Source organism: Coloeus monedula (assembly GCF_965178545.1).
Source record: "Coloeus monedula genome assembly, chromosome: 1".
NCBI lineage: Eukaryota > Metazoa > Chordata > Aves > Passeriformes > Corvidae > Coloeus > Coloeus monedula.
The window spans coordinates 98,522,044-98,594,132 of record NC_138781.1 but is presented as its reverse complement, the minus strand read 5'-3'; the positions used below and the strand labels follow the sequence as shown (position 1 = coordinate 98,594,132).

Here is a 72,089-nt window from a genome sequence, read left to right as displayed (position 1 = left end):
CATTAATTAGTATGTTAATCTTTCCTTCTGAACTCTTAATGAGGCCCAGCTTCCTCTGCCCACACAAAAGGAGAATCTTTAATATCACTTAATCGTTAACAGAAGTGTGAGTCAGTACGTTCATTATCCTTAATGTCAGTCCTTTTCCCAGAGCAGGAAACTAAGAAAGCCATAGCAAAAAGGAGGAACTTCTGGAGACAAGAGCCTGGAGACATGCTAGCCCTTTCCCCAACAGCTGATTTAGGAATGAATTATGAAGACAATACCATTTTGCTACAATAATCTTTAGCAACTGCTCTGTGTCAGAGTTACACCTTAGGGAGACTTTAGGTTTTCTCCTGGGCATCTGTGCTCCATTAGCAGATGTAACTCCAAAAGGTTCAGGTAATTCCTGTAAAAGGTTGAGAAAGCACAGTTGGAGCAGAAAGAAAGATAAATACAAGTGGAAATTCGCAAGTCCCTGTGGTCTGTCAAGGGACAAATTAATTTATTTCATTAATCCTTACCCTTTCAAGATTAAAAGTGATGGGCAATATCCTTCTGCTACAGCAGAATTGCAATTTTAAATGTCTGCAATGGCAAATTGCATAAAAAGTATTAGTTTACATTACTATTAAGCACTGCTGTTTTATTAAGTCTCTGAGGTCTCCTACCACTCTCTGCACTGCCCTAAATAACCATCTCTATGCCACCTAGTGCCTTTCCTGGACATGGTCTTCCATCTGACACCCACTAAGCCCTTTCTCCACCAGTTTAAGCAGTTCTGTGCTATTTGGTGCCACACGATGACAAACAAAACATTAGTTCTGCAAAACATTTAAATGCTATTATGCTCTTACTCTCCTGAAAGGTGCACCTGAACCGAATGATGGTGTAGGTACTGTCCTTCCTGAATAAAGAAAGGAAATTGGCAGCCTATACAGGTATTATTAAACTCTCTTCCTCCTAAATTCTTCATCTTGCACTGATACTCGTGTATTTAATTAGATTACACCTTCAGGATAGTTTAAATACATGTTAGATGATGATCTTTTGCAGATATGGCATACATTTGTCCAAAGTTAGGCAATTATTTATTAGCTTTAAACAATTTCAAGTAATTGAATATTTATGCAACTCTACACTTTGTCCTTTATATTTGCATTGAATGAGTCTACTTAATTTGTAGCAACTAGGACACCATAGAAATAAGAGGAATTTTGCCTACAATCAGATGATTTACATTCATGATGTTGTCAGGTTGGCTGTCAAAGTTTTTTAGTTTTGATCCATGTGAGGCTTAGAAAAGTTATTGCTGTCGCATACTAAATTATAGTATTAAAATTTACAGTGGGAAATGGCTTGAAACCAAGAATGAATTAGGGCAAAATTACTGAGTTTTTTAGGATCTAAACAATTTTACAAAATTATTTTACATAGATTTGTTTGATTTACATAGAGAATTCAGCTAACAATTCAATCCTGAGAGCAATACTCACAGCCATTTCTGAATTTGAAGAGAAAAAAATTCAGAACCTTGTCACTACAGATAACAGTTTATTTTTTTTTTTTTCATGTCTAAATGTAGTAGCCTTTAACTTAACCTTCATACTGCATTTGATTTACAGTTTCTTCTATTTTATTGCAGACATGCAATTATCTGTCCAGGAATTAATGCAATATTTTAGCACAAAATTTGAAGGTAAAAAAAAAGGCAATTTTAGTGTGAAAAACATCCCACTCAATGCTACTATGGTATAATTTTTTAGTAGTCTTTTAATTTCCATTATTTTATTTTTGTTATTTGTGAATTTTTGGCACTTTTGAGCACATTTTATATAGTGAAAACCAGAGTTCTGATGTTGCAAATCACTTGCTGAAGGCTCATTATATTTTTGTTACAGTATCTAAATATAAAAGGGATTTGGAAATAGTTCTCATCCATATTTTCAGCAATTGCTGTGCTGAAATGTAGGTGACAAGATGGGATAGAGAAGTAGAGTCTGAAGAAAAACAGGAATAAGGAAAAGATTAAAAAAGTGGAAACAATTATAAAACTGCAAAGTTATTAAATTTTGCTGTAGCATTTATGAGCCTTTCTTCATCTTTTCTGTCATTATTTTATGACTGCTGAGTAAGGAAATATGAACTCTCTTGATTGTTGTTTATCACATTACAAAATCTTTGATACTCCTTGAACACATAATACTTACAAAACAGACCAACCACAGACAGGAAACATATTAAATCAAGATTTCTAAAGTTAAGAAATGCAAACACTGCCTAAGCACATAACTGAAAGACATTGTCCAGTGGTCCCCCTGCCTTATTCAGCACAGAGCTGGGTAGTGCTCTGCAGATAGACAGCAAAACAGTATTTTGGCTATGTTTTTCCCCACAATGTGCAGATAATGCATTATTATGCCTTATTTATCACATTTACACTTAACTACAGAAACACTGTTCTAAAGACAGAATGGTTTATTTCCTCCTGATCTTTTATGCTGCTTGTAAACACAGCACTAGGATGTTTCACAGCTCACTTGATACATGAGCAGAAGAATACAGCCAGAAACTAAAGACAGATGTTTCTATTCATTTATGTACCCAGCCTGAATTGTCTATAGCTTGTTTTCAAAGTATCTAATAAATACTGGAATGTCACATTTGGAATGCAAAAAAGCCAAGGTCTCCTTGGCTTAGCTTGTACTTGTAGAACAGATGCAAAAGTCAATTCAACTTAGTCCATAGCATTTAGTGGTCTCACTTAGTGGAACTACACTTCAGTGAACAAATACAGTGTGATTATATAAACTACCATACTATGTAACTAGCACACTGTGTGCCCACAAGAAAAGCAGTCAAGATTGGTACAATCTTCTACCAAGATTGCAAGAATGACAGTGACAGCTACAAGAGCCTTTCATGGCCACAGGTATTAGCTTCCTGCAAAAACTCTGAGGTTGCTACTGCTTTTTCTGTCACTCAATCCCACAGAGTAAAGTGCAGTGCCTGCATTGTGCTATACTTCAGGGCAGATATGATGGGATATTACCCTCATAGAGCTTTTTTTGTTTTCCGGCTTTATTTGTTAACATTAGTAAGAAAGCTCCACATTTTCCTTGTTTCACTCTCAGCAGAACTGATCTCACTCAAGCCCTCTGAAAAAAACTGTTACAAAAACAAAGAATGGAAATTTGTAGCCTGAATGCCTTGCTTTTCTGAAAGCGAGAAAGAACTACGATAAACATTGCAGACAGGCCTAAAAGGACAAGTTGCAGGCCTTTTCCATTTGCATTTTGGAAACTTCCATTGCCATGAGATTATTAGTTTGCGTGTGTGCAACCATAGCACAAAGGAGGAGAGACTTAGAATTGTCCTTCTCGTTTTTCTCACATAAACTTACTAAGTTTCAAGATACAAACATACAATTTGTTTTCATACTTGGTTTTACTTTTAAGATTTAAGCAACTCTCTTGTATAGCATTTAAATTTAAGCAAACAGTTCCTCTGCAAGACAGTCCATTAGATATTTGATTCTGCCCTCATAGCAACTTATTCTTGGGAATTGGCGTATATGGATCTTAGATTGTGTCAAAAGGAGCTGTCAACAAGATGCAATCACTCTACAACACAAAATTTGCAACATTTTTGGGTTTTAAATATAACACAATACAAAATCAAACAAATACAATTCACTTCATTAGGCAAGAGAAGTAGCAGAGACCTTATTGTTCACCACATGAATTTTTAGTTGTGTCAAAATTCAGAGAAGTCTAACACATGCAGTTCAAATGATGTTGCCTCAAAGTAGTACGTTCACATTGTGTAACAAGTACTGCACTATTTCATGTTTATCATCTGCAGCTGGCAGCCTCTAAGTTTAGGAGAAAGACCTGTGTACACTTGAAGAATGGGTGTGAATATACAAAGCAGGACTTGTAGATTGAACCTAACCAAACAGCCAGGCCTGGTATATTCTAATACTTTGTCTCAACCAACAGCTACTTTCACTAATCCTTTTATGCTACTAGTACAACATATAAATATAATTTAAATCAGGTACTGAATCATGTTGAGACTTCTTCACTGGTGTATTGTATCTGCTTCTCATGTTTTCAAGTTTTAGCCATCATATCTAACTAGAAAAGCATATCCTTTCTGATAAATAGGTCAAAAAAGCTAGTAAAACAAAAGAAGAAAAAAGTTGACTTCCCTTACGTATCACTCAACTTCCAATTGAGTGTAGAAAGAATTCTTTCAGTTTTAAAACAGAAACCTCTGAAATTATTTCGTTTTGTTGAGGAAAATGCCTCTTTCCCTATAACTTTGCAGATCTGTGGCCTGGTCAGCATCCATTTTGCTCATAAAGGATTGTTTAGAGGATTTAATGATAACTCTTTCAGGGGGACAGAAAGCACATTTCTTTAAATTACAGTAGATGGTTGCAGCTGTGCTCCCAAACTTCAGAACATTTGAATTGCTTAGAGGGAGCTTGAACTACTTACTGTGAAACTGGCTTTCAAAACTCAGCAGTTTTACCCTACTTCAGTTTCCTTTTGATCTGCTGAATGCCCAACCTGCATTATTTTTAAAGGTTTATTGATGAACTTTCAAAGTCCAGTCCAATTCATTTCTCGCCTCGCCTTGACAGAGTTTTGCATATAACTGCATCAGTCTCACTATGAATGAAAGACTAATTTTCAAGACTCAGACTGAAAAGAACTATTATATAAATCTTTTTTTTATCTACTGCATATGATTCAGTCCTGAGCATTAGTTCCAGCATTTAAAACAAGTTAAAACCCCTCTGTACATCTTTCTAGAAGCTTGACTTCAAGGGATAAAGTTTTAATACAATGACAATACTTCTCCATAGTTTCAATTGAACCAACTTTTAATTAACAAATATGATAATGGTTTACCCAACTAAATTAATCAAGCTAGAAATGAAGTCTGTTCTAATTCAAATTTCTGAAAGTGATGTAAGTTGCAAAAGGTCCAGCTTAACAGCCATTATTAAATCACTCAGAAGATGATGCCTGTGTACTGAGAAATGGGAATCCGGATGAGCAGTGTAAGACTGAAACAATAACCAGAGATGTTGGCAAAACAGGAAGACTTGAATTTGTACATATAATACATTTTATTTAAAAGCAGTGAATTAACATATTCTGGAAAGTAACAGACCCGTATACAAACTTCATTCTTCCACCGGTGTCACAAGCCTGAGGTATACGGTTTCACCAGACTGAAACCACCTGTTCATTCAGCAGTCTTGTGCATGGTGTGCAATGTTTTAAAACTTCTTGCTCTGGGACTAGATAGGAACATTTCAAAGTGCAGATTGGCCATGAAGCAGTGCAATCTCTTTCAATCTCTCTGTTTGCCAGCAACAGCTTTATGAGGCAGTTACCCCTCATCTCACTGTATCACATCTGAAACTAAATATCACTTCTGATCAAAGTTAGGCAAGAAAGAGGGACTGTCAGAAAACACAAACACAATACAAGTCATGTTAGATAACTGCATAACAGAAAGGATGAGAATTTTAGATTATCTATGATGAATATGTATGCAAACTTAATCTTACCAGTGGGTAGTACTTATCCAAGTTGTTCTTTCTCATTATAAAATTACCAGCTCTTGCAACTGGCTGAAGTCGTTGACAGCCATTCCAAACCATGTGTGAACATACAAACCTACACTGGTTTGAAGCTGCAGATCCCACAGCATTCGCAGCTGCTTCGTAGTTGTTGGAATAGCTCAAGTCCAAATATTCTAACAAGAAAAAATTTTGCCAGTCTAACACCTAAACCCATGAAATTGATATTAAAACGGTTACAATAGTGGATGACTTTTCCCTGCATTCTGACTTCTGAATCAGCTGCAAAGGAAACAATAACTCTGCAGAGGTTGCAGTCAAGTGACATGAACCCCTGATGACTTTGAGGAAAAAAACCCACTAGTATCTGAAAGGTCACAGTAGAGGACGGAGACTTTGGAACTTTAACAAGAATTGCAAATGATTTCTATTCCCTCTTGAGCACAGCAGCACCACAAACCCTACCTTACTGCTGTTGTCACTGGACTATTTTTCCGGCAGAGGAATTCTGTTTGGTGAGAAGAAACATTTTTAACCATAGTAAATGCTACGTTTTGAAGCATCAGTTTATAGCTGTCAGGAAAATAATAAGATTAGAGGGAACTGAGGATCTGCAGATATTTCTGGTAATGTTATGCAGATCCAATGACTGTACTGTGTAATATTTACTTTTAAAAAAACATACCACAGCCCCCAAGATGTGCTTATCCTCAAAAGTACAGCACATCACTCACAAGGCATGTAGTACAAGAATTAAGATCCAGAAATGAATATGAGATTTGTCAGTACTTCTACTTGCTAAAGAAAAGTTTAAATTTGAACCCCTTGGCAACCACGATTCCATTTTCTGTAGTAGTGGTGCTAGTGCTTTTTACCAGATCTTATCAAATTCTGCATAGATTCGTGCATATGTGTACAAATAGTGGAGGGTTGAGAAAAGACCATTATAGAAAATAAGACCAGTATGGGTCACTCATAACCAAGATAATATTAACCAGATTAAAATATGTAGTTGCTATGCTTTGAAACACAGGAGGAAAAACGAGCTGTTTCATTGTAAAAGACCCCCTTGTGATTTTGTCCCATATGCCCCTTTTCCTCATCAGTCTTAGCTCCCACAGGCCTGTCTTCTGGAAGCTTGGGAATAGTCAGAAAAATACTCAGTGCAAGCTCCTATGCAGGAGCTCACATGCATGAGAACTGTATAACACATATAAGTATTAGAAAAAATGTATACATACATATAAATATTTATACACATAAACACACATATGGAAGCAAATGCTACCTGTTATCTCCAGAATCACACATTGCCTCCACTGTGCTATGCTGCCATTACATGTCAACATTTATTAACACAGACCAGCAAAGAAAGATTTCTGAAGCTCTGCTTGGAACAGAGCCCACTTCCTCCAGTGCAGGAGTCTCTTACAACACACAAGAAAATAAAGAAATGTACAGAGGAACGGAACCTTGGAACAAGAAATGCAGCTCCACTGGAGCCCATGAAGTTGTCAGATACATGGTCAACCATGAAATGTGGTATTAGTGAAGAAGTCAGGCTGATGGAGTTGGAGGCTCGAGCTGATGTAATATTTCCTGTGCTGGGTGCTTCATCCTGCAAAAATAATTTCTTCTACTGGACCTGTTGTAATGGTAGGTTTAGTTGACAAGCTGCAGCTTTCCCGAGAGCTCAGCAGGGCTGCTTAGGGCAGGGCAGCCATTTCGCCCTCCCATAGTCCATTTCAGACGGCTCTGGTTTTGCTCCAGCAACTATCAGCTTTACAACCAGTGATGGTGAGGGAGGCAAGAAGGGTCTCTCCATAAGGGTTTCAGAGGATCTTTTAATAGTTACATCTTGTCCCAGTGATCCCCGGAGGCACAGAGACCTCGTGATCCAGGCTCAGGGGGTTTTGTCAGGGGCTCAGGGGTGGTACATGGGCAAAGTTGGGGTACAGGAACCAATAGGGAGAGCCCAAGGGAGTGTGGCCAGGGCTAAGGGCAAGGGAACGTGGGGGGAACAATATGGGATCAGAAAAGCAGTGGGTAAACAGATCACCACACAGACCCTAGATTTGGAATTTAGTTCAATGTTGCCAGAGAATGAAATTGCATTGCCAGTCAGGGATTTTTCCATTAGTTTGTCCTTCTGCAGGGTATTTTGGCTTTCACTGTGCATTCTATGAGTGATTGGGCAAGTGAGAGATGGAAGCAAGTCGGATTAGGAGAAGGAATAAGCATTGAGTGAGGGGAAGACTGCTGTGCTTCGAGTAGTTGATCCTGTGGGAGAGACTGTCCTACCAGCCAAAGCAAATTGAATTTGGCTTTTGGCTGATATAAAATCATGTTCCTATCCACCTTTCCCAGTAAAGAGCATAGCTCTTTCTCTAGCAGGTTATAGGAGGAGCTTAAGGAATTGTAACACGGCATTACACAGAACATGTGAGTGAAGGACTTGTCCAGAAACTGCTACATGCAGCTGGCACAGAATGACTGATTCCTGCTCTCTGGCCTGCTGCAGTGGGAAATTAGAGAGGCATCTGGTAAGACCCACGTGGCTGTGGGGACCTGCTCTCTAGCAGAGTTGTCCCACTGCCTAAATTTAGATGCTTGAAAAAAGCACAACTCTACACCTTTTGCTTTTGGTGTTTCTGCAAAGGTGAAACATGAATGAAACGTGCACCAAACATATCTGATGCTTTGGGCTTTTTAACATGTGAGCGTGCTTGCTTAGGCTACTGTGAACTCATTCAGGAGTCTCGCACCAGGCTTCTAGAGAGTACCCAAAAGACAGATTTCATTTTCAAAAAAGATGATACTTTGGATGTACAGTAGTCATACCTCTTTTTATCAGACATACTACCTGCTCCAGGGACTGTATATGTATAGTGTTCAAATGGTAATCTCTCAATTTTCCCTGAGAAGTCACCCCCTTTTCTTGATAAGACAGTATTTCTGCACCATTATGCTACCTGGGAGCACAGATGCTGGCCATCTCCTGATGGGTGCTGTGTCATTGCAAGCACCTCTTCCCCATCAATTTAAGAGGCTGAGGTGAATCAGGTAACAAAATACCCCTTGAAGGCAGTGGCTTTATTGTTGTTTTCTCTAAGTAATTGAATAATAGAAAAAAAATGTTCCTTCTATTTCCCAACCTTCCCAGTGTGGCTAAGTGACCACTTGCATCTCTGACAGCAAAGTCTGGTCAGGTAACTTGTAAAATAATAGTATGTACAGCAATGGTGTAAGAGCAATTGCCCATGACAGCCACTCAGTCACAACAGAATCTTCCAAATCTTTTTCATTATTAACCTCTGGATACTCTGACCTCGCAGGATGTAGCAATAGAATTAAACTGAGCAGAATGCCAAAATACCTGCTAATTAACTTTGTTTAACTTCCTCTGTTATCAGTCTATGAACAGGATACGGTTTCCAATAATTAGGCATATAAGATCTTTAAAACTTCCTTAATTGTTTTATTTTCTAACTGCGTTAGCTGAATGATTTTTGAACCCTTTGGATTTGTTTGTACATTGTCAGAGCTGATGCTAGTGAAGAGGTGCTCTGTGGCTTCCCTTCTGTAGGCGAGAAGAATCTAACATTAATGTTACATTCTTAGCTCAGTTTACAAGGAGGTATGCTGAGCTTTAGAGAGCAACTGCACAAAATAATTCTACATAGTAGAAATGTAAATCAAGAGATTGAGCATATTTCTTTCAACTCAGGGAATGCAGGCTGATATATGTACAAGTACAGACAAAAACCCCACTTTTCATACTAAATTAGGAAAGGAGTACAGCGATACTCCCTCTCTGCTACTTACTGAACCATCTGCCTATTTATGATACTGCTGATTTTGCCAAGAACTGTTCCCTAATTTTGCAGAAATCAAGGAGAATCTTAGTGGTTTTTATAGATCATTACACAGGTTGGACTTCTATCTGTAGTGGGGGAATTGTGCAATTCAAGACAGCTGTACTGTGACTATCCAGCTGCAGTAGTTTCCCTTCTGAGAGAAAGAAACTGCTGAAATGCAGTCTCCCTTTGACAGGACAGCTTGTCTAAATCACTCATTAGTGCCTCTAAGGATAATGACTACTAAAAACACACGTGGTAACATTCACCAAGTCAGATGCTCCAGGTTCTATCCCCTTTCCTCTGAGTTTCTGATGTTGTCATTGTCCCTTGTAGCTTCATTGTAGGTGCATTGGTTGATCTTCACCATTGAAGTGTTGAAACTGGGCAATATCCATTATATTTGGTTTCTTCTTTATGTCACTGCCCAAAGAATGTTTCCTGCTCTTGCTCTCATGTACATTAATGATGGCAATGAAAGAATATGTGCAATTGCTAAGCACACTACAGGAGGGAACTGGATGTAGTAACCAGTCCTTAAGTTGTGTCTCTTGTTTTGTTTCCTTGTTAGGTGTGACAAGAAGACACAGAGAATTGAAACAGTTTTTCAGTAAGGCTATGAAAACCCCTATCAGCCGCCTTAACAGAAGAAAAGAATAATGTTTCACTAGAAGCTAGTTGGAATGAAGCATCCTCAGTGGCAACTCTAACACATTTTGCCTGGTGAGGGTTTCAGCAGAAAAGGCAAGAGTAGATTTGTGCACAACCACAAATCTGTGCATGTGTAACACAGTTGATATTTCAGTGAGCAGCACAGCACAAAGCAAAAACAGCGTGTGCTATTCCTGACAGTAATACAATAATACTGAAAAGACCAGACAATTTCAATGTTACACTTTTCTGCTTTGGAAACCAGAGAAAAGAGCCATTACCTTGTAAAAGGCCTTGTATTTTTCTTCTGCAACATTTTTGTGCTGATTGAATTGCCACACGCTCATCTCTGAAAGCTTGAGGACTGCCAAAAAATTTCTTGATTAGAGATATTGTGCATGTGAATAAATGCATGAAAACTTTATGATGCATTAAAGCACCAGTAAAAAAATACATACATATGTAGAAAGTGCATGTTGGTACATGCTGTAGCCCCTGGCATCTTGCCTTTACTGTGGCATGTTGCCTCCTGCTTACAACTTGTATTGTGCTATTCATGTTACCATTAAGATAGAATGACAAAAAAGGGTTTCAGTAAGATGTCGGGAGGTTTTGATGGGACCCCACTATTCCCAAGGCAAGAGCCACTCCTGTTCTTTGACTCAGCACCATTCTCTTTATCTATATCACTTCCTTTTAACAGTAATAGCCCATCTGGGCATATTAGCAAAATAAAATTCTGGGTCTGCACTGAGACTGATCAATGATTCATGAACATGCTCTAGTTCCTTCCTGGCCTGAGCATGCCTTTATGATTGCCATAAAGCAAAACCCACCAAAATTTAGAGCTAGTGTATGTTTATGCATATCCACGCATAAATGCTCATGATGATTTTGCTCAGGGTTAGCATATGAATCAAAAATAGTTGTGAATCCATCAGTTTAGAAATAGAATTCACACTTTGATGCATGTTCTTTTTAACTATGTAACACTCCTGTAAAATATTACCTTTAAAGAATAGAAGGGGGAAGGGATTTTTGCTTAGAAAACCCTAGAATATTAGAAACTTTTCTACTGACTGATAACAATGTCGTCCTTCACATATTAATGGCATATTGAGTTTCCCAGGCAGAAGAATTAGTGCAGCTGTACTGCACATGGGCTTCATTTGAGAAGCAGTGCAGGGACTGTGGCAGCAGTAGGAGCAAAAATGGGAAGTTCATGTTGTACCAATCCTTTTATTCTCAGTTATTGAAGGAGACATACCGAGAGACACTGTTTATATCACCCTGTGAATGAGGATAATTTTGCAGCTGGCAGGAAGAAATTGCCCTTTTATTAAAAGCAGGCCAAGAATTCCCTGACAAAAGAGTTCTGCATAAGAAACACCTGTATGTGGGTCATTTCAGGGTTGTCAGCTATGGCTGCGGAGTATCCAGGAATACTCAGTGGATGAACCTTCAACACAGCCAGGGGAGATTTGCTTTCATTAGATCAAGTCCTGTATGGGAACAAAATAGATCTATGAAGCAGGTGCCGCAAATGGACTGTCTTGTGAACATTCTAGGAGAAATTATTTTCTATTGGAAGAGAAATTAATCACCACCACTTGTCTTTTATCTCTGGTACATCCTCGTGACTACTTTGCAAAATAAACCTCCATGCATTTGTCATGTCAAATGCTGAGAAGTTCTCCCACCTCCTTGATGTTTTCCCTCTCACGTGATACAGGGCTCGATACACCTTCTGTGACAACCATGGAGCTTGGTAAGACTCATTTGCAACTGGTATAGGCTATTTTAAACAAAGTAAAAACAGTCTTCATCACAGCATAGCTTAAATGATTTTTGTTAGGCATCAAGTACATGAATAAAATCATGTGAGCTATCTTCAGGATACTTTTAAAAGAGCTTCCCCTCCAAAGAAATTCTTAGTGTTTTATGTTCAAGTACAAGCAGGAGAGTCACGTTAAACAGAGAACATGCTGTTCTCCGTGATGATGTACTCTGAAGATGGATGTTCTGCTTTGTGCTTAGAGAACATGTGAGTTCACTTGACTTCTTTCAAACAAAGCTCAGTATGTGGAAAAAGCCTGGCACCTTTGCCTGGAAACAGGCTAAATTGCAGCAGCAACCTTTACTTGACACTGCACCATGGTGCCAACATGCTAAGCAAATAGAAATACAGTGTAGCAAAAGATGCATAAGAAAATAAACTAAAGAGTTTGAAATTATAAATGATAGGATTTGCTGTGTATTTGAGAAACAGGAGGGGCAAGAACCCTGCTGTCAGCAGGCTTGCAGGGCCCTGCCATGCTCTGTACCTGCTGTGCTGCACCAGGCACTTCCCCTGTACCATAATATGGTATGAAATATTATGATAAAAGGAGTACATCTAAAGTGAAATGCTTCCTTCTTTAATTTTTTTTTTTATTAACTATTAGGTGAAAGTGTGTTATCCTTTCTGTGAGAAAGATGTTTTTAAAATTGGCTTTGCTTTCATTTATAAAGAAAAATTGACAGTGTGAAAAAAATTAACGACATGAAAAGTCAATGTTTTAACTGATAGCAAACAATCCTTAAAAAGAGAGCATTCATGAATAACTGTATAGAAAATCCAAATTAAGCCTTACAGTATTTCGTTTAAAATATTACCCTGATTTGTAAGCAAGGGAAACTAAAACATGGACAATTGTTTTTTATCAAACAAGCATGAGAAGTCCCTCTGATTCCACCTGAAAAAGAAGAAATTTGGTGTAAATAGCTTAGGAAAAATTAAGGTCCCAGATTATACATTGATATGACATGTGGCTGGCTCTCAAATTTATAGTAATAACACTAATTGATGCTTGCTTTAACTGTAAGAGTTTACATCTAGCATCAAGTATTATTCTTAGAGAAAAATTATTCTTCCTAAAGGAAAGACAGTCCACATTTGTATATGTACACAAAAGACATTCATGGACTGCTAGTTTGTGTGAAAATTATTATTTCTGTTGGAACGTTTTTTTTAAATCATGTCAGTGTGAAGAATAGTTTCCATTATCCCAGGTTTTTTAACATTTCTTTTAAATGTCCCCATCATATATTATTGATTTCCTTATAATAGCTCTGAAACTAAAGAAAAAAGATGTCTTTTACTGCAATTCCCATTAAGACTTCAGAGGTAATGTTTTTGTTATAGGCACTTTGAATGAGTGTGTCATCTTCTAATGTACTTCAGAGTTTGATAAACCCTCTGACAGTTTCCAAAATGTTCTCTTAAATGAACAAAGGTATAAAACCCCAAAGATTTAAAGCTCTGTAGGGACAAAACAAGTTGCTGCAGGTATTTTGAGTTATAAACAAGACTAAATTAAAAGCTGTAAACCATATGAGATTACTCCAATTTTGAATTAGAACTGTGCTGTTCCTTATAAAACCAGTTCCTCTACAAAAGCCCATTTCTTTCTATGAACCTCTGTAGAAAACAGCATTATCCTGCACTTCAGCTTCCACAGTGCTGCAATTAACCAAGTGCATATTAATTGGTTACATATTGTAAAGATTTTTCAGATTATTCTTTTTATACAAACATTGCTACTGCTGAAGGCAAGAGTCAGCCAATGCTACCAGAGAAACAGCTACTATGTGCACTCTGTTAAATAGTACATGGTATGACAACTTGTCTTGCTGATTTGATCTGCAGTTGGTGAAGAAATACACCAAGAGAAAAAATGAAAACTTTATCAGGGATTTGATTTAGGAATTACTTTGCAGCCATGTTTTTATGATGACAAGTGTACAGAGAAAGGAAAAAGGATCCAATATCAGATAAATCTGCACTAAGCAGCAAAAAGGACAAAATCCTGTCTTGATGCCAATGGATAAGTTTTAGTCCAAGGACTTTCAAGCAATATCTTGCATGTATATATACATACACATATATATATGCATTCTAAGATGGATTTTCCCACAACATAATTCCTCCATACACTTGCCACACTTCTGTATCATTACCATCTAGTCTTCATTTATATTTGCTCCTTGGTAGCAAGCAAGCGGTGAAGATCCCATCTGTCTTTGAAGGTGATAGCAAAATGTTCACTGCTAAAATGTAGCAGGAATACATTTCCAGAAATAAATGCTTTGTCTGTGAGCAGTGACAGTAGTTGTCTTGACTCACATAATGCATATGTATACTTGCAGAATGTTTGAAGAATCTCACATAGATAAAAATATGAGTCAGGTTTCAAACTGAGATAGACAAAACAGTAGGAGGAAGTACAGCCTTCCATCTCTGTCTTTTGAAGACACAGGATACTTTATTAGACTATATGTTTAGATATACAGGTTGTATCTATCTATCTATCTATCTATCTGACCTGCAACGGTATACAAAGCCTATTGATCTGTAGTTAGCACTTGATCCAGCTCTGACTTCAAGAGAAAATAAAGCAGACATGTGACCCTGGGAATTCTGAGATGAAAACCAGAATTGATTCCAAAGTGATTAAGCTGCAGAAAACCACATCTGTGACGGCATTTCTTCATCATGTTGTAAAAACAAGATACACCTGAAATTAACAGGTGACGAACACACTGATATCAAGCTGGTTTGGGGACCTTTTCTGACATGCTGAGTGTTCAGAGTTTTTGATTCTGACAGCTCACTCCTGTCAGTAAATAAGGACTAAAAAACCCCATGGCATATATAATTGTATGCTTCGTCATTTGTTGCAAAGGTTCAGAGAATGGTTCAGTGTAGACAAAAGCACAGTGTTTGTGTGAATGTATAAACAGGGGAACTGTATTTGGTTAAAAATAAACTCCTTTGGAATAGTTCTGCCAATTAAACAGTATCAATAAAGGGTTACTTTCCTGAATTTCTAGACAGAAACCTAAAAAACCCCTGAAATTCACTGTCTGTCCATTTAATCCGCTTCACTCTCATGCTTTAAAAGTGGTTATCACTGCAGTTCCTGCTAGGACCTCCCTATCCTACTCACTAGAAATGCTTCTGCTGGTCCTGAAGTAGATCTTAGAAGGGCTTACAAGGAAAATCAATAGTAGCTCTGCTCTCTCTCTAGAAGCTAGGCTATTTCTAGCTCTCTTTCTACACACCCCTCTTTTCTCTATCTACGTATCCTTTTTTTGCACATCTAGCCAAGAAGCCATTTACACTAGCAGTTAACAAGGGGCCAAATATTCAGGTGTGGGGGAAAATAGTTACGCTGAATTTATAGCTTAGTCTCTCCCTTTCCCTCACCTAAGCCCCAGGGAGACCAAATATTGGGCTGTCAAATACTGGAAAAAAATCTTTGTTCTGTTCCCCTGTGTAACAATGGAACTTCACTGGGAGTTGTGGCATTAGTAGACCAGATACTTTTCAAAATAAATTGAGTAAATATGGAATATAAAACACATTTTTCAGTCAGACTAGAGGGTGAGATTTTCTCAGTAGGCCTTTTAAGCAAAATCATACAAAAGTGTTTTTTACCATCATGGAGATTTTAGAGAAATGGATAATTAATAAAGAAGAAATGCACTATCACTTTTTTTTCAGGTGGCTATGAAGATAATGATCTTCTATCCTATGAATAATTGCACAAAACATCTTCAAAAGTGCTGCACAATTTTTTATCATGCAAGCTATGCAAAAACATTCAACTGAGTAAATAACAAAAAAATGCTATCATGCCTTTTCATGTCTCTGGCTGATAACTAAAATGCACAGAACTCTAAAAATATCTGGTGACAGGATATGTAAGCTAAGGCTTTTGAACTTCCTTCTCTAGATATGCAAAGAAATTTAATTAAACAAACCACTGTAGAAAGCATGACACTTTGAAAAGCACAGGCAGAAAGGGACATTTCTGGTATCTATGACCCAGATACAAAAGAACCCATATAATGAGCATTTCTTAAATAATATTAGTTAGTAAGTGGTTACAGATTTTTCAGGTCAATCGAATCATATCCTCTCCATGTGGAGTAAGATTAAAGAGCGAGCATATAGTGACCAACTTAAAATGAAGTAAACTGAGCCTTATAAGCCCTCTCTCAAGCCTTCCTTTTCCTTTCTTCCTACCCTTCCTGGTTCCCCTTCTCCCTCTTCTCCAGAAAGATCCTTTTTACAACAGGCTCAGTAAAATTGTTCTAAGTATATGTAGCAGGTTCAACTATTAAACTGGGCAGAAACACCAATTAGAGTGTAGTGGTTTGGTCCAAAATACTCATGACTTACTTATTTACCTTCTGTGAGATAAGAATTAGGAGAAAGCAAAGCAGGCACAAAACTTAAAAGAACATAAAGAAGTTTATTAATAGACCTAAAAGGAAGGAAAAAAATCATACCACACCTTCAGAACACTTCTCCTCCCCCCACCTTTCTCCCTTCTCCCACTGACAATGTAAAAAGACAACCCTTAAGATTTTCAGTCAGGTTACCACTTCTGTAATAACCTTGTTCAGTTCACTTAGGGAGAGGAGTCTCTCTTGCTCACGCTGTGGAGACATCTTCACAAGAAGTTCTCTCATGGCTCAGTATCACAACGAGACAGCCGCCTGGGTTGGTTCTCTGCTCATATGTGAGAGTCCCTTCCCCAACTTACAGCTTTCTCCACAACTGCTTTCGAGGGTCCAATCTTGAGCTACTGGGGTACCATTTTAAGGATGAGAAACAAATGTTCTCTTCACCCATCTCTGGGAGCATCTTCATCTCTAAGAATAGACGCCCTCCCCCTTCCCTGGGAGGAAAAGGGTCCTCATCATCTTCATCTCTAGGACCATCTCTGGGAGCATTTCTAGGAACAGAGGTCTTCTCCTTCCAATTTGGAGCAAGAGTTCTCATCACTTCCATCTCTCCCTGTTCAAACTTCTCCTCAAATTACAGCTGCTTCAGCATTTGCTTATTCCAGGACAGGTACTTTTGCTCACAAGTACAATTTGAACGCTCCACCCCCATGATTTCATGAAATTACAACGGGTACTCTGATATATCATAGTCCATCACCACCATAGCTTTACAACAGACTTTCAACTTTAAGCATCTCCTCTTTCTCCTCCCTCAGGTTTTCAGCTCTTCCTTCTTTACTGACTTTGGTGTCTCTACAGTGTTTTCTTTGCCTACCCTCTTCCTCAGACTTGGAAGAGGATTAATGTCTGCAGGCTTCATCTGTTCTGGAGGAAACTTACAGCACTAAAAGGGTGAATCTCACGTGGGCCCTGCAGCTGGAGTTCGCCTCTCGCTGTAGGTCACATGAGCTTTGCTGGGCAGCGGGGCAGCGGTCTCAGACGAGCCCCGGCCTCACCAGGGGCTGCCTGCACAGAGCAGGGCTGGGAGGGGCCGTGGATGGAACAGGGCCGTGCCACGGCTGACCCAGCTGGGCCAAGCAAGGCCTGGCCCGGCCCCGCTGGGCCGCCTGCAGGCCCCCCCCACTATCTGTCCAAAAACTGGAAGGCAAGGGGGCTTTCCCGGGCTCTGTTCGTTCTTCAGTGTGGATCACAGAGGTGTGTCAGGCTTCCTAAGTGGTCCAAAAAGTTGCCAATATTCAAACTAGCCAGTTGATAGGTTCTGTCAGGTCATAGAGGAAGCTGTAAGCACATCTTTGCAAGATAATCACTTCCGTAGCTATGCTAACCTATGACATTCTACATCCCACACTCCCCCGTGCAATTCACCAGAGAAGTCAAATTAAGAGATTAAGAAACTCAGGGTAAAAGATTTCTAGGAAATTAAAGTACTCCTCGCTGGAATGTATTGCCAATAGCACCCTGCTTGATAAAACAAGTGGCTCTGTCTAAGCAGCTCTATGGGAGCAGGTCTGCTGATTGCTGTGTATTATGACACTGAGAGGGAAGTGGAAGATGCTTACTTAGGTAGCTGATCCAAGACCCATCTATAGTCAGTGTAATAGAGGTCAGCAGAATTGAAAAGGAACCAAGATTCCAAAGTACATAGACATTCCTAGGTGTCATTATTATTTCCTCAATGGTTATGCATTTTTCTTAAGTGCCCTCTTCAAAGATTATAAAAGAAAGTCAAGTACATCTTTAAAAAATACCCTTTCCAATTACCTGGTTCTCAAATCACTCCCTACCATGCAAACATATCAAGAGCTGTCTTGACAGATTTTGACAGACCACTTCTAGCAAAAAGACAGCCACAGCTGTTTTGATTACAGCAGATTCACAAAACTTCAGGCATCACAGAGCTGTTGTATTTTCAACTTCTTTTGAATTCACCATTGGAATTAACATGGTTTAGGTTTAGGTTCCAGAACCTACAATCCTATGCTGGACTGCTGGCATTTTTTATGCTGAGGAACCTATGCTTGCAAGCCCAGCGGGAACATTTATGCAAGGAGAAGAAGCTTACTCAAAAAAACCCCTTAAAAACCAAAAAAACCAAAACCAAACAATGACCTTTGCCTCAGCTGAATTATTTTTTAAGTTTAACAAATGGAGACAAAACTTTGAGAAGAACGAGTGCTCTGTTTTAGGAGAACAACTCCTCCTGCTTATGCAGCTTCTTTGAGGAATTAGCTTGCTGGTGCCTCAGTTTTCTGAAGTGTACCTAAACCACTAGCAAAAACACTAGATGTGTTAGCATGATCATTGTATTTGAATTTCAAATAAGAAATTAGTCTTTTCCAGTCTGAGGGGAATTAACTGATTTTCAAATAAATCCCGTCTGAGGAGAGAACGCAGCCCACTAAGCAGCACACAGATCAGCATCAGCATAGTAGGAATGCAATTATTATATCCCAACAAACAAGACAGGGTGAGCAAAATAATTATCAAGAGGAGATCAAGCTGACATTGGTGTGTTGCAGCGGGAACTGCTTCTGCAATAAATCCTATTCATGAAAAATTCTTTAAACTGGAAGCTGCAGAGGAAAATTAGATATGAGTCCTCAAAAAATGTAACCCTTTACAACCTGAGAAGATGATGTGATGAGGAAGAACATCATCAACCACCTTTGGTCCAATTTTGCTTTCACTTGGGTGGGTAAAAGCCAACTAAACCAGTGGTTCCAGAAGGCAGCACTAATAGGAAGAAGAAGTAAGTCCAGTGTCTTCTGCAAACTGCTACTGAAACCTCTGAACTCACGAATTGCAATCGAACACTTGCTCACAGGGCTTCAGTTGGTGAATTGGCACCACAAGCAAACACCGGTGTTAGACATGCATGCAGCAGTGCTTACACACACAAACGTTTTGCTTGAATAAAATAGATAATGCATAATTAAGAAAAAAAAAAAAAGAAAAAGATGAGCTAATCACAAATTTTCTTGGAGGAATTTTTAACAGTTTTGTTTTTGTGTTCCAAACACTTTACTGGAGATTCTGTGAAATAAAAAATACACATGCCTCGGCATAATTCTGCTAGGGCAGACTGAAAAAATGTAAAGACAATTCCTTTCATAAATACACTGACAGGAAAACTGAGTTCTCACAGTTATAAAAATGAATCATTCTGGAGCTGTCCTCCAGAAATATATTTTGCTGGTAAATAACCTGAAAAGAGTCATCTGAAAGATAGCTCCATTAATTTTCAGACCTCACATTACAGGAGGCAAGCACAGGGAGTAGGTAAGTAGCGTAGTCTGGAATCCATCCATGTAACATGCTCTAATTATAACTTGTGTGTCATCTTTCCAATAGACTGTGTGTTTACGAGAAACTGTCACTGGCTTTTGACATATGTGAGAGCAATTCGGTTGATCAGTGGTTTTAACCTATGGCATCTTGAGAGGGTCTTATTTCTATTTATGTTTTTACTTCTCAGTACAGTGCATACCGTCAGGTGCTGTAGAGCTCTGATGTGGGTGAGTAGCCTAGCTTTCCCTGGTAGTCAGCAGAGAGAGTTGACCTCTGGAGGCCATTTTAGAGTACTTAAATTCATCATTATTGTTTACTTATGGAGCTTAGATTCCTGAGAGAAGGCACATAAATCAGATAATTTCCAAGCATTAAAAAAATGCCTCATCATTAAAATTTCAATAGTGTATATTGATCTCATAACTAAGTGCAGATCTTGATCAGAACTTGCTTTTATTCTTTTTCTGCCAAGGTGAGCAGCTGAGCAAGAGCTTTAAAGCAGCTTTATCTGGTGACCTTATTTGTAGTGACTGATTCCTATAAAATGAGTAGAATGAGCAGCAGAACATAGCCTTGTACATGTGAGTGTACTTTAAGAGAACACCCCCATTCATACAAATTACTGGGAAGCTTTTTCAAATAAGTGTCTTGAAAGTGTTTGTTTTTTTCACCCTTTTTTTTTACCTGTTAGATTGATTCACATGAGTAATGAGGTGGCAAAAAAAGAATGGCATCCTTTGCTGCTGATTTGTGCCCTTTGTGCAGACCCGAAGAATGCCCATCATGGGCCAGTATTTAAATTCATTGAGAAGGAAAGTCAGCTTGATGTGAGAATTTCAAAGAATCATATGAAAGAAAACCTTGCAAATAGCAGATTGAGTGCCTGATCAAATTTTGTTTCTTAAGTCTCATATTTTTAAAACTAATGTCATAAAAATACAGAACTTCTTTATTGATTAATAGGGAAATTACACAGGCGATGTCTAGCCTGGTGAGCAGCTGCCAAGTAAAGTTAAATACTCAGTGAACTTTTCACTTGGGGATTGAGGTCTGGATAAGAATCTTGGAAATCCAGCCAGACCTCTGTGGTTATTGGTTACTCAGATTTATTTTTTTAAGGTTTTTTACATGAATTTGATTTTATACTGTCTAGAAACTAACTAACATATTTTTGTCATAGTGCCAAATATGATCTGAAACCTTTCTGTTTTCCTGGACTGAAAAATAAGGGCATGCATGTGTGCCCACGCACACAAATAAACAGAAACAGCTCTCTACCCACAAAACACCAGTAAGGAAAATAACCATATGAAACCAGAAATGTCAAAGTCTACGTAGAGAATCACAGAACTGATTTAACACATCCTAGGCGTTCTTCAAGTTTGAAAGTGTGTTGGTTCGTTTTTAATCACCATTCTCTCAGAACAATGGACTTACCAAAAGGCGAATAAAATTGGATGTTTTCAAGGAAGCAGTGGTTCAATGATAACGAAATTCCTGCTGCTCCATGACACTGAGGGGACTGTACCTTATCTTTCTACAGTGATTGCCTGCAATACGCTGACCTAGAAGGTCGTGCCTGGACCTGTATTTCTTTATGTAGCTGACAAAGAAATTAATGTGAATAATTTTCAACTCAGTTTGTTATTTATAAACATCTTTACAGCATTTGTGTGTTTCATGTGTAAGAAAGAGGGAAAACACTGGAAAATTTTTAACAAGTAAACCCACCACTTCAGCTGATTATTAGTTCTCAGAGAACAAAGCTTATTGAGAGCCATTATCAATTTGAAGTAAATAATACTGTTGTGATTCAACCCCAGCCAGCAAATATGTACTCTTCCGCCCCCAATGGGGAGAAGAAATGGAGAAAAAAGAAGTAAACCTCGTGGGATGAGATAAGAACAGTTTAATGGCTGAAACAAACTCAAATATACTCATAATACTAATTAGAATAATAACAATAATCATACTGTTTTTATATAAAAGGAGAGACAGAAGGTAATAAAGCCCAAGAGAAACAGGTGATGCATAATTTAATTTCTCACCACCCACTGACAAACGCCCAGCCCATTCCTGAGCAGCAATTAGCAGGACCTGATCAACTTCCCCCAGTTTGTTGACTGAAAACAACATTCTATGGTTCTTTGCCCAGTTTGGATCAGCTGTCTTGGCCATGCTCCCCCCACCAGCTTCTTGTGCACCTGCTCGCTGGCAGAGCATAGGACACTGAAAAGTCCTTGACTTAGGGTAAGCACCACATAGCAACAACCAAAGCATGAATGTGTTATCAACATTATTATCACACTAGATCCAGAGCACAGCACTGTACCACCAACTAAGAAGAAAATTAACTCTATCCCAGCCAACACCAGTGTCTGGGTTTATTAATACAACTATATTTTATTTATGATTAGTAAAGTTCAATATAAAAGGCTCTGACTTGTAACAGCTTTTTAATAAAAGTGAATCTAGCAAAGCAAGAAGTTAAACACCATTATTTCCCATTGAGATGTATTTCCTTAGCACAAACTCAAGCAAATTTCAGGCATTATTAATCAAAGGACTCAGTCAAGACCTGTTCAAATCTGTTGTTCTTATGAATTCCCTTCTCAACACCACTTCAAATCTCTAAGATTACTATTATGCAACTGCATTTATTATGAAAGACTAGAATGGGCTAAGGTGTCTATTTATTATTATTTACATGTCAAATACTAGTGTCATCAACTGTATAAGGAAGTTACAAATTTATTGTGCAAATGCTTCATTTTTCAAATCGCTTTTCACTATTTGTCATTACTGTCAGTAAAGGAGATACTAGGGCAGATCCACTGCCAAGTGTAACACTCATAACCCAAGTAAACCCATTGAGAAGGGATACTCAGACCACCAAAATGTCAGCAGTAATCCACTGCTGCTTAAGTGACTGACTTAACAGTTGTTCACACCAAGCACAGCAACAAAACCTCTTCCAATTATTCTACTTGCTATGAAACGTCCCCACACTTACTGTAAGGGGCTAGTTTGAATATGGGCAATTTTTTAAGCCACTTAGAATTTTGACCGCCTCTGTGGTCCACATTTAGGAATGGGCAAACCCAGGGAGGCTCTCTCTTGCTTCCGGCTGGAGGACTGGTAACTGGCCTGGGCCCTGCTGGGACCTGCTCAGGCCAGGCCAGGCCACAGCCATCCTGGAGCCGATGGGCCCTGTTCCACCTGCGGCCCCCCCCAGCCCTGCTTTGTGCAGACAGGCCTCTCCCTCTCTCCAGTGTGGCCCAAGATTCAGCTGAAGCTGCCCTGCTGCCCAGCAAAGATCATGTGACCAACAGCGATAAGCGAAATTCCAGCTGCAAAGCCCGGGTGAGATTAACCCTTTTAGTGCTGTGAAGAGCTGAAAACCTGAGGGAGGAGAAAGAGGAGATGCTTAAAGTTGAAAGTCTGTTGTAAAGCTATGGTGGTGATGGACTATGATATATCAGAGTACCCGTTGTAATTTCATGAAAGCATGGGGGTGGAGCATTCAAACTGTATTTATGAGCAAAAGTACCTGTCCTGGAATAAGCAAATGCTGAAGCAGCTGTAATCTGAGGAGAAGTTTGAACAGGGAGAGATGGAAGTGATGAGGACTCTTGCTCCAATTGGAAGGAGAAGACCTCTGTTCCTAGAAATACTCCCAGAGATGGTCCTAGAGATGAAGATGATGAGGACCCTTTTCCTCCCAGGGAAGGGGAGGGCCTCTATTCTTAAAGAGAAAATGCTCCCAGAGATGGGTGAAGAGAATTTTTGTTTCTGAATGGCTCAACCTTAAAATTGTACCCCAGTAGCTCAAGATTGGACCCTCGAAAGTAGTTGTGGGAAAAGCTGCAAGTCATGGGAAAGGACTCCCACATGATATGAGCAGAGAACCAACCCAGGTGGCTGTCTCCTTGTAATAATATCTCCATGGTATGAGCAAGAGAGACTCCTCTTCCTAAATGAACTGAACAAGGTTATTATGGAAGTGGTGAGCAGACTGAACATCTCAAGGGTTGTCTTTTTACATTGTCAGTGGGAGAAGGGAGATAGGTGGGGGGAGGAGAAGTGTTCTGAAGGTGTGGTATGATTTTATTTTGGTTTTTTTCTTCCTTCTTTTAGGTCTATTGATAAACTCCTCCATATTCTTTCAAGTTTTGTGCCTGCTTTGCTTTTCTCCTAATTCTCATCTCACAGAAGGTGAACAGTAATGAGTATTTTGGGCCAAACCACTACACACAACAAACACATTTCCATCAGTTTTACCCTAACCCCACTCGGTCTGCTTGAGGCACTGGACATCCACCTGCTGCTGCAGCACATGATATGTATTCTGAAGCGTATCGTACCCCCAGCTCAGCTTCAGCTGTAAGGCAGCCTCCAGGCTCAGCCTGAGTGGGAAGAACTGAATTACAGGAACAGGTGTCAGCTGGGGATTTGCTTCAAAAACACGCTCCTGAGCAAAATTAATATGCTAATGTAGATATAGCCTAAGTGAACCCTTGAGTTTCCCTGCATTCAGTCTTAATTTATCTGTTTTTTATGTTCTTCACTTCTGCCCTTGATAAGAATTTAAGCAATCTCCAGAGCCTCATTTATGCAGGCTTAAATCTGTGGCTGAACTGCAGCAGTAACTTCAGGAGAAATGACCTTATCCAAAGCTGTTTGGATATACTACATTCCACTAATACAGGGACTGTCCATAATCCTTTAACCAGTTTCTCATTATATTTAAACTCGCTGTTTTGCCCTTCCAGCAGATTAGCTCCTCATTGTCATTCAAGGGAATATTAGACTTTAAAATAAATACAAAAACTAGTTCATTTGCAGGGATTTAATTCTGTATGGATCTGTACTTCTAATTCTGTTCAAGTTAATGGCTATTTCTTTCTAGGTGTGTGTGAAAAATATTTGAAATCTGAATCTAGACAGCAAACTTGAATCTAGATATCTTAGAGCAAAATACTGTTCTATAGCATGGCCAGCACGAAAAGTAGGGAATATTTTGTGCTTAAAAAATATGTTTAAAAGGAGAAGCCCTTCAGTGATTATCTGTCTTCTAGTGCGTAGTGAAAAATACCTGACCTTCCCCCATGTCAAAGATGATTAATTAAGAAAGGTAATTTTATCTGTCAACTATTTCTGTACTGACCTGAACCTGACAGAGTTCAGTATTATTTAGCTTAGCTTTATTCAAAAACTGAATCTAGTTCTTAAATGAAAATGCACAAACTCAGGAGGCAGCTGAAGCAAGACATATTAATTGTGGGGTATTTCTTAGATTCTTAATGTTAAATCTAATAAACTTTGTGAAAAAAAAAAGTTATTAAAACTATTCTTAGCATTGTTTGTGATAAGAATGAATGTTTCTAACACAAATTTTAATGACCAGTTTGGCATTTAGTTCAGTAGGTTGGCATTACTCTAAAAGTAGAACCTGACTTATTACCTAAAACTATTTTAAATACTGTCAAGTTTTGCATTAGCTACAGTATGATGGTACTTTCCATGATGCCTTGCATTTCTGTGTCCAGTCTTGATGAGATAAAAAATATTAAGGGGGAATCAAGGCATAAGGATTCTACCCATGAAACAACAGATGTGTGATGGAATAGCCCATGGGATAGGGCTGGTCCTGAGGCCTTGGCGTGAGCTGCTGCATACACAGCCCACAGGCAAAGCACGGTTTAGATCTTCATGAACCAGTGCTATACCTCAGACAGTCACTGATTTGGAAGGAGGTGGATTCTTCAAATGGAAAGAGTCATCCTGAAAGCACAGGGATTTGATCCTGATCATGACAGTTTAAGTAATGTGAAGAATCCAAAGACGGGGACCTCATTGAGGGTGCTTAATTCCTCTGAACTCAGCTTCTCATACCTCTGGTATTGCAGCTGTATACATTCCTGCATTACCAAGTAATTAATACCAGTGAAGTGTTTAATATCATTATAGGATAAAAACCTTAAAGCAATTTCCTTCATCTTTTTGAGTTCTTGCAGCTTTTTCATAAGATTCAATGTTGCCTTTGAAATCATAATCAATGATGCTTCTTTTTCAACATAAACATAATCTCCTTTGAGTAATAAGTGATTAGAAAAAATTTATCCCAGAAAAGCAGCATATAAATTTTATTTATACCAGTAAAGGAAATCCCTGAAGAAACAGATATTTACAGAAATATTACCCTAAATTTAGAATTTTTTCAAGAAATTACATCTCATTACACCATGTTTTTCTTGATCAGCATATCATGAGTTTGAGCATAAAGTTAAATAAAAAAGTGATAAAAATCACTTGCTACAAATTTATCAGCTTTACCAGTCCTACTAAACATCATCCCTGTCTAGTACCATTTAGGCTTGTTTGCAGAAAAAGTGGAAACCATGATAAACCAAGTTTGGCATTTAAGTCTTTTGCCAAGCTACTTGATGGTAAATTTTTCCTTTGACTTCAATTCTGCAGAATTAAATTTTCTTTTTTTTCAGTAACAATGCCTTATTTATACAGGCAATATCCCCTTTGAGAACCTTACACAAAGGTTCAAGATAATTGATAAACTGGAGATCACTCCATTAATGAAGTTTTGTACAATTTCCTTGAAAGTTACTTTTGAGATGCTAGTTCTTTCCTTACAAGCCTATTTTCTATTGTTTGTATGGTCCTTGAGTTAAAATTTAAACCAAGTTTATTTTATTGCCATTTCATGTTTGTGTTTGAAGATCTGCCACAAGACAGCCTTGTTAAAGGGATTTGTACTAAATATGTAATTCAACCCTAAATTTTCCCTAGGCTGAAAGATTTTAGGCAGCAGGCACAGAGGAGGCAGCCAGCATCAGGGAGGAGTTGAACCCTGGTCTCTACCACATCTAATCACATTTCCATGCTCTGCTTTTTCCTAGTTTTTGTTCTTCTTTCTTTTTTTTTCCTCTCTGACAGGTCATAATGTCATATGCAATACAAGCAACTAATGCTCTCGGCTGTAAGAATTGACCTCAGCCCAATCTTCATCTGTGAAGTGGGATGTAATGCTCTTGCTTTTCCAATCATGGAAGGTAGCAAGTGCTCTTTTATAAATCTTCCCAGGCAGACAAGAACTCCAGTTCCAGTGGTTTAACTGTCATTAGTGATAAAAGTGTACTGATTGAAAGGAATTTTTTTTCTTTTTTAGGGTAGCAGTAGCATCCTATTTATAGTAAATTGTTAGGAAGGGAAGGAAAAAGAATTAAAACCATTTCATCATAAGAACTGGTTATCTGGCTTTAGATCTTGGAATGCTTTAACAAAATGTCTTTCAAGGTTTTGGTGGTACTACCACTTAAGCACCTGATTAGCTATTTGGCTAGCCCCAGAAAAATCAGTAAGATATCCTATGATACTCCTATCTATAGAAGCCATATGGTTACTTACAGGTATTTTCCATATGGTTGTCTTAGTAGCAACTGAGTTTTTGCATTTCCTTTAAACACATGAAATAATTAGATATTGTTTGATCATGGACACTCGTCAAAATGTTAGGAATATAAACAGTAATTAAAAGCAGAAGGATTTTTTCTGGTTTAGCACAAATAAAATCTGGAAGAATTTTTCAAATTGCTGATAGGAGGTTGTTCAGGAAGATCAAACAGCTGCATGTCTGAATTGGAGCACAAGGTTTCTATTCTTATCACTAATTGACTCACTTTCACTTTGTGGGAACAGATAAGAAAACAATTCTTGTTACTTGGTTGTTTTCAGAGAAATGATAAGACACAAACACGAGCAAAGGGACACACAGTTCACCAGTGGCCATCAGGTCCAGTAAGGAAAATTATATTGAGACTGGTTTCTCATTAGGTATTCATACATCTCTGGCCAGTAATGTACCTGAGCAACTGAAAAACTCCCTGGGAATTTACTAATGGCAAGGAAGGGGAAAAAAATTAAATCTGATTCCTTGCTCAGTATATAGCATCAAAAGGCCGTGGAAAGAACTGAGTCTACAGCTCTCAGACCTAGTCTTCCAGGTATAAGCTTCTCCCAGAGATAGCTTGTTTCTTTTTTAGGGTTTAAAAATATAATCAAAGCTGAAGAATCAATCAATAGTGCTAAAACGTAAAATATGCTGTCTTTTTCTTCTCTGTCCAGTTTAAAAATCTAGAAGGAACAGCAACTTTAAACAAAGAGGATTCCTACCATTTCCTCCTATTTTTTAGTGGAAGTGCAGAAACTCCAGCCACAGAGAAACACTCATTCCATTCTGCACCCGTGACAATCTGCCATCCTTCATGACTGGATCTTGTCACATTGTGAAACAACTTGTGAATCAGAGAGGCTGTACCATAACACAGAGAGTGGGAGGCTTAGCAAACAGAAGCTGGGTTTCTGCCCGCAGTTTTTGAGGCTTGTTTCAGCAAGTTGCTCATTATTCAATACCCACTATCACTCAGAGAAATTGCCAAAGGGAAACCACCCCACAGGTAACACCATATATTGTACCTTTACTGTACATTTCAGAGGATAAGGTGCAAACATTCAATCAGATGTTGGAGACTGAGGACACAGTATCACAAGAAAGCTGACTTTCACCTCTGAGAGGAAGCAAGTTTTCTTCTTCTGATAATTACAATCATATTTCCCATATCATGCAAGTTTTATGGAGTCCAGATATTGAGAAGTAGTCAAAAGGCCAGAAAATCCATTCATTACTCATTGGATGCACTTGTGGTGCATTTTCACTGAATGAGCTACATCTACAATTAAAATAGTCCTTGATCTGATGTTAAATCATATTATATTCAAATTCTTCAATCATCTCAAATATGATTTTATTGCATGAGCTACCATGCAATTAAAAGATTATTTAATACCACATCCACAGTGCAACCATAAATGATCAAAACGAGAAAAACAGAAATATTTTTGTACAGCTCCCACAGTCTGTGATAGTACAGGAAGAATGTTAAAGAATTCTCATACGTCCTTAAAAATTTTTGATTTTGAAAAACTTGATTCACTTTATACTGTTTAAAAATACAGAAAGGGCCAGCACTAATTTTATGAAGTGGTGTTAAAAATCATCTTGCTGGAAAGTGAACCCATGGCCTTCCACAGAAGAATCTGGATCTGCCAGTGATATTGCTGAATTCTTTAGACCATCATCTTAAGAAATCACCTCTTATAATGAATATTCATTCTAATTATAATCCCATATTTCATCTATTACTATGAGAAAAAGGCTAAGAAAAATATAGTGGTTCACTGTCATTTACATTTAGAAATGTATATCCCATTAAACACATCCAGATCCTAACTGTTTCCAAAACACAGATGTCCACATACAGTGATGAAAACTTCAGACTTCAGATTCCCAATTTAGTACAGGTGTTTTGTTTAAGTGCTTTCAAAAGCCAAATTATTTTTTTCTAAATACTGGCAGTCACTTAAAACTATTAGCTTTCATTTAAAATGGTTAGCAGTCACTTAAAACTGGTTACCCAAACTTTATTTTAAATGCATGTGGTCCCAGCAACATAAAGAAGCTTCCGCCTCCCCTTAAGTCAATCAGCTAGTAGGGTCCCAGTAATTAACTTCTTCTATTAACTTATTTTCAGTAGTTCACAAAGTGCACTGTAAAATCAAAGAACATCTTGTTTTGTTTGAGCCAAGAATTTTAGGAGATGTTTATTTTTATTTTCCAGTGTGCATTTGCCTTTTTAAGAATAACATCATGCTGTTCAGTCATGGTCCAGCCTAAAATCCACTATGATCCTGAGATCTTTTTCTACAGCACCTCTGCCTCACCTGTTGTTCCTCACTTGAACGTGTGTAGATGCTATTCTGCCACTAAGGGAGTGGCATTTGTGTTCAGTTTTTCTCAGATCCTTTTGATTTCTGAGCTTGCTCTTTAATGTGTTGACAACAACAGTGTCTGCAAATTTGCTGAGTTCAGTCTTCATTCTACAATTCAAGTAACTAATGAGATTACCGAGAAGGACATATCTGAACTAAAACTTTTTGGCCGTTATCCCATTTGATACGAGTTGGTTTTGACACTGAACCATTGTTAACCTTGAAAACTATATTCAGAAAGAATATGAATGTTCTACTTTCATTTAGACAGCTGTTATACCTTTGTTTTTCCAGTTGCCACAGTGATATCAGAGAGTTATTACCAGTACAGAAAGAAGAAAACACATTTTTGAGTATTTAAATCTATTGTCAGGGAAATTTACCTTTTTTTTTTTTTTTTTTTAAAGAAAGCACTTCAACTACTGTGTACGCAATTCCCCACTAACTACTTAATTAAAAAAAATAATCTCTAGATGTGGTTTAAAGAAATGCAGATGCATCACTTAGTCTTCATTGTCCTCCTGCAGGATTTCAGTAAGGAAACCATTCATCCAAACAGATTTCATTACTGAAATAGATGGAAACGTCAGCTTGTGTAACAGCTTCGAGCATAGGAAGAGAGAGGCAAGATCAGTTCCTCTTTGTCAATTTTTTTCCAACGCCATTTCTGCTTTGTCAGTTTTCCACATCGCTTGTCTGCGCAGCTTCTCGGGCTCCCTCTGGTGGCTACCGGGCGGACGCGCTGCCTCCCTTGCAGCCGCACCACAAAACCCACAAGGCTGATTCCATTAGCATTTCTTGCTCCAACAATAATTAGGAAACTACCAATTTATTAAATTATAAAGCTTCGTGTAGTCTACTTGTGTAGTCCAGATCATAATATGCTTCTTAGCTAAAAAATATTTGAAAAGTCTACAATTATTCCTTTTTTCCCCCTCAAATTCTTTTGGGGTTTGAAATGTGAGAAATAGAAGATGCAACTAACCCGTAGATTAATATCCCATAATCCCCGTGCTAATGATCCAGATAAAACACCTAAATCTAAAATTTCAGGTAAGCGGCTTTAATATCTCTCTTTATTCAGGAAAAATTCTCCAATAATCTGGATGTGCCATAATTTCTCTTAGCTGACTGCCTTTTCTCCTACCTCAGATGTGGATGTGTATTTTCTCTTATCCCCAGGATACTGCAAACTAGCATGGGACAATTTCTGGATCAAATCCCAGCAGATATGGCCCTCTTTTGAGCAGATATCCAAACAATTATAAGATTAGTATAGATTTCTAAAAATATTTCCATAATCAATATAATGAAAAGTCTCCTCTAAAGGCACGAGAATAAGGGTTTTTTAAAATTAGAGTAACACTATTAATATTTTTATATGGTAATACTTTTTATTAAACCAGAATTATTTGAAATATGAAGAAACACAGGAAAGTTTGCACATGGCAGCCCCAGATCACAGGTCACATGCTCAACAAGTCTATTTCTCCTGTATCGCCTTTGCAGATGAACAGGATTAAGACTAAATATTTTTTCACTGAGGTCAAGCTTCTAACAATTATTGCCTTTTCAGAACTTCTTATGGTTTAAATACCTGTATTTCATTTCCAAGAAACAGCTAAGTACAGAGATAATGAGACACTGAGCGATAAATATATATTTTTATGATCATGCCTTCAACACCAAGAAGCTACCTGCTCCCCAAGGTGTCCAGAAAAAAAATAGTCTCAGGTAAATTTTGACTGCTGGAACAAACCTGTGGAACACCTTTAGGCAGCTCAACACATCACTGCTGATGATGCACCCCTGTCCAGGTATGTGATCTGCTGATGTACAGTCTGTCTTCCTGAAGTTTATGATGGTCAGTCAATGCTGTTTTTATGGGCATAAAACTATGTTTTACTGATAGAAACTTATGAACATAATTTCTCTGACGTAATGACTATATAGAATGCCTTGAGAGAATTTCAGCTTCGTATTAAGTCCTTGTCCACAGTACATTGTTATTTACTTTGCATAAATATAGCCAAACTGTTGTAGAAAATATGTAATTTATTACACAGTTTTTGACACAAAACCTTTCTATTTTAGTGATGACAAATACTAAAATAAGCTATTTTATGTGAGTGTGCAAGTGGCCATGAGTTAGTTTGGTATTGGTTGATTCAAGTTTGTCTACGTTGGGTTTTCCATGGTGTTTTAATGAGAATTTGCTGGTTTCTTTTCAATAACCTAACGTAGCAAAAATTTCAAGCATTGAAACTTTCCTTCAGAATTTTTATAAGGAAATGTGTACTATAAGACAAACCCATTCTCTTCAATCACTGCCGTGTAATACTGTGACTCTCCTTGACACAAACATTTTCCTCTGGTGTTTTTGCAAAGAAATCGTATAATTGCAAACATCTTGCTCTTAGAAAAGATCACAGTATACAATAATAGGAAGAAATGCAGTAAGCTCATGAAACAAAATCCCTGAAGTGCTTCAATTTCATTAAATTCAATTTGGATAAGCTGTGCTGGGGATTTAACAACACTACTCCGGGTTCTCTGCATATCAGAAGAAATGTTTTATCTACTGATTATTTTTCCTACATGGAAAAAATCGGAGGAGCTAATTCTATCTCTAGAAAGCAACTGATAGATACAACAGATGGATAGTGACGTTGACATGATATTTTTGGGTAAGAATAGCAAAAGAACATATTAATGAATAAAATAATTCTTTCACAACTGAAACAGTTTATTGAAAATTCTCAGATAAAATGAGCTATCAACTCACTCCAGTTGTCTTGTTTGAATATTTTTCTTTTAAAAGTCTTTAATAGAAATGTACAAAAAATAATATGAGAAATACAACTAAAATAATTGAAAAGTGGTTTTACTCCTTAGTTTCTGTGGCCATACTTTTTACCTTCAGTGTTTCAGTTTTTCCTTAAAAAAATTAAATCAAACACAGACTACCATAACAAAACTAAAAAGCTTGCACTTTAATTTATGTTACCATATTAAATTCTTAAATGACTATGTGAATATAGGCTCCTTAGTAAAAAACTTATAATAAAGTGTCAAAACCCTGATACAAAATTGATACAAACTGACAAGTTTCCAGCTAAGCCAAATTTCAGCAGCAATAGATTTCAAACTCGGTCAACCTAAGAGTTCACTCTAAGCTAATTATCAAAAAAAATAGAAACAGATTCACAAAGTTAGGCCAATTCTATAATTTATTAACCTGATACTGTGATTGATTTGTTTCTAGACAATTACTTGTGGGATATCAGTGGAAGATGAACGTAATTAGAACTCCAAAGATTTACTTTTTATTAAGAAGTTTCAAAGGGTGGTTTCTGGAGTTATTTTAAAAGGGGACGAAAGAAAAGACAAACCAAGAATCTAACCAACTTAAAATGAGTTAGTGTGTCTTCTTTCTCACATCTAAACCAAACTAAAACTCAAAATCCATTTCTTAAAAATATCAAAGACAATACAGAAATAATTACTCTTCTAACACTGAGTTTGTCACTATGGTTAATTAAATATATAACTGTCCTATTTACATGTTGAGCTACACAGGTTACGCCAGGATTCCTTGGGATAAAACACCTCAAAAATAATGTCATGAGGGGATTTGATGACCAAAAGCAGGCACAGCTTCTCATGGTGAGCCCTTGACACAAAGGACTAGGCTGCACACCGGCCTGACAGGAAAAGTTGGATGTGTAAAGGCACAAAGTATGGATGCTCCACCATCAAGTCTACTTTCAATGCTTCTTCGAGATAGCTTATATAATCCTCTGGATTCACTGAAAATGATCATTGTATGCCAAGGCACATTGCTGTTTTTGTTCCAGGAGGAAAAGCATAGGAATCTTTGTATATTGGATCAAATTTTTACCTCAAGTTCCTCCACCAGGTGGACACGTGTGAATCTGAACTGTCTCCACCAAGGGCTGCTTGCCTCCAAATATTGAAAAGTATCTGCAAAAGCAGACAGAATACACTGTTTTCCATACTCATAGGTAAGAGAGAAGCATGCTGAAGTTGCTGCACTAGGAATGTAAGTAAACAGTAACAGATTTCTGGCTGTAAATGATAGCTGAGCACTAGGAGTGTCTACAAAGGTGGTGGGGTTTCCATCAGTGCTGTTTTTTTAGGATAAATAGGTATTTATGAAGATTGGTTAATTGTTCTTCTTTCTGATTTCTGTTTGCCTTCTGAGATGCAGGGCAGTTATAATGGGAACACCTCCAGCAGAACCCTCTTCCATGGTGTTCTGCATATGCCCAGTGAGTCTTGGGAGATTAGGAAAGGGAAGGCAACCTCACCTATAATTTTGGTGAACTTCAAGTAAACCCTGAGTAATAATATCTCCAAGGAAATCTCAGAAAAATGAAAAATTGGTTCAGTTTAATGATCTGGACTCTGAATGAAGCCCACTCCCAGAGCAAATTAAAACACCACACAACTGAGCCTGAATCAATAACCACCGACTCAAGCGGTTACTAAAACCAATACAGAAGAAAAGTCTGGCTCAAACAAAACCAAGCTTAAGCTACCTCCATCCACTACAATAAAATGTTTCACTAATTACCTGAAAGTAAAACTGGTCTCTGTTCTGTCAGAAAAGAAATTGCAAGAGCTGGGGAAAGGATTCACTAAAACCCAGAGACCTGGCAGCAGCACTGAAAATTGGCTTCTGCAAGACCTTAAGTTAAGACCTATGGCAACTATGGAATGAATTTGCTGCATTGAATTCATCGCTTTGATGTCTATATGTTAGTGTCCTTTCCTTGAATTCTGATGCAGCCAAAGTCCTAACAGCAGTAAAATGATGTGCAGCATACAAACAGGTAAAAGAAAATAATCTTCTAGTCATCCCCAGAGCTTTGTAACTGGAATTAATTTTGTCAGGCTATTTAACTACAAGACAGGATATTTTGTAAAGCAGACAGGTTCTGTTGGTAATTGTAATAGTAGTTCTAATGAAGACTATTAAATCTGCCTTAGGGTTTTTGTTTCCTGACTCACAATTTATATGATGACAGTCTGACATACACAATTAAAATAAATGGCGAGCTAGCAGTTTTTGTCTACAAAAATCCTGTTTCTCTTTACTACATCTTTGCAAAGCCTTTGCACAGCTACAGAGGTGTTTTTTTTATCATTTTCCTAGACACTATACATCTCTGCTTACATAGGTATCCATATAAAAAAACCAATATTCCAAGAAAAATCAAAATTATGATTTACACACTTTTTTGGACATCATACCTCCAGGAAAATGTCAACTCACTCACATTTTTTTTTCCCTTCATAGCTGTATTTGGAGCCATCTCCATGCTCCTTGTGAATATGTACAAATCAGATCTTGCACCTCTTGAATGAGGAAGACTGGTGTCAAGCCCAGTCCAGGGTGCTGCTGGCACACAAGCCCTTTCTGAGCACTGTGGAGAGCCTGAAGGAGCCAAGATTGCTGCAATTGCTGCTGCCAGGATGGAGGAGAGTGTAGAGGCAGCAGTAACTGCTGGGAAAGGCATCCATCTGCTGTCCACTGTTTTCTTCTTTTGCCCAAAGAAATGCTCTGCTGACCAAGGTCTCCAGGGCTGAACAGTGAAGTCCTGGCCTTTTTTCCTTATATCAGATGTTCACTGTCTCTGCCTGTGCATGGAGCTGACCCCAGACAAAGCAACCTGCAAACTCCTGGTTGCTTTACCAGCAGCACACACCTGCTTCAGCAGGAGTCATGCTTTCCGAGTTACTCCTTTCCACTGTTACCTCTTTCAGCCTTGATAATTTTGATGTTTCCCTATATCATGGCTAAGGTAACTTCTTGAGCTCATATTTCTGTTTTTCCTATATAGAAACATGATGCTCATTTTACAGAACTTAAGCCTGTATCAAGCCCTATGACCTCACTCCAGCCAGATGTACATTTCATGAAGCAGTTTGATGGTAGAATAATTGTCCATTTAAAAGACTTCTGCAGACACTGTGCCCATGACCTGGATACCTGCTGCATTCTCCTGAGCTGAGTAAGATCTGATCTATTGTGTTATATTGTATTACAAGAGTTCATCAAAATACACTCAATTCTGTTTCAGACAAAACACAGCTGTGGTTTCATGCACAGGCAAGTTGCTTCTGCAGCCAACATTAAAAAGCATCCCATGGGGTAATTGGCACAAACCAAGGAAAATGAAACAAGCAACTCTCTTCAACAACTATAGAGCAAGTTCATGTTGTTAGACCATGGTGTTCAGCTTTTGGAATTTTTACAGGGAAAATTTCTGGGCATTGAATAAAATATGTACACATGTTCTTATGTACAATTTTGAAGTCTAAAACATATCACTTTAAAGCACTTCATAGTACTTAATATTACTTATATAGTAGTACAAATTACAAATGGGATTTTGGAAACTTAGCTTCACATTTACTTCTTTTGATTGCCTGCATTGTAAGTCTTTTTTAGAACTGATTTTTAAGAACTGGAATAGAGAACTAGGAGAAAAAAAAATCAGCACAAACTGAGGGATGGAATGGCAATGACTCTCAAATGTATATGGGCAGATGTTTACTTCTTTCTAAATGTCAGCAAGAAGCAATAAACTTCAGTTTATTGGTGACACTTCTCCACTATGGAAACCTGAATGTAATGACAATTGTGACCTGAGGGTTACATTATTCCCAAGAATATAGACAGAAGGAGAGTTAATGCTCATAGATGCTTGACTTTTACATACTAGTTACTTTATAAAGGGTGAATCAAAGGTTGGTTATGGATCATGGACTTTTTTATTAGGTTTTTGAATTTTATTTAAAGTTCACATCCGCCTTTAAAATGCAAATTTCTACTTCAGGAACACGTCACAAAGAAAAATAATGAGGTAGGATTGATGTGACTGTTGCACCTGATCTTGTTTCACAAATAAATAGAAAGAGTCAGTCTTCAAAATAAACCTGTTGTCAGTCTTGTGTTTTATAAACAAAACATGACCAAAGCTGGAGAATACTTTTTGCAGCAAAGAAAACTGGTCAATCAGCTAAGGGCTGAGCTGTCAAAAGATTTCTAAAGGTTAGGGTTACTCATATGCTTTAATATAAATACACTTTAAATGGTTTCTGTTTATTTACATGGGTGCAGTTGAGAGACTTGAACCTCAACTCCAGCTTCAACTTCACTACAGAAAAGAGCCTGAAAACCCTTCCAAAAGACCCCAAAAGAATTTATACAGGATTTTACTAAAACTCTTCTCTTAAGAAGTTTTATATCCTATTATTTTGTTCTTGTGGAAGAAAAAATGCATAAAGACATATACCTGTGTACGTATTTGTATCATCAGATGCTGATTTCTGTGCCTCAGTTATTCAGTGTAATCAAAAGTGGGACAGTAACTAAAAGGTACATTGTTTCCTGTTTCTGAGATGCTGATTAAATGTTCATTTTAAAATATAAATGCATTTTCCTGACATTATATTGGTTATATGTTTATTATACCTACATACGTGCATTACATAGTAAAGAACTTAGTAGTAATTATTATTTTAAATCCATACATTGGATTTCTTATTCCTGAAATAAAAATGTACCAGTGTAGGTAAAATATTTTAATTATTGGAACCATATAAAAATAACATACCCAACCATTGGAGTGAGCAAAAGGAAGGACATCCTTGTATGTTTTTACAGTAATATCTTCTGGATTAAGCCACTGAGGAGTAAATATGAAGGCCTAGACTTAACAGGCTACGTAGGTTCCCATCCCTTTCAGACATTTCTCTTACTATTTTTTCCATTGATTGCTATGGAAAATTTTGAAGCCAAACATATTTTTGGAGGTGAGTTATCTGATCAAGGTGACTGTGAATTCTAGTTACAGACAGAAAAACACTGCATGTAGTTTCTTGATCTTTCTGAAGTTCATAGGCTATTCTAGTTTTAGTAGATTGTTTCATGCCAAAAAATGTTCAGGACTAGTTTCAATAAAACTAGATTCAAGGAAATGTGTGAAGCACATACTTAAAAGATCTCTTTTGCAAAGACATGAAATTTATTTTCATGAAGTGCAATGCAATATTTTTACTGCTTTTTTCCTCATACTTTTTCAACTAATTTCTGTATTTAACTATATATTTATTTGTACTGAATTCATAACAGCTCTTCCATCCCAACTTTCTTTTGCATGAAAATTTTACTCAGTCTAGATAAGAAGAACAGTGGTTTAACATGTCAATACCTGTTTGGTTATGACAATCTTAACAGCAATCATGAGTGTTGTCAGTGTGGGAACTTTCCTTCACTCACATAAAATCTGCAGCCTGAAGGCCTGACAGAAAAGCTACAATATAGTCGTATTCTTGGGGGGTTTTTCCCCTAATGCTCAGGGTATTCTTATAGGAACTATATAATTTACGTAAGATATATAGCAGAAAAGCAAAGCTTGAATCACAAAACTGTCAATTAAATATCCAAAGGAAACCAATAGTCAACTCTCCCATCCAAACAATTAATGTAAGTTTAAGGTTGATTTCCACTAAAACTGATTTTGTTTCTATACCCACTTTTCCTGCTTACTCTTCTGTTAAGTGTAACTTATTACTTAAGTAATATCTCCCTTCTCTAACCTTTCAGGGTATTCTTTTCAAAAGATAATATTTTGCAAGAAAACAGAGTGTGAGTGGTGAGGACCGGCAGAATTTCAGATAGAGGGCTGCATTAACTTCATTAGAACCAGGGCTACACTCCAGATATCCTGGAAAATGAGTGATGTCTGGCAGCATGACATGGTTCAAAAGCAAACCATCAGTCATATTCAAAACGTTTCTTCTGTCTCTCTCACCACATGAAAGAACTCAGAGGCAAACACAGGCATCAGCAACACTAGGAAAATCTATAGACTCTTGTTCATTTTCACAATATACTCAGAGTATTTCCAAAAAGTATGTGATATCTGATATATCCTAGAAATATAATGTTCTTTCTCAAATCCCTTGCAGAAGTAGAGACTAGTAGATTTGCATGGTAATCAAACATGTCAACAAAATTATAAAGAATGCACATTACAAAAAGTAAAACCCAAGTCTTTGAGGAATCTTTACTAGTTTATTTTTGCTTGATATATTTATAACTTCTTAAATGAGTTACAACTGATGTAGAAACCAGTTCAATCCAAATAAAAGTTTCTGAGATCAATATAAACTGAATTGTACTCTCCCATTTTGTGTTCCTTTGGACATAATGGAGCAGACCATATATTAGTTTAATTAAAATCTACATCTGCAGAAGTCGATGGCTTTGCAGTCAGCTGATGTGCAGCTGCTGAGATGCTTCAATATAAGTAGCAAAAAGAAAGGTAGAAAAAACCTCGTCAAACTGCAGACTGAAAAATACGCAAAAGCTCACATCTGGGCAGTTCTCTTGGTCACAGCTGCTGCCAGCTGTAGCTCACTGACTGGTAATTCGGAAAGAAATGGATAAAATCCTCAGGCAAATCCGTTTCATTCACAAGGTATATGTGCCGGTGAGAATATTCTCACAAACTCGCATCCGTATGCTGGATTAAGTTCTATGTTTCGCCTCTTTCTGAAGGACTGGCTTCCCAGGAGCTCCTGTTTCGGCTCCGTGTAGCGCTGCCTGCGGCTGCCCGGCTCCAGGGAGCCCGCGGGCCCTCAGCACGAACGCTCTCCTGCCGCGGCGGAGCTCTCAAACGCCGAGTCGTGATTTGGCAGTGAAAAGCGGCTAGACTTCCTATTCCTTTTTTTTTTTTTTTTTTTTTTTGCTTTGCTTTGTTGGTTTTTTTATAGGAAGGCGTGACAATGTCTGCCTCCTTTTGTTCTTTGAGATACTGAGTGATTAAAGGAAACCTGTGAAGGAGGTGAGAACAGTGAGCCCAGGCGATGCTTAGTTCCGAGTAACTCTTGCTGCTGGCTACCTGTTGAGGTGGGTTCACGCAGGCGCTTCATTATTTCTGTCTTTCCAAGCGGGTTCATTTAAGCCCGGTCGGACCAGCCGAGCGCCGCCTAGCCCTGCTGGGAGACGCGGCTCCCGAGCCTCCCTCGGAGCGGAGCGAAGTTTTCTGTGGAGAGGACCGGGATTCCGGCTGCCGCCCTGGGGGGGGGGGGGCACCTGCAAGCTGAAGGGAGGGAAGAAAAGGCGGGGGGAAATAAAGAGGGCAAGAAAGCCCCACCTCCCGTTTCCCCGAGGAGACGTTCCCGGGGAGCTGAGCTCCCGAAGCAGCGCGGCTGCCAGCGCGGGGGGCGCGGACACTCGGCGGCTCGGCGGGGCGGGCGCGGCGGGGCGCGGGGCCGAGGCGGGCGGAGCGCTGCTGCGGGGGGCGGCGGGGCTGCCGCGCCGGCTCCGCTCCCGCCGGCGCAAGCTGCGCCCAGCTCGGCGGCACCTCCGCGCTCCCCTCCCCGCCGCCCGGCGCTGGTGGGGCGGCCGCCCCGGGCTCGCCGGGGTCCGCGGTGCCGGGAAGAGGCGGCTCCGCGTTCCGCCCGCGGAAACTTTGCCCGGCGAGCAAGGGGAAGGATGGAGCCGGGGGAGCCCGCGGCGGCGCCTCTCAACCTGTCCCGACCCGCGGCAGAGACGCCCCGCGGGGAGTTCAACCTCTCCGGGATGCCGGAGGCCGAGGGGAAGCCCCTCTTCGGCATCGGCATCGAGAACGTCATCACCTTGATCGTCTTCGGTGTGATCTTCACCCTGGGGGTGCTGGGCAACACCCTGGTGATCACGGTGCTGGCGCGGAGCAAGCCAGGCAAGCGCCGAAGCACCACCAACATCTTCATCCTCAACCTGAGCATCGCCGACCTGGCCTATCTGCTCTTCTGCATCCCCTTCCAGTCCACGGTCTACGTGCTCCCCACCTGGGTGCTGGGAGCCTTCATCTGCAAGTTCATCCACTACTTCTTCACCATCTCCATGCTGGTGAGCATCTTCACGCTCTCGGCCATGTCTGTGGACCGGTATGTGGCCATCGTGCACTCCCGGCGCTCCTCAGCCTTGCGTGTTCCCCGCAATGCAATGTTGGGTGTGGGGCTCATCTGGGCACTCTCCTTCGCCATGGCCTCGCCTGTGGCTCACCACCAGCGCATCTTCCACCGTGAGACCAGCAACCAGACCTTCTGCTGGGAGTTCTGGCCCAACCCACGCCACAAGAAGGTCTACGTGATTTGCACGTTTGTCTTTGGATATCTGCTCCCACTGCTGCTCATCTCCTTCTGCTATGCCAAGGTGGGGCAAATGTAAAAGGATGGGGGGGACACAGTGGTGGAAAAGGTGTCCATGAGCCATAGGACCATTTCTGGGCATGTGGAAGGGCTTGGCACTGTTGGGAGAAAAAGGAGCAGGGGTGAGTTTGTGCCACAAAGGGAGAGGGCAGGTTTTATAGCTAACGGATATCTGAGGGGGGACAACATTATGTTCAATGGTACAGAGAGGTCAGAACAGGGATTGCACGGGGGGGGGGGGGTATTCTGGCAATTACTGGGGTCTCTCTGTCAGATTTCCTTGTTGCAGAATGCTAAGAAGCCCCAGTGCTCTGCTGCTTTCTCCATCACCATAGCTTTTAATTTCTTGCAGTGCTGTATGAGGAGTTTGGTTTAATAAAGTACAACAAAGCAACAAGTTGTTCAGGCTTCAGATGAACAGATTGTGTTTCTTATAATGTGCAGTGGACTTTAAAAAGACACAAATTACCTGTTTGGTATTAAGAGCATAAGGTGCATCATGCTGCCTGGTCCCTGCAGTGCAATGTCTTGCCCAAGGTGAAGTTGATGAGAGATTTACCTCTGACTTCAGCAAAGGCAGGTGGTTCTAGGGAGCAGGGCATGAGGACCCAGGTGGGAAAAAGCAGTAAGTAAGGGTGCCTGAACACAAGAATTTAAGGGCTTTTCTGCTTAAGCAAAGCGTCACATTTTTCTGGAGTAAAAATTGCAGCCTTCAGTGTACGATCCTCTGCTTGCTGCTGAACAGGATCTGGAGCACCAGGTGCTACCTGCTGAGTTACACAGAGATCCTCCTGTTTCTGTGCCAGCAGCCCTCAGTGGCAGGATCTCTCCTTAGGCAGTGATTTACATTTGAGAGGATAGGACTGCTCTTGCAAATAAGGACTGCTTAAGTGTCGAGAAGTCAGTTCTTCAAATTACAAGTTCAATAGATGTACTTGAAGTACTTAATTTGAACAAGTAATTTTATGTTCTGCTCAGTTTTATATGTTACATCAGCTTACCTGTGATGTGCAAATTGAGGCTATAATGTCATCCAAAACTGATGAAACCAAGGCACGCAGAACACAAAGGACAACATTTCTAAATTGCTGTTCATAGTGGAACAAATCCAACCTGGCAAAAGAAGAAGAAACATGTTTCCATGCATAATCCAAATCCTGCTTTCCCTGAATGAATATGCTGGTATTTCATCTACTGTGTTGAATATGACTGAGCTGTAGCGATAGATCATCAGTTTGAAGAAAGTATTACACAGTGCAGGGAGAATGTTACAGAATGTGTGCACAGGGGGCTGTCAGCTACTAGTTCTTCTCTTTTTCAAAGCCCAAGCAACTTCAGTTTCAGCATCAGGTACTGGCCTCTGTAGTCTAATTATATGAGAGAAGATTAAAAAGAAATCTTTCAAAATTAGCATAGTCCTGTAGAGTATAAGCAGGAAAAAAGCAAATATGCTTAACCAAAATATATGCACAGCAAATAAAACACAACATGTCATTACAAAGCACATCTACAGAAGTAGATCCCTCAATGTTAGTATGAATGTGCTGTTCAAAAGAAAAAAAAGGCAACACGCCCCCCCCAAGCCAACAAAAGCCACTCTATGTGAAAAACATGCCCGAGAACAAGTTTGTAAAATCAAGACCACTTGAAGTTACAATGAAATCATGTGCTTAAGCTATTGCCAGGCTAGGATCTCACCCTGGCTTTGTGATGTATTTTGAGCCTGTATGTATGATCCTGCTTGCCATGGTGTAGGGCTGGAGGAGCTAACCTGAAGGGATGAATTTTAGAAGATACCTAGGGGTTAGCTGGTATTCCCATCAATGTCAATGTAGCTGAAAAATGGCATGACTTTAACAAAGCTATCAAAGGTATTTGTACCCAGCAGCTAAAGAGTCATTCCTGCCTTCATTAGGAGCCACTGACAAATCTCCAACTGCAATATTTTGGGATGGGGGGAGTCTTCTCTTCTCAGGCTGAGCAACCCCAACTCTCTCAGCCTGTCTTCATAGGAGACATTAATCTCTGCATTAGTTTCTTATGAACTTCACTGTTTTTCATGATCTGTGGTTCAGCGAGATAACACAATCTTCTGATACAGTAAATTAAGACAAAAGAGACTCATTTCTCTATTTGAATATATTGCCTTTTCCAGACTCCTTTAAGGCAGTTCTGTTTCTTTCATAAACAAATTGCAATTGAACTTTCAGTTTTGAAAGTCTCATTTTTTAACCACTCTAATAGGGAGCCAAGTTCTTTCTCTCTCACACACACTTCTATATCATATTAACAGAGATTTGTATTTTCCCCATGGATAACAATGCTGTTACAATGTACAGAACTGCTGAAATAGTGCCAGGTATTTGTCCTCCCAAAATATCTCACATGATACGCTCTTCAGGCAGAGATTTCTGAGATCATGCTCTGCGTCTTATGTGTACAGCTACCTCTTTTCTCTCTTCCACAAGTAATTTTTGCTTCAGTTTCATCCAAATTTTTGATAGAGGAGTGAAAATATGAGAAGGAATGATACTTCCCTAGTTTTGTGAGAACAGCAGACAATGAAGAAGGTGGAGAGTCTCGGTTAGCCTCTCTCTCTTTTCAGAAGTCAGTTTGCACTCAGCTGTTAAGTATCAGACAAGCTGTATGGGAAGAAGTCTTATGTACCATCAACCTATGGAGAAGACACCTTTTTGGGAACACAGTAAAGAAGTTGTAAATCCATAGGAAACCAGCTCTTGTTGCCTCACAGAACTATTCTTGAAAGAAGCCTACTATATCAGGGAGAGGAGCAGTGATTATGTAGTGATCAGTTGAGTCTCAGCATTGCATACTTACAGACATCTTGTGTTCTGACTCTTTTATTGCTTTTCATTGTACTTGCTATTTTTTCTAATACTTACTTTTTGTATATGTTTTGTAACACTGCTACAACATTTACTCACTAGGGTGTTCTTAAAGGGTAAAGTGATAAATGATTCCCAGTCAGCTTCTAACAGTTGACATCTGCTGGGGTTGTGCCATGTTACAGCTAATTTTGGGTACCTTGGTTTTTCAAGGATTCAGTCCTTGAAAGTCAGGCCTTTTTCAATCAAACCCCTAGGTTGGACACCTGTAATTATTAGCAACATTTCCTTTTATAGTATGTAATGTTAAAAGCTTTCTTTAAAGAAAATATGTCTTGCCTTAAGAATGTTTCCATTACTATCTATCATTCTGAACATTCTGAATTGATGACATGTATGATTTACAGACTTGGTTAAAACTAAGCCATAAAAAGTAAGAGCCTCAATGTAAAATGCAAGCCTATCTGGCTTCGGATATTATATCTTAAATTTTGCTGAGCAGCAGGGGGAAAACTTTATTAAACTGTACTGAAAGAGAAAAATAAAAGGTATGACACAATAGTCACACACTTACTTGAAAGAGGGTGAAGGATCTCTTGTGACAATAGAAGTAGCAGCATTACTTTAAAACATGGACTGCAGGCAATGGCACTTGAATGTAAATCAGGTTCATACTACAAAGATGGTTCAGAATGTAATGCTTACATTATCCACAAAACAAGCTGTTCATTCTTGCTAGATAGTGACCTTGTGCAGGCTTTCCTTCTGCATGATGTTCAGTGGCTGATAATGAGGGTGTAGTCAGTGGAATGCCAGACAGTAAACATGGTTTTTAACAGTGTAGACTTCAAACTTTCACAGTGTTTGGTAGACTTACGTGAATAGGCACAGATAGTTGAAGTTATTTTCTTCACTCCTGTACTGGAAAAATCTCTTTCTCAATTTTATTTGGTCAAAGTCCTCAGTCAGACCTCTCAAGCCATCTTGAATGTAGTTTCTGAAACAGCAGGGGGAAAAGAATAACCAAAGAGAAATTTTAAAAGAAAAGGGAACAGAGGAGAGGAGAGGAGGAGGAGAGGAGAGGAGGAGGAGGAGGAGAGGAGAGGAGGAGGAGGAGGAGGAGGAGAGGAGGAGGAGGAGGAGGAGGAGGAGGAGGAGGAGAGGAGGAGTGGAGAGATCTGTAGGCAAAATGAAGGGCCTGAGTCAAATGTCATGAGTGGCAGTCGTGGTCATACAGTCTGGACCAGACTAGATCCTACAAGTCTCCTTACACTCTCTTACACAACAACATAATTTTCTTACCACAGCACCCCACCCTCATCTCCAGAAAGCAGGGAAGCTGATCTCTGAGCAACAGGTACATGAAACTGGCGTTGAAAATATTACATCTTATGAGACCAGGTTGGGACCTATTTTTTAGCAAGCTGAGTATTTAATTCCATGAGTTAAAAATGCACATGCAAATGTATTAGTGGATATTTTGAAATAACTTCTTAAGAGAAATAGCCTGAGACAAATTAAAAAGCACATTGTAGAAATATTGTTCATTCAGAGGCAATTTGAACAGGGTAGTGGGGGATTGTCTTCAATTTAGCTTGTAGTGTTTGTGCATAAACATGGCTCTTTTTTAATACTCCATGACATTCTGTGTAGGTCTTTGAGAGCTGTTCCTCTGCTGTTGATAAGTAATTGCATTTTGCCTATTTCTCTTGCTGCTACTTTTCATGCCATCTGGTACAATACTACATAAAGCCAACATGTTTTCACTGCAAATACTTATTTTATGGAATGTGTGTGTAATCCGAAAGAGGGGAAGCTGAGAAGGTTCATTTGAAGGTTATAATCTAAATTAACAACAAAACCCTCTGCCACCACCTCCCATCCCCCTCAAATATCCAATCTAACTGTTTTGTCTACTGCATCTTTCTTTGAACTGGAGAGAGATGCAATGCAAAACTTTGGGCTAAAAGTTTCAGAACAGAAGAAAATAATGTTTGTAACTTTAAAAAAGATTTTGCAGTTCTGATTCCTGGGAAGAGTTTATCTGACTTTAGTTTTGGGCTGTGAGAGAGAATCACAGAACAGTGCAGTCACTGGGTAGCATGTGATGGGATTTGCAAAGGTCCAGTAGAAACAGCCCACCACTGTAAGTTATGTGAAGGGGTATGATAGATGAAGCAGCAGTGATGGGAAGTGAACTTAACTGCGTTCCTCCCATGCCCTTTTATTTGGTTTTATGTTTTTCACTGATGGACTCAGCCATTCAGCTGGTTTGTACAGGGGGATGGCAAGTGAATAAAAAGTCTGTGAACCAGACGTCACCAAGACGGTCCTTGGTCTTCTGCTGAGGTTCTGTCCTTTCCTTTGGGTCTGCTTCATACTGAAGAAGAAAGAAATGAAGTCAAAATGTGACTTTCTCAGGGAAAGTCCATTTATTTTTCTCCTGCTTTTCCTTAGCTCAGGTTAGTCCCGGAAGAGGCCTGGATAGTGTTTCCAAATAGGAAGTGAATGCAGGGTGAGTCACATGTTAGTGCACAGATAAGCACAAATTATATCTCTGCACTCACAATATTAAGTGGTTACAAGTAATTTCTTATTTTTATTGTTGTTGGTGGTTCTCTGGTAGCTAAGAGTAGATACCTAAAAATGCAGTCTGCTGATGAGCTCTGGTTATTCACAAATACCATCTTACTTCTTTTAATTCAATATGTATGTCTCTAAGACTCTAATATCAGAGTGGGATCAAGTCTCTAGATAATCTTGACCGATGTCTGTCCTGGTAGTGATTAGCTGTGCATCCCAAAGAAAGCAGAGAAAATATCCCCAGACAATATAGAAGAATCTGAATTTGAACCCTTTTCCCCACCTCAAGATCTCTATGCATCCTCTATCCCAAACATTATGTGTAAATGATTACGTTAAAATTTGGACCCTGCTCTCGGATGATGAGCCTTTTTGTGACATATTTTTAAAATTTACTTGTGAAAGACACATGGTGAGTATCATCACACTGTTGGTAAAGGTCATGCCTCATGTGTCATGCCTCGTGTGTCATGCCTCATTTTATTATAAATTATTTTTGAAAGCCTAAGCTTCTTTCAAAGATCAAAACTCCTAACATCTTGATTATATTAATCAAGCATCCATATGAAGAAAGCAAATTATGCAGGTGACTCAGAAAAGCTCTGACTCAAACCCCACACTTTTCTGATGTTTTGTACACACACTAAAGGCCAATCTAAACCAACAGTCCTTGACTTTTTATGGAAGAAGAGAGATTGCTAATTCTATGTGCAGGATAGGTTTCCATCTGTTTCCTTGTTAATTTGTGATATGTATTTGTTATGTAATACATCCAAATATTTATAAAATAATTCAGTTGTGGTCTGCTTCATATTTGTTGGTTCACACAGATGCAGATACATAATTCCTTTGGTTTTCCTACTGTGCATGCTTGAAACGTGTAAGTTGGTTCAGCGATGCTTGTAAGCAAATCACGCAGTACTGGAGAGCATGAGAGTACTCTAAGATACATGGGTTTGGATTTTGTTTGAATAGAAAGTGGTGAAATATGATAAAGAGATGCAAATTAATCTTTTCAGGTTCTTAATCATCTGCATAAGAAATTGAGAAACATGTCAAAGAAATCAGAAGCATCCAAGAAAAAGGTATGATTCATTCACTACTAATACTTGTGCAGTGGTTTGGCCCAAAATACTCATTACTGTTTATCTTCTGTGAGATAAGAATTAGGAGAAACGCAAAGCAGGCACAAACTTTGCAAGAATATAAAGAAGTTTATTAACAGACCTAAAAGAAGGAAAAATCTCCCACTGACAATGTGAAAAGACAACCCTTAAGATGTTCAGTCTGTTTATCACTTCCATAATAACCTTGTTCAGTCCATTTAGAAAGAGAAGTCTCTTCTTGCTCGTGCTATGAAAACATTATCACAACGAGACAGCCGCCCACTTCCAAATATTGTTCAGTCCATTTAGGAAGAGGAGTCTCTCTGCCTGCGTGTGAGTCCCTTCCCCCGACTTGCAGCTTTTCCCACAACTGCTTTCGAGGGTCCACTCTTGAAGGTTTTTGGGGTACAATTTTAAGGTTGAGCCGTTCCGAAACAAAAGTTCTCTTCACCCATCTCTGGGAGCATTTCATCTCTAAGAACAGAGGCCCTTCTCCTTCCCTAGGAGCAAAGGGTCCCTCATCTTCATCGTTAGGACTATCTCTGGGAGCATCTCTAGGAACTGAGGTTTTCTCCTTTCCCGTGTGGAGCAAAAGTCCTCATCTGGTTCATCTCTCCCTGTCCAAACTTCTCATGAAATTACAGCTGCGTCAGCATCTGCCTATCTCAGCGCAGGTGCTTTTGCTCACGAGTTGAACACTCCACCCCCCATATCTTCATGAAATTACAATGGGATACTCTGATATATCATAGCTTCACAACAGAATTTCAGCTTTAAGCATCTCCTCTTTCTCTTCCCTCAGGTTTTCAGCTCTTCACAGAAATAGAAAGGGTTAATCTCACCTCGGCCTTGCAGCTGGAATGTGGCTTATCACAGTGGAGAGGGGGGAGAGCCGAGCCGCTCCGGCTGCCCACGGCAAGGCAGTGGGGGGGTTCCGTGGCTGGAACAGGTCCATGGCTCCAGGATGGCCGTGGCCCGGCCCGGCCTGGCCCGAGTAGGGCCTGGCCGGGCCCGCTGGCCCCCACACGGGGCCTGCAGCCACCTGTCCCAGTGCCAGAAACGAGAGAGAGCTTGGAGGGGGAGTTTGTCTGTTCTTAAGCGTGGATCACAGAGGCGGTGACAATTTTAAGTGGCTTAAAGAATTGTCCATATTCAAACTGGCCACTGATAGGTTCTGTTAGGTCATAGAGGAAGCTGTAAGCAGCCCTTAGCAAGGACATCCCTTCCGGGACTATGCTTGCTAACCCATGACAACTTGTTCGATTGTACTTTAGTCTTATGGCTAAGCTAATTTGGTATTATATTGCTTGTTACTAAAGATGAAACAGAGAGAAGAAATTGAAATTAAGTATTCAATGAAGTATTCAGTGTCCCTCTGAACTCAGCAGATAGGAATCTTTTCTGATCCAAGTTTTCCACCACATTACATCAAGCCATTACCTGAGATCCTAATACTTGGAACTTCAGAGCATCTGAAATCTAGGCACAGGGAGACAACCTGTCTTTAGTGTTAATTTTTTTTTTTTTTCTCACAGGCATTTTCCCCTGACTTATAAATCATGGGATTTTTATGTTTTGTTTGTTTTGGGTTTTTTTAACTAGCTGATTTTGTAATGTTTCAGTGAAGAATTCCTAGGCTGTATGAGGAACCTTTAAAATGAAATTTATTGTGCTTCCCAACAGGAGTCTAATAAAAGACTTTTAATGATTCTCCAATTTTTCTATTGATTTTCCACACAACGTTTTCTTCTCTTACATTCAAGACATAAGTTATGTACCGGATACAAATAGAAGCATGAAAAGTCTTTAAAGAAGAATATAACCTTAGAACAGTATTTGAAAGATGTGTTTATACAGAGAATTTGTCAGTTAATATAATGTGGTTGTGATTTTTGAGCAGATTTGACCACAGTAATCATTTGACTAACTTCTCAGCTTATGGATGTGGAGGAAAAACCCTTTAGGCTGTAGCTCTTCATTTAATCTGGCCACTATTTTCATACGGGCATGCAGACTGTCTGCAATGTAAATGAGATATACATGGACTCAACAGGAAACAAGTACTCTGTTATTTAGGCATTCTCTAATTTTTTAAAAAATAGCCTACTCAATAGATTTTGATTCCCAGAATTAAAAGCATTATGGCCCTGACTCAGTAAAATAATTAACATATATACTTTCGCATTTAACGTTGTCAAGGCCAAAGGTGCAGTTTTCAAAGACATTTTGTACATTGCCATCTCTCATCTAAGTTATTCTCAAACTGGAAATATCTCTGCATTTCCTTGAACAACTAATTCTTAAAAATTGCAGGTCTGACTAGGAATTAACTTTCCTAGCTTCAGGGTAAAGCATTACAGGCATGATCAAGAGACTGCTTGGATTTATCAGGGTTCAGTGGCCAAAGAGGAAAAAGAACCAAAAAGCCGTCCAAAATCCTTTTTTGCCTTAGAAAATGAGTTTCTAAACCTAAGGCCTAACTCATGTTTTTCAAAATAACCCTGTCTTTGTTAGTGTGTTAATGCTCTCTCTGGTTACCATATTTTTGTTCTTTTCCTTCTACTGTCTTGTGAAGAATGCATTTCAGGTGTAATTATACATTTTTTAGCTTTATTCAAACCTTCATCAACATTCCAGTAGAAGAATCTAAAAATAAATTCACTAGCTGTGTGGAAAAAAAATAATGAAAAACATTAATTTGCCTAAATTCTATTTTACATGCTTTTTGGTCAGAAAGCATCAATATTAACGTCATATATTTCAGGTGGGTTTCATTTATTAATGCAAGCTCCCAGTAAGTAAAAAAGAGCTGCTCTTTAGTGATACCTTGTTTGCAAGACAAACTGATGACTTTGGAAAGGTAAGCTCTAAAGTTAGGCTTCAGAGGAACAATGGGATAAAGCAGATGTTGTGAGGTTTCCTAATAAAAAAATTGCTTATTCTGCAGATATGAAATACTTTAAGTAAAAGTTACAAGAGACACATTGTCACCCTCTGCTTTCAGATGCCTTGGTTATTTTTTCTCAGAATTTTGAACAAATTGGAGTAATATGCCTCTTCTGAAGTAATTGTGCATATGGTATCCTGAAAATTTGTTTTCACTTGGAATATTAAACCACTGAATACATCAATCAGAGAATAAACTGTTCGTAATTTATGCAGTCTTGTTAGAACACATTCTCCTGGTAAGACCTGAAAAAGAAAATATCTCTGTGGCTGTTTTAGAGGCAACCGACTTAAACTCTATGGAGCTAAGTAGAGGAATGGCTTGTGAAAACAGATGATTGCTTTAGACTAAACAAATTATAATAAATACAAATATAATGTCCTTTGTTTTCCGTTGTGAGATTATACTGACCAACAACAGCATTTGTCATAAGTTATTTTGGCCTGTTGCCACAGAAATGAAAATGTTTTTCCTGTAAATTTCTCTTTGCTAACTCATGTTCTGATTAGGTAGGTCAGTCTGAATTACTACTGAGCATTAATCAGTCCAAAAAGTATAGACCAAGTTCAATGAACTCTACATATTTTCTGTGGTGCAGTATTTATCACTTTGTAGCCACTGGGTTAGTTTTGGCTGTGAAGAAGACGCTAAATTATCTGAAAAAATAAGTTATAAAGTGTTAATGTAGTAATTATAATGGCCCCCAATAGAATATGCTTTGGAATTATTATTAGACTTCTATTTGGAGACTTATTTAGTTGAAAGAGATACTTGATAGAGGAGTAGATATTAATTAGTTAGGCCACTGTGAAACGCTAACTCCTGTTTCTGAAGTGAAAACTAAATAAAATATTGACAGTCAAATTCCACTGTTCCCTGACAGGACTCCTTCAGCACCTGAAGGGTCTGTACCAACTGATTCTGGAGCTGTCAGAATGGATGTAATGAAATTAATGGTCCTCTCATAAATAGTGAAAGAGGAGTTTGGAAGCAACACTGAGGATATTTTTTGTTCCATTTTTTAATGTAGTGTTTGGTGGTGAACTTTCATTTCCAGGTTGGTTTTGATAATGTGCAATCACCAGAAATTTCAAGCCCTTACTTCTTTTTTTTCGCTAATTGTATCCCAGAAAGCATCTCCTTGTTGATCCTTGTTGATCAAAGCATCTCCTACTGGAAATTCTGTGTTTAAAGGAGACACTTTCAAAAAATCCCCTGCACATTTAGTAAGCACTTGAGCAGCTCTAAGCTCTTCCACCAGCTGCCTTCATGTATAATAGATCTCTCTTGAAATTTTCATCAGAAATTCTTGTGCACTGTACTAAAACTTAAATCCCAAAGACCCTGTTGTCATTATTTTACAACAGGCTTAGGTCCACTTCAGAAAAGTCTAAGCTTTTGTGTAGGGGTTTAGGAACATCATTCTTTACGGTTGAGGAAAGTTGCGCATTTGCACTTTACTATGACATTTTCCAAGGCTGGGATTCTCCTTGCAGTAGTTCACTATGCAAAATAAAGCCCATATAGGTAATGGGGTAAAATCAGTAACAAATATTCCAGTGTGTTCCCTGTCAGTATACTTTTTGTTGTGTTTTTTTTCCCCAAAATAGTAGTTTTGAAGCAGGTTAAAGCTGATTCTTTGAGTGCTCATCAGACATATATGTTTTCCTTTCCTTGTCTCAGACAGCACAGACTGTGTTGGTGGTGGTAGTGGTTTTTGGCATCTCCTGGCTGCCTCATCACGTGATCCATCTCTGGGCTGAATTTGGAGTTTTCCCACTGACTCAAGCCTCCTTTCTCTTCAGGGTAACTGCACACTGCCTGGCTTACAGCAATTCTTCTGTGAACCCAATCATATATGCATTTCTATCTGAAAATTTTAGGAAAGCCTACAAACAAGTCTTCAAATGCCAAATTGGTAACGAGTCACCTCTGAATGATGCGAAGGAAAATAAAAGTCGGATAGATACACCACCCTCTACTAATTGTACCCATGTGTGAATGTTGAGAAACCCTGTGTGTTGGCTCTTCCTTTCTGTGAACAAAACACCAAGAAAAAACAAGCACAATGAGCTTTATCCTGGGTTTACCTTGATAAAGCTAATTGGTATTTAATATAATGAGGTTGCATTTGTAGCCAAAGTTTGTGAAACTCATATGAAATAAACCTGGGATGATCCTTTGCATCTTAGATAACTTTGTCAAATAAAGCTCTTGGACCTTTCATATATATTTGAGAAAAAAAATGTTGAGGTGATATGTCTGTATTCTTACTCACTAAGCATACAAATGTACAAGATGAAGATATTGATGTGGACAGTTAATTTTCTGACATCTTACTCCATGAAAGTGAAAAATGGATAAATTTTCTGTCCTACAGATAATAAATATTGGACTACTATCATTTCAAAGATGAAAGCTTTTGTGCTCTCTTCAGATTGTTTTGAGAATGCCTTTTTTTCTTTTTAAAAGTAAACATTGGCTCTGATTTGGAGTTGGAATAAGTTGTGTATGCCTTGAGGCAATTGGAGAGGAAATGCTAATTCTACCTGTTTAGCTGGTTTTAATGTGTCTTACTGAGCAAGGATGGACAGGTTTTCCACTTCCTATGGCTGCCTTACTGTATACACAGGACTTCTGTGTACACTGTATAGGAGGTTTTTTTATGGCCTGTATGTAGTTGTATCAAAATGAGATTTGTGTCTGAGCAAGTCTTTTCTTCATGTGCTGCATGTGCATGTGTATGGATGTTTTCTTAATTTCACAGACCTTGAGATGGAGACACAGTTTTAAATGTGCAAAGTATACACGTTTTAAAATACTATGTACCGGAAAGCAACTCTAGACAATGCTTAAGGATTCAAAGATAGCATTCCCTTAAAAGTTGTAGGTGAAGCTTGATATCATGTAGTTTTAAATATAAAGAAGTTGCAAATATAAAGAAGGTTGCATTTAAATTAATGCAAAGTACATAATGTAAATGGTACAATTCTGCAAATTCCTAAATAAAATTAGTAGATTCCATAATTTCATAAATGTACTTAAAATGTCTTTAGGTGGTAAACCACTAAAGAAATAATGGAAGAACACTTGCTCCTTTGAAAACATTCTTTTAGCTGGAGTAAGACATGATCTTACCTTTTTTTATTAATGATCCATAGGCTCATAGAGCAAATCAAATTAAAGGAACCTCTGGACATCCTCTCAAGGCAGGCATACTCTCAGAGTTGTATCACTTCCTTGTCTCAAGATCTGAAAGCTTCTAAGGATCGCCATTCAACAATCTTTTTGGAGCAACCTGTGCTAGTGCCTAATCACCCGTCACTAAAATATTTTTCCTTATCCACAGCTGGGATTTCCCTTGATGTATCTTGTGACCATTGCTTTCTGCCTTTCACTGCGTACTGAATTCTTTTCTCTAACTGACTAATATGTAATTTTAAGATGGCCATTGAATTTCCCCTCAGCCTTCTCTTCTGAAACAGTGTGCTGCTCTCAGTGCCTCCTCAGGTCCCTGGCTGGATCAGTGGCTGTCCACTGCCCTTCCTCCAATGTATCCACCCCTCTCATCAACTGAGGTATTCAAAACTGAAGGGTGTGTTCCAGGTGTGGGCTCACAAGCACTGAGTGGACTAATTGCTTTCCTTGGTCCCTTGGCTGGTTCTTGCTAATACAGCCCAATATTATCATAATTCATGGCTGCTGATTTATATTTAATTTCTGCTTTACAAGCACTCAAGTCCTTTTCTGCAGAAATGCATTGAGTCCGAGTCCAAGTTTCAGGACTTGGCTTTGGGCTTTCCTGAACTTCACGCATTTGATAGTTGTTACTTCTGCATTTCCTGCTTACCAAGGGCCCTTTGAAAGGTACACCCACTCTCCAGAATATCCACCACTCCCCCAGGTTTGGTATCATGTGGAAAATTGCTGAGAGTCCTGCAACCTTCTCTGGTCTTTGAAGATGCTAAGGGGTGTTGGCCAGATGCTCTTTCAGTTTCCTTTTTCGCCACAGACTTGCTTTAAAAAAAAAAAAAGAATTCAGAGTGGTGGAATGTCAGCTACAGAGGGTTAGCTCACAGAAAAATATCTATGTTTATGTGTCCGTATTGTCTGCTTGGAATCAGTAAAAATATCAAAGACATGCTATTGCATGCGTGGTGTTTGTGTCCGTTCTTTCATATGAAGAGACCATTTGATGGTATTGCTAGGAACACTAAATAAATAAATAAATCTTTTAAAAACCCCTCAGTTGGAAAAGAAGGGTTTATCTATGCAGGGAATCATTTCCTGGACTGGGATTGAGGTTTGGAAACTGCCTAGAAAGAAGTTCCTTTGAGTTTTCAGATACTCATTACCTTAAGAATCAAATTATTAAAGCATTATCAGACTTCAGCTGAATTTACAACATATTAGGGAAGTCTACAATTTTGAAAATTGTATTTTTTGTTTTAAAATATTGCTATTTTATGATTTTGAACAAAAATTGCAATGTAAACATATAATCATATAAACAATTACAATAACAAGATGAGTTTATTTTTTCATCTGGAGAAGAATTTTTTTCCTTAGTTGTACACAGTTTTAAACCTAGGTGCTTGTTAGTAACGGAGCTACATCTGCCTGAAATTTTTAGGATGAGGGAGTGAGTAGGAGGGTGGGGACTGCAGTAACAACTACTTAGAAAGGCCCCACCTTGTTCCTGGTGAGTATCAGTAAAACTTCCACCTGACTTTTCAGGGAAACTTTAAGAAGCAGCTGACACTCCAAGGCTCAGCTTCCTGCCTGAAACATGCGCCTTTGTTGCTCCATGTCTCTAGTGTGACTGTCATACTCAGCTGTGACACAAAGGTTGTGACTATAAAACAGTGTTAATGTGTGCTGTGAACTGTGTCTAACCTTTGAGCAGCTGGACACTTGGTCAGGAAGGTGTCCTGCCACAGAAATGGCTGATTTGGGTAAAAATCAGGGAATGCCTGCTAAGATCCCCTACAACTGAGTATTTGCTTCCACATTCTGAGCTTGTTGGCAGGGATTGTTGTTTCCGGTGGAAAGCAAAGGAAAAGTTTCACCTCATTGACTGGCTTAGTATGTTTTTTTACATCTTTTTCTAACCAGAAAGGTTGATTTCAGTGTATATGAAGTAAAGGCAAGAGAAAAAAAGAGATTTGTCTGGCTTGACCAGAGGAAATAATCCCACTGAATTCCATCCTGTTGCGTGACTGAATATGTTACGCTGTAAAAAACAAAATAGGCAACAGGAATGTTTACTCAGATTCCTCTCAAACTAAGACACTGCAGCAGGTTTCTAACCAGGTTTGCATTGTATACATTATGTATTCTGCTTCGCACCACTTTTGCCTTAAAAAGATACAGAAATCTCATTAAAAGAGATAAAGAAAATATTCCACCAGGGTTCTTAGTGCCATGTTTGCTCTGCCTGACTGTGGGTAAGGTGTTTGAGGTATAATACAAAAGATTACAGCAGCGCTCTCCTTCCACAAATAAAGACTAAAATACAATTTCAATATATGTGTGTACCCAGATGTACACTGTGCACTGCTATACATAAACCAGATTTAGGATCCATAGCCAAAAACCCCCAATTAAATGGCACTTGGCCAGCATACTGTCCAATATGTGCAAACATGCAGAAAAATGAAAGAACTTGTGCAACTTTATGCTCGGCCATACTGCTTCACAAGTAATTGTATTTCCCACTCACCTAATTTTGAAGAAAGGAATCTTATTAGTTGCAAGTGAAGCTGACATTTAATTGCTGCTTCTGAGTCATTAAACTACAGTGTTGTCAGTCACAAGTACGTACTAAACACGGTATGTAGTAAGGCAATCATTCATAATTGCCTAAAGATCTTGTACCAAAACATGTAAAATTTCTTAACAATTTTCATATGTCTAAGGTTGGTAATGAAATTTTATGCTGTAATAGAAATTACAAAAATATGCCCAAATTGGCTGAAATTATATGTAAAAAACATTATGATGGCATAAGAAGCAAACTTAAATTTTGTAGTTGAGTATTCCCATCTGCAATCCTAATATTCTGTCGCAGCTGCTGCCCACTGCCCAGGCTAGCTCCAGCGGTGTGTGGCAGGAGTGGGGAGCAGCTGGAGGCACGGAGCTTTAAAGCTGCTCCTCTGAAGCCTCAGCTCTACCCTGCAGAGCACCGGCTCCAAGCACTGTGGCCCCCGCGGAAGGGAAAGATAAAAAGTAGCAGGGAGGCTTGCCACGGGAGGTAAGGCAACTCTATTCAAGGGTATCCACGGTGAACAAGCAACAATTGCAATGCTGCTACACCTTACAAAAGGGGGTTGAACAGGGGGAGTAACCCAACTAGGGACCAATAGGCGGACTAGGAGGGAGGGACGCTGGAGGGAAGGAGTCACATCTGGTCCAATGGTCTTGGTGGGTGGAGGGAGAGGGGTCACATGCCCCAATGGGGCGTCGAGGTTTAGGGGATTTCCAAGAGGGGAGGTAGCCGAGGGGGCAGGGTCTCAGGGGATTGACGGGGACCATATAAGGGTAATTAGGGAGGGCTTTGGTAACAGGCACAGAACAGTCCAGAACTTTGGGAGGAGTTTGGGCGATTGGCAGGGAAGGTACCAGAACAAAGGGAGGGGATAACCATTTTTGGGAGCACTGGGGGAGCGGCTTGGATCTGGGGCAGACCAACTGGGAGTAGAAGTGGGGAAGGTAGGGACGAACCATTAGGGTACAAAGAACATACAAAAATACAATAAAAACATTGCATCACCACAATATTCTTTCAATATTTTGTGTGATGAAATTAGTTGGATCTGTGAGCATTTAAAAATTCTTTTAAAGTTTTTTAATTTTTCCGAATTTGAACATTGAAAAAAACCATATTTTTAAAACCATTTAATCTTTAGCAAAATAGGGCCTTTAAATGACATACTTTAAATTATGGTCTTTGAGCTTTTTTGCCTTTTACTTTGTATGCATGCATCTCTTCCTTCAAACCTTATTATTTTCATAATTGATTATATCTCCATTCTCAAAAAATGGCACTATCTCCAAGAGATAAACATTAAGCTTTATATATTTAATGTTGCAGTGAAATCAATTTTGCTTTAAATCTCATGTTGTAGGGAAGGACAGGGGTCTCTTTATAACATAATTTCGTGAATACATTATTTTAGAGATTGTTATCTTCATGGTTGCTTCACAGTGTGGTGTGACACATTGAACCTAATGCTATTTGTGGTATTTTGAGAAAAGAGGACAGCGGAGGAAAGAACAGCTTGTAGCATACAGAGCTTGTGTTAGTGTTCTGTATTCATTTCATGGGCAAATGTCAAGGACCAAAAAATTAAAAATCTGTGTTTGTTTCAATGTGTAATGCATGTAAAGTAGCGTGCAGTTGTTGTGAGATATATTGTACTTTGCGTGAATTTTCAAGGAATAGTTCCAATAGGTCTGTACCATCTCTTCTTGGGTCTGTTATATGAGATGTGAATTGCTTTTCTTACAAAATGTTTGCATAATACTTAAAAACAAGCAGCATCTTTGGGAAAACTTCCAGAGAAAATAATGTAAACATAAAACTGAATAGAGTTTGATGGCTAGATGTCACCAGGTGTTAAAAATTTAACTCATATAAAAAATACTCTGATTTGCAAGTACTTAAGTGCAGGAGGCATGGTCCTTCATTCAGGCTGGTAAGAAGTCTGCTGAAATTTATGGAATTCATTGATATTCCTTATTCAATTGTAGTTTAAATCTCTGTAACTTATGTATAGTTTAAGAGACAGATAAATAGAGCCAGATCCATATATTTGACTATGAGAAAAAACTATGAGTTCTTCAATGATGTGAAGTCCAAACCTATTTTGCAAAAGCCTGTATGTGGCTCCACTTTTGGAAGAAGGCAGTCAACTTGGTGCATCTTTGTGTGTATATTTGCTTTAACATTGTTCAAGGGCTATTTCAATACAGTAAAAATAGCTAGTTGAGCACAAAACCAAAATACAATCACTTTTACACCTAATGAAAACCTTTTAAACCAAAAGTAAATGCTACAGCATGGATTTAAAATTATGTGCACTTTATCAATTTTACTGTGCAGTACTCAAGAATCCTTTGTGTATGACATTTGTAGAAATGTTGGTGCACCTTGGCCAGATACATTTACTGGATGAAGGCTGAGGTCTCATTTTATAGAAGTGTTTCCTTAAGGGCACCATTCTCCTCTCGGAAAACTTTATACAGTTTCCATTGCATGGTCATTCCATTCCTCCTTAAACATTTAACCACATCTAAAATTTGCTGAGAAAAATAAAAACTCTCTTCTAGTAATATATCATCTGAGCTACATAGATGTTTCTGGCAATACTTGTTAAGAATTTATCAGTTTGTTGAAGTTTAATATTAAGATTTTGGAAGAAAGCACAAAATTATTGCTAATGTCCTGTAGTTGTGACATTAACAGTAGAGGTGATGGTGTGACAGTTCCTTTACATTGAATTTCACAATTTTGCACAAGTGAACTGGTAGTTTTAATATAGTAAAATGAAAAGTCGTACATTTAGGAAGGAAGAACATGAGTTAAAAATTTATTTTTGTACTGGAAAATGATGAGTCTGAAATTGCCAATGAGCTAAACATGACCTTCAACTCTGTAACTGAAATGACCTGCATAGCCCTGGAGTCCTGAATTCAGAGGATATTGGTAGTGAAGTTGAGCCACAGGAAGCACTGCTGCATGGGGGGGGTTTCACAAAAACATTTCCTAGAGCTTCTTAAAAAATGCCAAATACTCCAGCTGAAATCTGTTAGTAGTTCAGCAAACTCCTCTCCTAACTAGACAACAGAGAGAAAATATAAGGAAAGGCTCATTGATCAAGGCAAGGACAGAGAGAGATGACTCACCAGTTACTGTCATGGGCAAAATAGATTCAGCTTGGGGAAATTAGTTTAATTCATTACCAATCAAATGAGAATCGGATAGTTTTAAATAACCCCAAATTTCAAAAATGCCCTCTCCCCACCCTTCCCTTCTTCCTGGGCTTAATTTAACTCCTAATTTCTTTATCTCTGCACCCTGACCAGGACAGGGGCACAGGGAATGGGGGCTGCAGTCAGTTCATCACACATTGTCTCTGCCACTCCTTCCTCCTCAGGAGGAAAACTCCTCACACTCTTCCCTTACTCCAGTGTGGAGTCCCTCCCACCGGTGGCAGTCCTCCATGAACCTCTCCTATATGAGTCCTTCCCATGGGCTGCAGTTCTTCACAAACTGCTCCAGTGTGGGTTGTTCCCATGGGGTATAGTCCCTCAGGAACAGACAGATCCACAGGAGGTCCCCCATGGGATCACGGGTCCTGCCAGCAAACCTGCTTCATTGTGGGCTCCTCTGTCGATAGGGCCACAGGTCCTGCCAGGACCCTGCTCCAGCATGGGCTTCCCATGGGTTAACAGTCTCCTTCAGGCATCCACCTGCTCCAGCATGGGATCCTCCAGGGCTGCAGGTGGATCTCTGCTCCACCATGGACCTTCATGGGCTGCAGGGGCACAGCTGCCTCATGGTCTGCACCACGGGCTGCAGGGGAATCTCTGCTCCTGCACCCAGAGCACCTCCTGCCCCTCCTTCTTCACTGACCTTCAGGGCTGTTTCTCCCACATATCCTCACTTCTTCCTTGCACTGCAGTTGCCATACCCCATCCCACCCCCCTTAGCTATGTTATCCCAGAGGCACTACCACTGTCGCTGGTGCACTCGGCCTTGGCCAACAGCGAGACCGCTATGGAGCTGGCTGGCACTGGCTCTGTCACACAGCTTCTGGCACCTTCTCGCTGCAGCCCCCCTGCTACCAAAACCAAGTGACATAAACTCAGTGCAGAGGGCTATTGTTAAGAAGTGCCCCAATAACATCACATTGCTCTGTATACAGACAGAGAAATACCTGATGCTCTGTGTCTCTGAAACTAGCGGGTGAGTTCACAAGGTCACATACAGTGAAATTAAGCTGTAATGGTTAAATCTTAAATTAAGAGGAAGCCTTTACATTAAGCCATGGATACAAATAACCTGAGAATGCTTAATGAGCAAGTGTAATATGTTCATCTTGCTTTCAATCACATCTGGGTATTTCTTGAAAGGTTTTATGTATTTAAATCTCAAAATATGGACTAGGTGATAGCACTGCTGTAAGGAAAAAAATGCATCTTATGTAACAGAGTATCTAGACCTGACGATCGCAGTGGCCCCTTCTGGCCTCAGTCTGTTTGCATTCTTATTTCTGTAATTAACAGTATGAGAGCTACGCAGATAGGAAGAAAAAAACATGACAAAACTCAGCTATTATTCAGTCAATTCGTGATCATCTAAAGATGTATAAAGAATGACTCCCCAGGTGGGCTACACCTTGGAAAGGTCTTATGATGATTAAGAAATCTGATTGAAAACTCGCATATGCGTTGCCGTTGGTAGAGGAAGAAGGCAAATGATGCTGTATGTTCTTCTCATCTTGCTTAATTACTTTTTGCCATAATTACTCTAAATGTAATCACTCTCCATTACTCCTGCATAGCAATTTATTTTTTCCATGGCAACTACAAGCTAATGTTTGCTGGCCCATTACAAACACCTGCATTTCCCTCCGTAAATTGACATCTAAGTTTTTACGAATCTCTTGCAAAACTATTGGAAATCTTTGCAAGCTAGAGCCTCTGATAGTAAAGTTTTCAATTCCACCTTGCTTAAATGAAACATTATATGTTTATTGAACAAACATAATCTGCCATGATGTTTCTGATAGAGCAGTCAACATTTTGGGCAGATTTGGACAGGTTGTGTGACAGATAACCTGACTAATTATGGGTGTCCTATGTGAGTTTTAGAAATAATAGTTACAAAATTGCTCCTGTCATGAATTCTGCTCACTTGCAATAGTTGCGCAACACTCTGATCGTGGTATCCTGTCCCTTTGGAGGGGTGGCCCCCTAACCTGCTGTCAGCGGGCAGCCTTTGCTGAGGTTGCTACATGGTCAGGCCAGCACCTCATCCCATTTATAGCTGCTTCCCAGCTTGCCTACCTGCCATGGTTTGGCTTGTTGTAGGTGGGAAGGCTGATGTGAATGTGGGCTTAGCTGTTCCTGAGACTTCTGCTTTCTCCTTACTAAAATATATACAGAGCAGGGTTTGTTCTGTGTTGTATTTTGTTTTGTTTTCTCCTACCCTCAGTGCTACAAGAGAGGAGCAGAGAGACTTGTTTGTCCTTTGTAAGTAAGCATAACTGGATCTTGAGAAGCAAGAAAACCTCTTCTGTACTTTCAACCCTGAAATCTGTGACAGTGCAATATCAGAGTGGCCACAGGGAACATCCTTTCTTCCTTCTCCTTACCTTCTGTCATTTGCCACTTAAAGTGAAATTCATCTTGTTCTAGTTATACAGATAGGTTACTCCCACAGTTCCATATCTGTAAAGACAAAATGAATTGCTATAGATTTAAGGATATCCTGGTAGTCTGGCCTGATGCACTAATTGAAAATTAGCATCTAATTATTAACCTCAGAGAAGGAGAAAGAAGGGTAGGAGGAGAGGGAGTAAATGTTGAAGACAGTCGTGTGTGTGAATGGAATTACTTATGGTCCCACCTTTCAATCTCTGCCTAGGTAATACTTAGTGGTTTGTAGGCAGTTTGCTGCTATAAGGAATGCAGAATCCTCTGGACTTGAGTAATTTAATTTTTTTTCATGTATTTATCTCTGCATGTCTGTAATAAACCTTGCAGGATCATATTTCTCTTAGGTTGCCACTTGTTGCTCTACAGTGTTATCCTGAGATGTGTTTTCAGATTTCCTCGCATTTATATATTTATATGAAGATTTAAATATTCTTTTAAACGCCTGTGATGATATTAAAACAAAAGGGTTTGTTTTACCTCCAGTTCTGCAGACACCTGGCCAGAAGGCACAATTCATATATAAATCACTACTAAATATCTGGGAAAATAACTTAGTGGCACTTGAAATTATTCTTGGGGCAAAATAAGACACAGCAAGGACGTTCAAATATGAACCTAATTTTTACTGCAGTATTACAGCTTATAATAATGTGTGACACCTGATTGGAAAGAATACTTATACTATGATTCCGTGCTGGAAAAATTCTTCGTGTAAAAGTAATGCAGAACTGCACCACGAATATGGCTTAAAATATTGTTCATAAAAATGCTCATGATCATTTTGCTATGGATGAAATAATAGGTGGATATTCAGGATATTTTTAATCACAGGCAACTCATTAAAATGGGCAAGGGTTGGTGTTTTGCTAATTTTGCCACATCCAAATGTAATGTCAATTGAACTAGAATTTTGTATTTAATTTTTTTTTTTCAGTAGATTTAATTAATTTATAAGGGCAAATTTTTCTTCCTCTTTATATAAGACAGCACTATTATCAATTGTTTAGTTGAATACAAATGGAAATAAACGGTCTTTCCTACTTCTACTCTGTATCTTACAGTATCTCCCTCTCCTAAATATACTATTTAGACACTTTTCCTACTTTTCACTGGTGAATACTGATTTTCTTGTAATTTGAAATCACTTCCATCTGTGTAAAAGAACTTGGTAATGGAATGGCTGCTTCATGGCTGATAAAAAAAGGAAATTTTTCTAGGAGGAACTATGTTGTGCACATTATTTTGTTTATAAAATTTGACTTAGACCTTGTAATTGGAATCCTTTTCTTATGTATGAATGTTATTTGCTGTATTTCATTCTAACTAAAATGATGCAAACAGATCATATTATTTGCTTGATGTCTCAAATTTCTAAAAAATTGTGTGTCCTAGTCAAATTAAAGCTCATGGCACTGAATGCCTGTCCATGTCCTGTGTTTCTTTTCTATAAAAACCCCTCACTGTTATTGAAAAATTTACTGCTTTTAAATTACTTTTATCCTTCTAACAATTACTGCTTGAGAGAGAAAGAAGAGGGAGAATATTTGTAAGACTGTATTTCTAAAGCCAAGAACTGTGTTACACACTATTTTAAGAGGCAAAAGGGTAAATTAGCAAAATGCAACTATGGGTGAAACTGATGTGTTACTGCTCCATATTTATGTAGACAACTAAGTTGAGGACATCCCTTGTACATCCATTAGAAGGATGTACTGAAGCATCCTTTACTGAAGGAAGTCAAAAGATAAAACCAGGAATATGTAACAGTAAAAGATCTCAAACGAAATAAGTGGGATACTGGGAATGCCAGCTGTCACTGGGCATTTTGAAAGTTCTCCAGCATGAAATTTTTGGGATGGATCACTACATGATTTAGCAGGTCAGTAAGTTTTCCCACCAGCCATAGTTCTGTTATGACCTGTAATTTATTTTGCCTTTTTTTAAAAATCTGATTTAACTTCCCAGGAAGTTAGGGAGTCTTTCTAATTATTTTGGTGGAAATCACATCTGACTTTCTCCCACTACCAAATAGTGTTCAAATTGCTGTTTCTTCAGTCTTCCACCATGCTGCAGAACGGTGTTTTTGTGAAGACAGAAAATGAAGTATTCTCTAAGGAAGAAGAAAACCTCCTGATTAGCCTTTAAGGTCATGAAATCTGACCTTTATGTCAGGAAAGCTGCAATGTCTGTCAGGGTGAGACTTGACCTCATTTGCTATTTCTTGAACAGTACAAAACCAAGGGCTTAAGTTCATCCCTGGAAACTCTCTGGAAACTCCCACTGCTGCAAAAAGCAAAATGAAAAGTAACGTCTCATTTTTAAAATGTGTAACAATTCAGAAATATCTAGATAATGCATAAACACTCCATCTCATTGTTCAATATACACTGCATATAGAATAGTTATTTCTAAAAAACAGATCAAATGATTCCTCAAAAAAACCCACCCTTGGATGTTAGCATAAACAATTCAGTTAAGAAATTATAAAAAAGCCTCTTAGAGTGGCAGCCAACAATACCCCTCAGAGTTTTTGGTCTAGTTGCAGAAAGGAGGACGTATGCTTTCATCTCCCTGTTTTCTGTATTTTATCTTAGTATTGCTTCAGCTTTTACTTCATATTTTCTGCTTACTTTGCTTTCCCTGTATGAACCATAATTTATTTAAAAAAACAAAATCACAGTTGTACAGAACTAGTCATTTACAGGCCAGATATAATTACTTTGTATTAGAAGTATACTTTTACATGTAGCATTAATAGCAATAGCCACAGTTTCTTGCACCTGCCCTTGAATTGTGTTGAAGTGTTTGTGAGCTGTGTAAGCAAGAGAAACTATCAGTTCACCCAAATTTAAGTGACCAGCCTACGTCAAATAAAGTTTCCACAGAGACATCAAACAGATGTTGCCAGAACATCTCATTGTGCGAGCGTTATCATCTCATTAGGAGCCCTGAGATATTCTGTTCCATTAAACCGGGAGCAGGCAGGCTGGGCTAGGTGTCTGAAACATTATGTAGCTCTGTGTGTCTGTTTACTGTGCTTGGTCATGCCTAATCCTCACTGCTTCTAATGAGGTTTTTCATGAAATTAATTGGATTGCGAGTTTTGCCTCTAAGAGCTGTGTGACTGCAGTTGCAAGTCTGCTCTGGTTAAATCACTAAAAGCAGGTTCCTGCTGCATTCTGAAAGCTTATTTTGGTATAGCTTTCTTCAGAGGTTTTTCTTTAGTTTTTGTTTTCTATTTTAACTGCTTATTGTTTGTCCAAATCTGCTTTTATTGATGTTAAAGAGAGTATTCTTTCTAGTGGTGGGTGCTCCATCCCTGGAAACAATCCAGGTTGGACTGGGCGGGTCTTTACTGCAACCTGATCGAGTTGAAGATGCTCGTTGCAGGGATGTCCAACGAGATGACCTCTAAAGCTCTCTTCCAATTCAAATTATTCTGGATTGCTTTCAGTGGGATTAATAACAGCAAGAAAATGGTGGTGTAAGTAATGCAATGGACCAGTAGCAGTGGACCAGGACCTGCATGCCCTTGGATATGATGTGTCCCCTGATATCATCCAACACTTGTAACAGAGAGATGGGGCTGCTGTCCTCTAAGAGACTCATGAGGAGTGTCTCGCCTTCTTCCCAAGCTCCTGGAGACAGAGCTCTGACAATACAGACTGTCATTGAGGTCCTGCACAATCTCATGTGCCTAGTGCTGGAATGGTGTCTTCTGATGCAGCAGCTTTGGGGGACTTTTCTGAGTGACTGATGCAGGCCAGTTCCTCATCACTCCCATTATTTTTGACATACCTTGACAATTTTATGCCTAGATTTTTTCTTCTGTACAAATATAGCTCACAGCACATCCTAAACAGTGTGCCTAATACATTTTGTTAATTTTTTTGGAGTGATGCTCCTGAAATCCAAAAGAAGGTTTACACAGTCCTCAATGCTGTCCTTTCGGAGGTAAACAACATGTTCTCCCATACACTTCTTAAATCAGGGCCATCAAATCCAAGAATGCTGGGTAAGAAATAATGGAAAGGATTAGCAGTACAACTGTTATATCATACATCAGCAAGTCATTTGGTATTTTCAACAAATGCAAAATTATTTATTGGCTTGCTAGGCTAGCTGCTAACACTTATGAGCTTAGCAACTAAGTTACAGAGTCAGATGAATAAAAACATGTTTTGGAGGGAAATATTTTGGGGACTTGTAAAGAGAAACACAAAATGAGATCAGGATTGATTAGGTTAGGTTACAGAGAGGAATGCTTGAAGAATACAGTATCTCTGTGGTGAAAATATCAGCTCAGCATGGAAAATATATCCATGGCTTTCTAACAATTCTGTGGGCCAAAAATTTATTTTCTGATAATTTCTGTGAAACCCTCAACAGTTAAATTAAATAGACCCATTCCTACTTAAATCTAGTTGGCTCATATCTTTTGCTTTCCCAAATATTGTATGTTTAATCTTAATTCACTCTCCCTTTCCTCTGTCAAATGCAGACGTAAAAAAGCTCTTTGACCCGAATTGTAGTGTCTCTAAAATCAGAGAAGACAATTAAAATGAAAGCCTGGTAATCATGGAAAATAAATCTTGAAGCAGTACCAAAAAATACTGGGGTCAGATGTATCTCAAAATGTCATTTTTTGTACTTTTTCCTTTCAATAAGACCTTTGCTGAAGCTATTGCCTGGGTCACCTGCAAAGGCACCTTATTCCTGCCATGGAGGAAAGTGTTGCTCCTCCAAGGTCCTTAGGTTAGCAGTAACAGCACAGTGGTGTGGGATACCCCAGGGAAACCTGATTGTGTCACCTGCCAGGCACAGACCACTCCGGTGTGCCTGGGGTGGGCAGCTGCAGCAGCTTTGGCTGTCAGCCGTGGCCAGGCAGGGCTGTAGGGACGGGGCCAAGCTGAGCCTGACTGATCCTGGCTCAGGGTCCATGGCCAGGCAGGGTCAGGCTGTGGGGAACTGAAGACTGGCCCTGGTGCAGCATCCCTGGGGCAGGGGCTGACAGCCCTGGGGGTTGAAATGGGGGCCTGGGCCACGGGCAGGTGAGGGGGGCCCCTGGGGTTGGGCAAGGAGGGGCAGGGCTGTGGATGCTTTTGGGACCCTGGGATAAATAATCAGCATTTTCGTTTGCAAACTCATCAACACTTTAACCAGAAGATGGAGCCTGAAATTAACTTGTGCTAATGATACAGAGCTGACTGGAAAACTTTGGAGGAATGCCATATAAACCCTGTGTAGTGGTGACAGAGCAGGTAGGTCCAGTGTATTCAGACCGATATTAATACACATTTATTCCATGTAAAATCTCCAAATATTCATTGTTTAGTAGGAGCTGAGAAATAATTTTTAGGGATTTGAATACATAAGACAAAAATAGTTCACAGTTGTAGCATATAATGGACAAAATATGCTATATTGTACAAGGTAGTATTTTCCATATAGTACATAAATATAGGGATAGTGTAAAATTTTGCCTGTTTTTGCACAATATACCAGACTGTATAATTATCCACTGTATAATTATCAGCCTAAGGCCATGGTTCTGAAGAAAGTATTTGCCTAATCATCTTTCCAAGGTTTTTGGTTTTTTTCTTAGCAGGAGCATAGGAAGCAATAAAAGTTAAATAAGGTTAATATGAGAGAGTTATGGATCGTTCATGTTTTATAAATATGGGTGGAAAACAATAAGATTATTAATAGAGCTAGAGCTCTGAAGAGACAACAGATTGCTAAGAATCTACTTTTTCTACTCTGGTGCAGATAACAATAAGAATTTGGGTTTTGTATTTATCTGCAATGACGACCTACACATCATGTGAAAACATATATACAAATGTGCTTTTATAACAACAGTGATTTGAATTTCTATTGTTCTACATTTTATCTTGGGAATTTTGGTTGCAATTGGAACGAGCTATTTGGAATGTTCCATGTTTCTGTAAGCAAAATAACATATAAATGAGGCCAGCTGATGAGATAGCTGTGGGTTCCAATGACCAAATCTGTTGCTAGGCTCATAGTTCCAAAACCAGAAAGTCCACAGCCTCGTAGAACAAAGCACTGGTAATGATATAAACTCATTTTTGGCTCCGTTTCATAAAAAGCTGACAGTTAACTTGTTGCCAGAAAGCTTTGTGCTGGATAACATTCTGCAAACTATGTAAAAGACACATAAAAATACAAGCTGACACAAACTCCATATTGTGTACAGATTTGAAGTAGTATATTCACATCTAACAGGGATCACTGTTGCTGAGTGATTGAGTGGTGCCCAGAGGTGAATGAGAACTGTCACACATCCAGGGAGTGCCTTAACAGAAAGCAAAAACCAGAAACATTGCCTCTTCAAAACAGAAAATCTCACAGCAACAAAATTCTTCGCAAATTTTACTGATGGCAATGGTAACTTAAGACAGCATGATCTAATAAAGAAAACAAAGTAAAACAGTGGCTAAAGGTCTTATGCTTTGCACACTAAAACTATTGAAACTTTGCTGTTGTAGTTGATGGACGCAGCAATTCACAAAAAGAAATCTAAATGATGTGAGAGTTAAATCTCCCATTAATAATTAATACCTAATGATTCCCTAAGCTTGTATGGTATTTTATATCTGCCTAATGTTAATGCCAATCCTAGTAACTTCAAATGCTATGTGGGCAATCTATGAAGGGACAAAATGGTGCATCCTCAATTAAATAGGTGGCTTGCATCTTGTGATTTTTTTGCATTGCCTGTTTACATGTCTCTCTCCAGGATTACAGAAACTACCTTGCAAAATGACAGTTAAATTGCAGGAAAAGAAAAAATGCACCACTACAGATCTAATTTTAAAAATAAATAATAGAAAATTATAGCTAGATATGTCAGGTTTTTAAGTATCCTTACCAAAAATTATGAGAATGTGGTACATTCCCAAGCTGTTGATATTGAAGTTTTGTTATTTTCAACCATTTTTGTTTTGACAGAGCTCCTTGTTTTCCTCTTTCCTTGCCAGGACGCTATTACAACCAAACATTCTTTGTTATTCTATTGTGTGAGAATGACAGGTTCTTGAAAGGAAATGAGTGGCTTTGTTTACTACTAAACTGTTAATATCAACCTACTGTTATTAATAGGAAGAAGGATGGTACCAGCATTTTAATAATGACTAAAATCGTGCATTTGTTATTAGATATAGCACTGTTAGATAATATAGTTTTGATTGAATATAGTATTTGTTATTGTGTACAGTTTAAAAAGCTAATGCTAATTATAGTTGGATACTTTTTGAGCTCAGAGGGGAACTAACATTTTCTTTTGACAGATCTCCCTAGTTACACCAGCCATAAAATTTCATCCACCTCAGCTACAGGTTTCTCAAAGAAAGGGCAGGAACTTGCTACAGGCACATACACATCTCATTTTAGTATTTTCTGTACAGGTTCTCTCAGTCAAAACTGCAATGGGAGTTTCGTGGCCACCTTAAACCAACATATCCTTAATCAGATTCTCTGTGAGATTTAGGATACAGCTACCTGAATGCAACTTGTGCCACTAGAATATGGGGCAATAGAGACAGAGGGTGAGCACTTGCAGGCAGGAGATAGACTGGGTTTTTGACAGCTATGCCTGCTTTATGTCATTGTAAAGCAGTTGTGAAATTACAGCTTGTCATTAGATTTCAGAGATACCTTAGAAATGTCTGCTAGCAAAGGCAATGATCAACATTAAATCTCCCTAACTCATGATGATTTTTTTCTTATGTTCCTTGTCTGCATTAGATAGAAAATATACTTTTCCTATATTTAACCCAAGAGTCTGCTTTGCTTATATCCTTAGATCTTAAAATTCTAAATGAAAATTGCCCATCTCATTCCCATTCCAATCCAGCAGCAAACTCTATGCCATCTCACTGCCCTCTCCTCTGGGCCACAAAAAGAGCAATTTCCATCCATTTCCATTCCCTTTCCTTACTGACATTTCATGTATTCAGACCAAGTGTTCTTTAGTCTTCAGCAAGAACATTTTCAGGTTTTTTTGGATTTATATAGCTCTGAAAAAAGATGTAGGGGTCTAATGAAACTTTTCTTCTTACCTGGGGGCAAGCTGTCAGTAGCAATGAGCTCAGTGCAGAGTTTGGTTTGTCAAGTTTCTCTGACAGACTAAATAGTCACACCTTGCTCCTAGATCAGATGAGAAGAAGACTGGCATCAAGCGTGCTGCAAATCCAATAAATAGTGTGCTGCTTCTGTGGATAGTCAAAGCTAATCATAGCTGATGGGAAATGCTTCATGCAGGTATGTTTTCTGATGGGCATGTATTTTTCCATTATTTGATATTCTGTTAGAAAAGGCCTTAATTCATCTCCCCCTTCTGCCTGCTTTTTATTTGACTTTAGAAAAACAAAGTAGCCTAGCTATTGAGTTATTTGACTAGTGGAAGTGACAAAAATGGACAAACCTGTGGTACAGAATATTTTTAATATTATCTTCAAAGGGGCAAGTCTGAAACATGAAAAACACCCTGAAAAGGTGTAAAGATGGATTACACTTAGGGGCTGGAGTTGTTGCAGAGGGTTGCCAGGGATAGGTGGTTGGTGCATGGTGAGAATGCAATTTGCTGTCAGCCATGCCTTGTTTTAGAGTGCACCATGAGTGTATAAACACCTTTCCACTTACCACGGAAAATTCGCTAAAATAATTTTATGTTACTCCCAAGTCCTGCTCAGATCCTGTCGCAATCAAATCAATCCACATAAAACCAAACAAAAATGTCGGTACAACTCATGTACTGAGCAGTCTCCTAACTTCAGACACCTTCTAGAGCATATTACAAAAACCTGTCACTCAAATACAATGACTTTACTTGCCCATATTTCCAAAGACACACCATTGGGCCATTTCACCACTCCACCCCTTGCCAGTCTTAATTTTGAGCAATATACATACAATGAAATATAGAAAATATATGCATTTACACTGGAATTTTACTGTTTTTAGAGCATATTGAAAGTTAAAACAGAAATGATGATTTATTAAGTTTTGAGTGGTTTGCAGTTAAATTAAAATAAGCTAAATTTCCTGGTAATTTTAAAGGCATTTCTTCGTGATAGATGATTAACACTAAAGTTTTGAAGAAAGTATAACCCCTGAACTAGAGCCTGTCTCTGTTTAGATTGCTGAAAGAAAATTGTAATAAAATTTTAAGGTGATTTGAGTAGCAACTAGGACTAGATTTTAAAATCCTAAACTTGTATTAATTGCATCTAATGAAATCAACTTTTTTAGGTTAAAATATATACTACTGATAGTTTATATTTTTCTTGTGTGACATGTATTAGGTAGTTTTATATTACTAATGAAGAATTTAAAATTATTAATATGAGCTTAATTGGACTTCTGATTTCCATAAACATTCAACATTTTATAAATATTAAAGAATGGTATCAAATCTGTAAAGAAAGTATTTTAATATTTCACTTATTTAAATTTGCATTATGAATTTATGCCTTTATATAATTAATTAATATTTTAGTAGAAGTTTAGCATGATCCTTAGGTAGTTCAAAGCATAATTTTATATATCCCTATGATATTAAGCAAGGTGCAAGGTCCTGCCCCTGTTCAAGGCCACATTGGATGGGGCTTCAAGAAGCCTGGGCTAGTGGGAGGTGTCTGCTTATGGCAGGAGGGTTGGACTAGATGATATTTAGATGTCCTTTTCAACCTGAGCCTTTCTCTGAATCTGTATAATTCAAAATTGTAGGGTTTTTTAGGGAGTTTCATATAGAAATATAAGATTGCAAAGTAATATTTATTTTAGGGGTTTTTTTTTTCTGTTTGTAGATTTAAATAACCATCTGAATTTATCTGCCTTTTCATGCATATTTTGTGTACTTTATTGGTTTTCATCCTCTGCTGCCAGAAGCTAAGATATTATCATACCACTGCTGTATTCTGAGGTTGCTGTAGTTCTCTGATTTTCAGAGAGGAAAAGGATTAATATCATCAAACTGTTATAAGCAACTTGAGTGTGCCTATTTCTACAGGAAAGGAGACATGCAGTTCCTTTTTACCTCTTTTAGACTGTAGGCTTTTCGCTTGAAATCTTTTTCCACAGTCCAGATTTTTCAGTCAGGCAGGCACTCAGGCACTCAGGCACTCACTCAGGGTCTCTGTCCCTCTTTTCCCTTCCCCAGGTCACTCTCACACTCTTTTTGTTTGCATAATCTGAAAGGGGTTTTCTTCTCATACACTAGAATATTTACATCTGAGAGATTTTCTCATGACTGACACTGTGTTTGAGTAGTTGGATTTTTTAAAATCTCATGTTTAACCTGATTATATTATGCTGAAAACATCTTGGAGCATATTAGAGATGTGCTAAATAAAAAGACATATGTACATTCTTGATGTATTT

The 72,089-nt window shown here is 38.8% G+C and overlaps 1 protein-coding gene across 1 annotated transcript; it reads left to right on the top strand.

Moving 5' to 3' along the window:
• Positions 1 to 40,057: 40,057 nt before the first annotated feature.
• On the top strand, positions 40,058 to 52,238 carry GALR1 (galanin receptor 1; the record flags this gene model as incomplete). The annotated part of the gene is made up of 3 exons (XM_082286269.1): positions 40,058 to 40,759; positions 47,204 to 47,269; positions 51,921 to 52,238. The coding sequence occupies 3 exons, from the start codon at positions 40,058 to 40,060 to the stop codon at positions 52,236 to 52,238; spliced, it is 1,086 nt and encodes a 361-aa protein (XP_082142395.1).
• Between the last annotated feature and the right edge of the window lie 19,851 nt (positions 52,239 to 72,089).